This window comes from Solanum verrucosum, unplaced genomic scaffold (genome assembly GCF_900185275.1).
Source record: "Solanum verrucosum unplaced genomic scaffold, falcon-dt-bn FXZP01000240.1, whole genome shotgun sequence".
Taxonomy (NCBI): domain Eukaryota; kingdom Viridiplantae; phylum Streptophyta; class Magnoliopsida; order Solanales; family Solanaceae; genus Solanum; species Solanum verrucosum.
The window spans coordinates 271,318-343,406 of NW_026020448.1; the positions used below are offsets into that span (position 1 = coordinate 271,318).

The 72,089-nt window shown below is 36.8% G+C and overlaps 1 pseudogene; it reads left to right on the top strand.

Moving 5' to 3' along the window:
* Positions 1-17,957: 17,957 nt before the first annotated feature.
* On the top strand, positions 17,958-41,940 carry LOC125808572 (SPX domain-containing membrane protein At4g22990-like; annotated as a pseudogene).
* The last annotated feature ends 30,149 nt before the right edge of the window (positions 41,941-72,089 follow it).

The following is a 72,089-nucleotide window of genomic DNA, read 5'->3' on the forward strand; positions in this document are numbered from 1 at the left end:
CAACATCAAACTGTTTATGGCTTCTTCTTCTTATTTTCAGTCTATCTTTACTATTTAAATTTGTCGATACTAATTAAATGAGACGTTTAAAAGGATATGCAAATACTTTTATGATTAAATTTATTAAAGATGTATGCAAAAGTCTTAAATAAAAGATAATATAAACTTTGATGTAGTAATTATTTGCTTATATTTGTGGGGTATATGATTATGTAACTCAAAGAGAGTGAAATACAAATGCAAATACAAACTTTTGATTATAACTAATTATTATAATTAATAAAGTATGAACATAACAAGTTCAAGTTGCATTGAATTTCTTAGTCAATGATATTTATTTCTGTTGTAATATAAAAGGATTTGACTAAACTCATAGGCAATAGATGGGTATATTTATTAGGTTAGGCCTATAAATTAAATTTAGTCTTTGCTTGTTGCCGCAATGTTGAGCATGTTTACAAGGGAGGAAGCACAAATAATTGTTCAACTACTATATTGTAATGGAAAAACTATGTAATTAGATATATATCATATCTACTTATTTAATTTATACTCTTAAATAATTATCTATTTTTATACGATGTGATAAGTATGTAGCAAATATGAAGTCAGATACATTAAATATATCACTTCTTAAAAATAACTTACAATAGAGTTTTACCTAGGGTTGCGCATTCGGTCGGTTCAATCTACTAATTTCAGTTCAATTTTTCAATTTTTGATTTGGTGAAAATGTTACACCAAACCAAACTGAAATAAATTCGGTCTAGTTAGGTTTTCACATTTTCGATTTGGTTTCGATTTTACCAAATTTAATAAACTAAAAAATAATGATACACAAATTTTCAATCCCAACTTCACAAAACAACAACTTAACTCAAGTACTCTTGTCTGTGTCAATCACCCAATTATCTCTCCCTCTTCTCCCTCACACATTCTTCTTCAATCAAAGTTCATTGATTTAGGTTTTTCTTAATTTACTTTAGAAGCTAAAGATTCTTCAACTAGGAGTACTACTAATAGAGATACAACACACCACCATGAATCTTATGAAAACGTTATTTTTCAATCAAAGTTTATTGATTTAGGGTATGTTTGGTATGGAGGGAAATGTTTTCATGGAAAATGTTTTCCTAGAAAATGCTTTCCATGGAAAATGTTTTCCTAGAAAAGAAGTGAATTTCTAACTTATTTTTTCATGTTTAGTTGGTGAGTAGAAAATATTTCCTGGAAAATATTTTTCAATGTTTGGTTGGTGAATGAAAAACCCTTTCTAGAAAATATCTTTTATTTTTGGCTTGAAACTAGAAAATACTCTTGAGGAAAATAATTCTTAAGATTTTTTGACGGGGGTCGCCTAGGGTGGAGTGGCGGGCAAGGGGGGTGTAAAAATTTAAAAAACTTTTGATGGGGTGGCCTGGGTGGGGTGGCGTAAAAATGAAAATTTTAAAATTTGAAATATTTTTCAAAAATAATTTTTTTTTTAAAAAAACAAATTTTGTCGATGTAGCGGGTGGCGTAAAATGAAAATTTTTAAATTTGAAATATTTTCAAAAACAATTTCAAATAAAATGATGAGGGAGGTGGGGGGTTCGTGCCGTTAGGGCATGGGATGGGGTAATAAAATAAAATTTTGAAATTTTGAAATATTTTCCAAAACAATTTTTTTTGTGGGATAGGGGAGGTAGGGGTTAGATGAGGTACAAATAATTTTAATTTTTTTTTGTTTGGGGAGGGGTGGGGGGGACTTGTTTGGGGGTAGGGGTAAAAAAAAAATTGAAATTTAAAAAATAAGAAAATTTAAAAATTTTAATTTTTTTTGGATAGGGAGGGTCGGGTACACGGTAGAGGGTACGGTATAGGGTAAGAAAAAAATATTGTAATTTAAGGGTGAAGTAGGGTTTTGGACAATATTTTCCTTAATTTTTGAAGGGAAGTTATTTTCCTTAAATTTGAGGAAAACAAGTTGATTTGGAAAACATTTTTCAAAACATTTAAGTTAACCAAACGTGAAAAAATTGGAAAACATTTTCTTCAAAGTGTTGTCCTTCATACTAAACAAACCCTTAGTTTTTTCTTAATCTACTTTAATGACTAAAGATTCTTTAATCAAGTGTATTGTTAATAGATATACAAATACCAAGAATCTACCAAAAATAGACTTTCTTCCATTTTGGATGGCTATTCGTCTGGTATCTTGGCATTTACATGAAGTATGTATCTGACCATCTAATATGCATCTGTAGTGATCCTAATTTATAGTACAAATACAAGTTAGTTGCATTATTGGAGGATAGACATGATTGATTATGAACACTCAAAAATATTTATTTGATTATATATATATATATATATATAAGAGTCCATCTATTTGATAATGTGTATATGTGTTACGATTCCGATCCATCGTGAGTGGCACCCACATTAACCCGTGAGCCAACTAATTGTTATCACTCATTCCATAAAACAACCAAAAATAATTGGTTTTCAATTAAAAGGCAACATTTATAACTTCAAGCCAAGTTTGCATAAAACACAAGTCATTATCATCAACATACGCAAAAGTAACTTCCTAAAAACTAAAAGTTCTGTACGAAAAAGTCTAATTGTCCAGAATAAGGGAATGCAGCCTCAAAAATCAAGAAACATAAGTCTTAAAGGGTCTAAGTCTGAAGATATGGACTAAGAAGATGAGAGGAATCCATGGCAGCCCAGAAGAAGTAGCTCACTCTTGGATTCAGATATTACACGTCTCACAATTGAGGTCTCATAGCAGCCGTATGAATATGCCCTTTACTCTACAAAGAAAAAGCAACCGCAGAATTGATACACTATCACAATGTATTGGTAGGATCATCTTCTAGTTCCAGCTATATGAAATATGAATAGACAAACACAACTTAGCAAAATAGATAACATACAACTAGATCACAATTACACCATAGAGCAAAGTCTCACTCCTCACCTTGAATTTATATGCAACATAATATGAACAACCACATCACAACAAGTTAACCCGGTTCTCTCATGGAAATCAAACACAAACTGTTAGTGTACTAGCGTGGTACTCGAGTTAGCCATATATGGGTATTTCGATAACAAGTGTGGTACATGTCCCAACCATTAGAATATACCATGTGTGGTATCTGAAGCAATCGTGGGATATCTTGTACTAGGTGTGGTACCCGAGCCAACCATCAATCACAATCACAAACACAATGAATAGCAAGCACACTTGTACACCCAAGTAAATACAGTCATTGCATGTGATTGACAAGTTTAACATTTCAAATCACATTCTTTCATTTTTACCTAATCATATATCATGCATGTGTCACAAACAAGGTAGTTGAAAAAAACAAATAACATAAATGGGAAAACAAAGCACCATCACATATCTCAAATCAACCCAAATCAACCCTTGGAAACTCTATTGATCCTTATACTTCCCCTTGTTATGAATTCTAGCTTATTATTGGTCTAAAACAGTAAGAAAATAACATAATCTAAGAATATGACCTAAAAATACTCATATTGTAATCAAATCCTAACCCCGGGCCTTTCCCATGATCATCCCTACCCAAACCAAGGCTTTCCCACCATTAACTCAAGTCAAGCCCTCCCTTAACGTCACCCAACAAGGATTTTAAGGCCAACGAATCACGATACCAAGGTAGGGGAGTAAATTACTTACCTTTACCAAAGAAATTGGTGGAAGAGTGAAGAAAATCACCTTATTAGGACTCCATTTCTCTTCCCACAATGATATTTGCAGAATAATGAATGGTTTAAGAAACTTTCTGCATAAACTACGATCTAACCCCCACTATTGCAGCCCCACTGGCTACAGCAGGACGACCCGCTATAGCAGGAATTAATTCCCCTGGTATAGTAGTGTGACTCCCGCTATAGCGGCTTGCAAGGAATAAAATCTCAACGTTCTCCCCAAAATTCAACACTTCGCAAAACACCTTCAAACCTTGATGTTCTAAACTAACTCATTCAAACCAAGTTCGATATCAGGAATTCTACTCACCTGAATATGACTCCAAAAATCTCTATGGAATCCTCAATGTCTTAGCTAATATAAAATCCAATCCAAGCTTAGATATTTTACCCAATCCTTCCTAAATTTCTCTAGACCTCACCTTGCCCAGCTTTCGTCTAAGACTAGCCTAGACTGAAATTTTCAAGTCACTATCCAAAAGCAGTCTTAGCCAATTTCTTTTACCAATGGTTCACCAATAACTACCAAAAGGATCGTTACAATAGATACCAATTTATCTAGTGCTCATCCCCGAGCGATCAACAATAAGATTGGGCCAAGTCAAGAGGAGAGTAGTACCTGAATCCTCAAACAAGTTACGGTACTTTTCCTGCATGTCCCTCTCGGTTTCCCAAGTGACTTCCTGACTCGGACGATGCTTTCATTAAACCTTCACTGATTTTATTTCCTTCATTCTCAATTTCCTGATATCCCAATCAAGAATTGCAACCAATTCCTCTTCATACTACAAGTCCTTGCTTAGCACTATTGAGTCTAATATGACAATTTAATCATCATCCACTACAAGAAAAAAGGCATTTCCCAACAATTAATTTTGTTGCTATATATAGGATGTTGTTGCAAAAAGTACTTTTGGCAACAATATAAAAGTTGTTGCATGTTGTTGCAATAAACGCTGATGCGAAAAGTTTTTGCAACAACAAAATATATTGATGCCAAAAACTAACTTATTGCAACCAAAATAATTGTTGCCTTACATTTATATAGTTCTGGCTTATAAAAATTTTTGCAACAAAATTTAGTGTTGCCACAAATTAACTTTTTTACCAACAATATCAGTTATTGTAAAATATTGACAAAATGTTAGTTAGGAATGCTTTTAGCAACAATAATTTTTATTGCAATAAAGCTCACATATTTATTATATACCTTTAGCAACAATTTGTGAGTTGTGGCTACATACATAATACACATTTTCTTTTTAGAAATTTTATACAAATATTTTCTGCACTTTAGCAACAATTTGTGAATTGCTGCTATATACACAATACACTTTTCTTTTTAGAAAACTTTCACAAATATTTAGATTAAGAATTATATAAATTTGCAAAGGTCAATATAAGATTGATATTCCAAAGAACTAAATACTTCTACATATGTTTGTACTTGTAAGAAAAAATAATAAGCAAGTCATTAATTATATTCTAATCCTACTAGTTATAACTTTTGAATAGTCCGATCTTCCAATAGTACTTGTATTGAAGCAGTGACTCAATTATGCATGTTTATCCTGAAAATAAAAGATAAATATAATTATAACTTTACAAAGTAAGTTATAAAATACACAAATATAAATCTAAAAAGTAGAGATATTCAGATGAATGCACTCACAAATACACCCACACACTTTAATCTCCTAATAAATCTCCTTACTCTCCTGATAAATCACCTTATTTCATTTGAAAATGACCCAAATCAGAGACACTCTTTAAATTATGTACAAAAGAGAGACTGAGATGTTCCAAATTTGATAAAGGATTATCAAACTTTGTGGATTATTAAAGTTGTTTTGAGACTTTCTTTTCCACAACTGGATGTAGATTTGAGTTGGCTCAAACTTTGCGACGTCATTGAACTCCTCAAACCTGTCCCTCTTTGGAAACAAGTCCACTAGATCAAACCAGTCATAGGTCATATAAGTTAAATACAAATGGAAGTTTCATTCATTCAACTGGAAAGGCAGGCATTGGGGGAATTCTTAGAGATGAAGAAGGAGACATCATTTTTGCTTTACTCTATACCTGTTCAGAGTAATAGCAACAATATGGCAGAAGCGTTGGCCGCTAAATTTGGCTTAGACCGGTGCATTCAACATGGAGTACATAATATTTATTTGGAATTGGACTCAATGTTGATCATTAATCTCATAAAGCAAGGTCACTCTAGTAATATCTTTCTGAAGCCTATTATAGATGACATCAATGAGATGGTGAAGGATGCAAATATTGAAGTGTCTCATTGTTATAGAGATATTTAGGCAACATACCTCACTTGATTTCTTCTTTTCCAGCTCTACAATTTTTTCCTCAAGTGATGATTTTTCACTCAAAAGCCTATTTTTTGTTTCTTCTGTGGTACGCAACATAGAACGAGCTTTTAGTTCTTCATGGATCTTTTCAAAGACCTGCAATTAGTGAAGTCGCATGAGTGAAATATGGACAAGTTCACATGTCACACTACAACAAATGTGATATATAGCTACGAAATTTTTAGCTACGGCATGAAATTTGTCACTAATTATTCACTTTTAGTGACAAAAATTAAATTTTGTGGTTAAATACATGAGGCTTATATTATTAGTGACGAAACACAAAAATTCGTGGCGAAGTTTTGTCCAATTGAGTTTCCCACCAAAAAGTAAATTGGCGCCATTTGTTGAGTACTATTAGCCACGAATTTGAAGTCACCAGTGACACATTATTTTGTCATTAATGATATTCTCAATTAGTGACAAATCATTTTTTGTCCCTAATTTAGGGAAATTTTGAATACGAAATTTTTTTGTCCCAAAAAATATATTGACACATCAGTGACAAACCATGTTTGTCCTAAAATTAGTTAAATTTTGTATACAAAATTTTTTTGTCGCAAAAAGTACATTGATATATTAGTGACAAATCATTTTTTGTCCTAAAACTAGATAAATTTTGGATACAAATTTTTTTCGTCACGAAAATATATATTGATTCATTAGTGACAAATCATTTTTTGTCCTAAAATTAGTTAGATTTTAGATATGAAAAACTTTGTCAGAAAAATATATTGACAATAGGTGACGAACTAGAATTTGTAGTTAATCATAGTAACCTTTAGCAACAAAATTTTATATTCAATTGTGACTGTAATTTTTGTCACTAATAATTCAAACAATTAGTGACAATCGTATTATTGTCTCTATTTAACCTACAATTTAGTTAAAAAAAAATTGTCACAAAAAAATATGTTCAAATGGCTACAACCTAAATTTCCAAGTGGAATAGTGCAATTATGGACTCAATGAAAAGGTATATATCAAGATCCGTTGGAACAATTGCAGCTAATAAAAGTCATATGCATATTTTTAAGTGGTATTACAATAAAATAAAAACGAAAACCATTAATTTTTATAATGCAATAAAAAGGTCAGTGAATAGTAATACCCACAACTTATTGTTACGATAGTTTGTAGAACTCCCACAATAAGTATAGCCACAATCAATTTGTGCCATTTAGCAACTATTATAATTAACATATATACGTCATAAAAAAATAAAAAATACCTATTAAAAATAAAATTTCACCATATTTAACAAGTATCATCCCAAAGCATTATCTTTAGTCTTACAAACTAAATTAAACACAATATTCACTCCAACCATTCTAATATTTATTAAACTGCACAATCACATTGTCATAATATCTAATCCAATTATAAAATATTTTTATGATTTCCTTAAGATTACTACACACAAATGATCTTCTTGTGTCCATGGATGATATGCATTCATTAGTTGCATCACTTGTGTTACAATTCAATTCAGGATCATGACCGATGTTAAATGGTGGGATGCTAAAGGCAAGCCTTGATGAAAATTTACAAAAAATTGGACAAAGCTTCCCCTGTTTTTGGGCCTATAAAAAAAAATTCCTGACTCAAAAATCAATAACATATCCAACCAATATCGCTAAAAAAAGCAAGCCATAACATGCATCAACAATATAATAATACTAAATCCATCTCCAAATACGAAAAGAAGTCTAATACTATTTCAAGTTTCCAATAATGGAAAATTACGCATGACACTAGTGAAATGATTAACAAAGCGACTCTAAGAGTTCAAAAGAAAAGGGTGGTAGTAAATAAACAACTTCTTGTCCACACAAAGCAATCCCCGTGAACTATAGATTTGTCAACTCGTACACTATAGCTAAAGTCTTGTCGACGTCACCTGTGATCTGTGCAACAAAAAAAAAGTGGGGAGTAAATCACCAGCTCAATGAGTAATAACATTTAACCACAACATTTCTAATAAACAAAAGTCAAAAACATGTTAATATGATAATTAGAAGATGTCATGAAATAAATGCCCTTTTTATAAATGATAACATGAAACACCCCGGAAATCCAATGACCTAAGCTAGAGCCTTACTTTATGATTAATGACTTAAAAATAGTTAAAATGATGTTTCTAGACCTAAACTAATGTAATTAACTTAGTTTGGAAGAGTTAAGAGTCTAAACGTCAAGAAACGACCATGACATCCGGAAACTAGTGAAATTGAACTAGTAGGTGTTCTTAGGCCTTGGGAAGGCTTGGGGGTGTCATATGATGGTCTAATCTTGTAAAAAGGTTTTAAATAGGTAAAATAATGTTTTTAAAGTCAAAACGTCCAGGTACGACCCCCAAGGACCACCCAAGGGGTCCTTGAGGAGGACCCAAGTGTTTGGCAAAAAGCTGTCAAAAACAGCTTTGCCTACGAAGGCCATTGACAAGCCGTCAATTGTTCCCCGCCCCGTGGATTGGGTTCGTGGATCAGGCCTGCATCAAGACTTGGTTCCCTACAACAGGGAAGCCTCAGTCAAGAACCACGAAGGCAGTCCACGCCACATGAACCCATCCACGGTCTGTGGATGGGCAAGCGTAGGTGCTGCCAACTTTCCAGCCCTCTAGTTTTAGGTTTGTGTTTTGGAGTTTAGTTGATTGATTGATTAAGGGCTTATGAGGTTGTTTAGTTGGTTAGTTAATGACCCTTTTAAGCTAAAAAGACCCTAAACTAAACCATGGAATCGTTTGGAAACTAGACCCCCAAAACAGTCCCCCAAACAGTTGCAAGAAAACAGCTTTTTGGAGGTGGCCTACGGATGGCCATTGACGCCCCATCAATGAATTGACGCCCCGTCAATCATGAACGTCAGTCCATACTTAGTTTTTTTAGAGACCTGCAACATTTACACTCCCAGATCCAAACCACGAGACCAAACCACGGACCATTAATCAATTGACGGTCCGTGGATGGCCAACATAGATGCTGCCAGTTTTCAGATTTTTAGTTATTAGTTGGGAGTTGACTTTCGAGTTAGTTATTTAACTAGGGGTTAAGGGGGTTTGTTAGTGAGTTAATTACCTAACTAAACCCAACTATAAGACCCCAACCCATTAACCTAAGTCATTCTAACTCAACACACTAAATCAAATCATAAACTCTCTCAACTCAAGACTCCATTGAAGAAGGTCAAAGCTTCAAGTAGGGCTCACTCACACGAGGCAATGCATGCAGAAAAATATCATGTTCATCTGTTAGAATGCCCCAAGTTAAAATCTAAACACAATAAAATGAATTTAAACAAGGTAATAACATTAGAATAGTTAACTAATTCACTAAATTAGAGATAAGTAGCAACAAAAAGTGAGGCAAACCTGCAATTTCGTGTGCATTGTTTGCAATCAGTCCAAAGATATGGACCCCTACACAGAAAGAGAACAACCTGAAGTTGTTAGAAAGGTAGAAAGGAGGGGCTATCTCTAAAGTAAAAAACTAATTTCGGGGAAAAATGATTTTTCTTTTGAATACATAAAAGAATAGTAGGGAATGGCAAAAAAACATAGAAAAAGATAAAATAATGAAATTTAAGTTATTGGTAAGCTACTCGACTTTAATCGCCTATTTTCAATAAAATAATTTTTTTTGTAGTGATAAGGCCGTTACTTTGATAGTAGTCAAAGAAGAAATGCATAATTTAGAAGGTCTATTAATAAGTAATTGGCCTTACTCTTATGAGGTTACATCAAAAGCCAATGTCGTCACCATCAAATGTGCTATCAACTTCATCATCATTGGTACTATTATTACCTTCATTCTCCTCATGATCACTAATGTACTCTATTATAGTGTCATCCTCTTGGTTACAGTCATCGTCACTGTAATCAATTTCAACTGCATATTGTGTTTGAGACTCCAATTCAATTACATTTGCATCCAAGGTAACCGAATCAATATCATCTCTATGTAGTTGACACAGTATTTCCACCGAATCATTGACAATTGAATTATTTTCAAGTGAAATATCTTGATACACTTCATCATTTGCAATATGCAACTCAGCACTTTCTGCCTTTGAATTTTCCTTCTCTGGCACATCATATAAGTGTCTATCTTGAAATTTGAGCACAATTCACCAATTTTCCCCCAATTTTGGGTCATCTATATAGAAAACTTGTTTTGCTTGAGTAGCTAGTACAAAAGAGTCTTGTTCATACCAAAACCTTTTAACACAAATACTCGTAAAATTATTATCTTTTCGCATCCCTGTTTTCTTGCGAAGATCAAACCACTTGCATTTAAATAGGAGAACTCGATGTTCCTCAACATACTCTAACTCAAGGATGTCAACTATAATACCATAAAAGTCAATCACCTCATTTTCATGGTAGCCTACAACTACTATACCACAGTTTTGACTTTTACGTAATTCATCGCATCGTTGAACATGATACCTGACACCATTTACAATACAACCAGTATGTGTTCTTCCACGCACATCAGGTCCCATTGCCAAAGGATATAATTTTTGGATAGGCATTGACTTTTCCTTATTATATAATAGCATAATCTACAATAAAAATTGTGGTCAATTAATAAAGAAATAAGTAGTAATTTAAACAGAATAACATGAATATTTATCTTTAAATCACTTACTTTTCTTTTGAACCATAAAGGAAATTGTTCTCGGTGTTTATCATTGATATTCACAATAGCTTGTTTCAATAACTCTTCTCTATGCTCTCTACATGTAATAAATTAATTAATTAAAAATAATTTAAAATATAAAAATATCAACTCAGATAAATAGAAAAAGTACTTACTGAAGAAAAGGTTCTGCTTCTTCGCAATTATTAAACACATACCATCGAGCCATATCAAAATCTTTCTTTGGTATGACATCATATATTCCATCTCTAAATGGTTTAGAATTATTTGAAAATATGTCTAGAACAAGTTCATCTTTGCTGCTAGATCCATCATCATTTCGATGTTCACGATTAAATCTAGTCTCAATATCAGTAAGATACATAGAACAAAATGTCAAACATTCATCAATAATATAGCCTTCTGCAATAGAACCTTCTGGACGTGCCTTGTTTCGTACGTAACGCTTAAGCTTGCACAAGAACCTCTCAATTTTGTACATCCAACGATATTGTACTGGTCCCCCATACATAGCCTCTCGAGGTAAATGCACAGCCAAATGTACCATAACATCAAAAAAAGCTGGCGGAAAGATCATCTCAAGCTTACATAATATAATAATTATATCCCTTTCAAGTTGTTCTAAGTCATCTTTTCTCAATGTCTTACAACATAATCGTTGGAAGAAATGACCTAACTCAATTAATGCTAAAGAGACATCTTTATTTAGAAATCCACGAAGAGCAATAGGCAACACCCGCTATAACAAAACATGATAGTCATGGCTTTTGAGTCTAGTTATCTTACCATCATCAACACTTACACACCCTGAGATATTTGAAGCATAACCATCAGGAAATTTAACAGATTTTAAAAATTTCCAAAACTCCTTTTTCTCTTTTTTGGACATAACATAACAAGCAGCTGGCATTGTATAAGTGGAACCATCATGTTGCAACCATAGTTCTTTTCTTATATTCATATCCTTTAGATCTTGTCTTGCTTTATGTGTATCCTTAGTTTTCCCATCAATATTTAATAATGTCCCCAAAATACTCTCACAAATATTTTTTTCTATGTGCATGACATCTAAATTATGCCGCAACTTCAAGCTCTTCCAGTATGGTAACTCAAATAAAATACTTCTCCTAACCCAATTCAACTCTTCAGGACGACGTTTCTTTTTCTTATTATTTGAGTGTTTTCCTACTCTATAAGTACTTAATAAATCTAATTGATGTAAGACATCATCTCCTGAGAGCTCTTTTGGTTTTGATCTATTTTCTTTCTTACCATCAAATTTCTTGCTTCTTCTCCATGAGTGACTAGGTTCAAGATGCCGACGGTGACCCATGTAACAAATTTTACTTCTTACCTTTTGTGAAGATGCATCTTTATTGCAAGTAGGACATGCCATGTATCCCTTTGTGCTCCATCCAGATAAATTACCTAATTCATAGGAAAAAATCATATATGGTCAGTAGTAGTTTATACCTTATACTATTACATAGAACATGCAAAATAACAAGATTCTCTACAATATCAGATGTATTAAATATCAAAATTGTATCTTGAAAAGCAATCACTGTGAAGTAACATCTACAGAAGTAGACCCCTCAATCTGATATTAGGCAAGAGGTGCTCAATGTGGAGCAATCCCCTCCATTGAGTGTTAGACAAGAGGTTCCCAAAAGAGGTATCACCCTCAATGAAACATTAGACAGGAGGTGCTTCACCATGAGCAACACCCTCAGTGGAGCTTATACTCAGTGAACTTCCCTGGAAAGATGTATATTATTCCCACAAACAAAGTGTAGCTTATGCTCAGTGAACTCCCTGGAAAGGTATATATTATTTCTGGTCTAACAAACAACATGGTGCTAACATAATTTGTTATAGACTAAATAATCACTTTGGGAACTTTGAATGGATGATGCAATGGATTCATATCAATTTTAACTATTATGTGTCACATATCTCAGATCATTCTCCAATGGTGTTAACTGTTAATAATACAAAGTAAAAATTGGAAAAGTGAAGTTTCTTTGAAATTTTTCAATGTCCAGGACGAATATATATTCTTTATGGATATTATACAAGAGAGCTGGAAAGTAAACAAAATTGCAATTCCTTGGTGTCACAATGAAGATTGAGCAAGCACAAGTGGAATTGGATGTTGTCCATCAAGGCTAGAACAAATGAGAAGACATCACCTAGTGTTTTTATTTCTGTTAGAATTTGAAACTAAGACCTCATGGTGACCCACTTCAATGACCCCTAAGGTAAACTCTTGGGAGCTCTTACAATATTATAATAGTCTAATACATAAATAATGTAAATTATTTGGCAACTAGAAAAAAAGTAAGTAATTTAAGAACTTACCATAATTTTAGAGACGCACATTTAGGGACGACTGCGTGACGAATTTTTTTTCGTCACATAGGCTTTTTAGTGACGAAATATGATTTATTAATGACAAAATTATTTGTCCTTGATAATCACATTTGTTGTAGTGTCAGTCTACGTATTCGGACTTGAAAAGTATACAGGGATTAACTTGAGGTCTCATTATTTTTTGAATTAAATAAATTAATGTTAACATTTGTACATAAGCTGTCATGCACCCCTACTCATTTGGATTGAGCACAGCTGTTGAAATGTACATAACATCTTGAAGGAGAAAAGCTACTGATACAAATAAAAGGTTCATCCACTCTGATTGTGCACATAAACAGATGCAAGAAAAGCAACTCTGTCCACAATTTCCTTAGTCTAATTCTTGGATATTGTCATCAATCCCAACCCCGCTGTGAGCTTACTGACCCATATAATATTGACCACAACGAGATACATTCCACAAACAACATATTGTGGTGAACTAAGGAATCTAGTTATGTTCTATTAAGTACAGTTGAGACTTGAGATGAAGGATTAAAGGCTCCTAATGTGAAAGATTGGCTAAAGTAATTTTTTGGTGAAGTGAAAGATTGGCTAAAGTATTGATGTACAGTACATGCTATTGGTAAAAACAAACATGTGTAAATAGATGCACTAGAAATAAGAAACAACATTGATGAATGCTCACAGGAATATTGATTTTTTCATGAAGGGCATTCCCAACCTTGTGCTGTCAGATAATACAATATGATGCCAATGAGATCCAATAGTTCTTGAAGGAGAAGAAGGATCTACACTATGCAATTGCAAATGAATTTGGAGGTTTTCACCTAGACTACACATGACACTGCACTTGTAGATGATTGGATGAAGTGTGTAACAATCTTTTCTCTGTAAAAGTAGTGTACCTGATTATTTGCATCAGCCAACTCTTTCGGAATAGTTTTCTTTGAACCTTGAGAACTCAACTTTGGAAGTCGCATTTCTAAGTTTCGCTTCTCTGTTAGGGCAACCTATAAATTAAAGAATGGAGTAATAAAATGAATGATTGTCCCGTTAATAAATCAAATTTAATCACATTTAAAAAATACCTTAAGCTCTGCATCTTTTTCATTGCACAATGAACTGAATTTATCACAATCATAAATAGCCATTTCTAAGTTTTGCTTCTCAAAAGTCAAGATATCTTTCAAGTTATCCAATTCTTTTTGCATCTACGATTCTTGGTTTTGCTTTCCAAGTAATTCTTCCTGCAACTAAAATACGTTTATTACATATTGTGTTTGTCTGTTGTAACTAAAATGATAGATGGATATGCATAGAGATACAACTGACAGAAGGAGATGAAAAATCTACTCAAAGAATAATATAGCAAGTCATCTATGTTAACATAAAAGAATAATCTCTATTTTCATCTAATTACCAGTAACATATACTTGTAAATAAAAACCAAATTTCAGTAACATATACTATCTTCATCTAATTACCAGATGTGATGCTTCAACAAACTTACAACATATGTTCTGTAACTAAATAGCAATACCCGACAATAGTGCTAGTTCAACATGTAATAATAATAGTAATGCCTATCAGATGTTTTCAATAGAAGACACTACAGAATCCCTTATATATGTAGGTTACACGAATTACTAGCCCAAACAAAAGTTGTACTAATACCTACCAAATACTCCTACTAGTGACCTTTACTAAAAAGTGAATTAATTTAAAAACATTTACTTACCCAATTGTTATTCATTAGACTTGCAAAACTCGTCTCATTTGAACTAGTTGAAGTTGTAATGATATTGAAAATTGAAGCAGGAAGGCCATTCTGTTAAATATGGCACAAATTAATAACTTAGTATGTCGATAAAAGAAGAATAGAACAAGGAAAAGGGGAAGATCTATAGTGAGAGTGAAAAAAAATTTAAGTTGTAATGTAGCATCTACTAATTTAGCGATGTATACTATAAACAAATACCTTGGGATTCTGCAAATGAGATACTAGCGCCATCATGCTCTCTTTTAACAATTTTTGGTCATGCACTAAACGAACTTCCATTACTTCTCGGTTTTTTCGCTCCTCTTCAAGTTGATTCTTAACTTCCATTAGCTTGTTTTCTACACTCTCTCGTTTACGGCGTTCTTCTTCTGCTTCCTTTTGTTGTGCTTGAAGTTGTTCTTGAATTTCATTTCTAGATATTCTACTTGTTGACTTTGCGAAGAGGTATTAAGTTGCACAAGCACATCTTCGCCACTCAAAGCATGTGGTGCAATTCTTTCTTTCTTTGTGTTGTCGAAAAAACTTTTATTCCGACGATAAGGATGATTTATCTCCAAGAACCTACAATGACCCATATAACATTGCTTTCGACCGTGTTTCAAGTAAGCAGAACAAGTATGCACATGACAAACTGGACATGCTAATTTACCTTTAGTGCTCCAACCAGATAAAATACAATAAGCAGGAAAATCATTGATTGTCCACAAGAAGCATGTAATTGAAAATTTTGTTTCATAAAAGCATCATAAGTCTCAATTCCACCCCCCATAAGATTTTCAAATCATCAATCAAAGGTTGGAGATACACATCAATATCCATACCAGGACCTTTTGGTCCAGGAATAAGTAAAGACAACAAAAGATTAGATTGTTTCATGCATAGCCATGGGGGGAGATTATATGAAATCAAGATAACTGGCCACATGCTGTATGAATTACTCATTGAACCAAAAGGATTAAAACCATCTGAAGCAAGTCCAAGTCTTACACTACGAGGATCTGAAGCAAAATTTAGATATTTTTCATCAAAACTTTTCCATTCCAATGAGTCAGCAGGATGTCGTAACACTCCATCATCAACTCGTTCATCCTTATACCACCTCATTTCTTTTGCAGTTCCTTTTGTCATAAAAAATCGTTGTAATCTAGGTATAATAGGAAAGTATCTAAGAATCTTTCTAGAAATTCCTTTCTTTTTGTTATTCAAATTACCTGAAGCAACCTCACTATTGGCATCTTTTCCTTTTCTCACTGTCCATCTTTTTTCACCACATTTAGGACATTGTTCAAGATCCCCATATTCCTTTCTATATAAGATACAATTATTAACGCATGCATCTATCTTCACATAATCTAAACCTAAATCTTTTATTATCTTTTGAACTTCATAAATAGAATTTGGGAGCACATTTTCTTTAGGTAAAGCATCACTAAGTAATTTCAACAAAGAGTCAAATGAAGTATTACTCCATCCATGCATACACTTCATTTGAAAAAGACGCACTATAAAAGAGAGTTTGGAGAACTTTTCACAACCCGAATACAATCGATTTTCTGCATCCTTCATTAACTTATAAAATCTCTTAGCTTCTGTATTAGGCTCTTCGTGCGGTGACTCAGTTGTCTCATCAAGGTCATAACTATTATTGGGAACACCATGATATATCATGCAACATTTCAAAAACTTCAGCATCATCTTTTTCTAAATTTGAATCTTCACTAATAGTTGTTTCATCATCTGAAGATAGATCTAGCTCACCATGATGAATCCACTTTTTATAAGTTTGATTCATTCCAAACCTACATAAATCTATTCTCACTTCATCTCGCATTTTCCAAAGAACATTATTGCATTTTATGCACGGACATTGAATTCTTACACCAACCTCAATATTAGAAAATGCAAAATTTAAAAATTGCTCCACACCATTTAAATATTGTGGTAACGCTCTATTTCCAATAAGTATCCAACTTTTATCCATTATATACTTACCTACAACAATTTTAAATCAATTAATATAAAGTTATATGATTTTTTAACCAAAAAAATAAAGAAAGAAAATGTTAGAGAAAAACTTCATATTATAAAAGGTCAATATAAAAACCAGAAAGTTCTTGTAAGACCAGTAATTCTTTTAGTATATCTACATCTACGAACATCTTCAGAAATCATTCATATATCTACAACCTCTCATACAAAGAGTATAAAATAGATAAGATTAGAATAGCTAAACAATTTAAATTCAAATCTACATGTAATATTTCAATATCACTATAAGCAACTTAAAAAAATGGCTTAATAAAGGAGTGGTGAAACTATGAAATTATAGGTGTTAGAAATACATCTCTCCATATTGTCTGAGATGTTGCAATTCCATAGTACTAGGACATATCACGTGTATCTTTATCATATAACAGAAAATAACATGTAAGAAAGTATGCTAAAGATAGCTATGCAGGCAAGTTATATCTCATCTTAAGTGAGAATATAACAAGTTCATAGGGACCAATGGCAACAATTTGGTCAACCGTATCTTCAGACAAGCATACACATGACCAGACTGTATTACATCAACATTACTTCAAAATGTAAGGAAGAACTAAAATAAAAGAGTAAATTGTGATCACACCTGTTTACCACTGGAAACAGGTCGTAGTATTGCTCTAGCACCTACAACCTTAGCTTTAGCCGTGGCAACAGATGGAGGACGAGACCCTGCAGAACAATAAACCATGCTAAGAATATTAGTATAATTAATCTAATTTTCAGATTATTCAACCAAGCAAATGTTGTCATCTACAGGAAGAAAAGAAAATTTCCTCTTGAGAGACCATATCTTAAAACTAATGAGGTGTTAGAAGAAAAGATGCAATTTAGTACGAGGAACAAGCGTTCAGATGCTATTACGAATATTATACATATAGTAGCAACACAATGTATCATAATACTCAACAGAACTGCAGAATCCCTTTGCCCTTATGGACGAATCTATGTTTTGTACTCTACATGTAGATCAATTTAACATTCCCCTGCTTCTGAAAGATGTCTGCCTTTGGAAAAAGGTTGAAATAAACTCAATTTCAAGAATGGAAAGGATATTACATTAACTATAAGTTGATGAAGAAGAAAGTAAAGAACTATCCACCAGATTGAAGTTTCTGAAAAAAGTCGTGAGTATGTTCTCAAGGACTTCTCGAGGATTCTAGATAAACAGATTGAAAAAATTGTCTTATTCCTGTTGTAGAAACAAGGGAACTAGCAAGCATGTTATTTATTCTTGAACAAGAGCATGATGTCCTAGTACAGCAACAAGATGGTTCAAAATTATCTGAACTTGAGAGCTGCTACAACTTCTCTTTTTTGTTAAAACGAATGTCATTGGTGTGCTCAAGATACTGAAAAAGTTTTACAAGAGATGTGGTTATATATTCACCAATTACTATGTTAAGACTCGAGCAAATTATCCTTATTCCCAGATGAGACAATTATTTCAACATGTGGGCGTTTCAGCTGTAGTTGGAACCATATCTCGCAATCTTTTGGATCTCCAAGACAACAAGGTGAACTTTACTTCAATATATGATCACCCGGGTCTACCTTTTTAGGACCCGATCATTGGTTCTATTAATCAAGCAATGGATAGACTAACAAATTCAACTGATTCCCTTCACTATTTGGAGAAACATGCATCTATTACCAGAAGAACTACCAACTCCTTCTGAGGATCATGCTGCCAATGAGAGATATCACTTGATGTCACTTCTGCTGAACTTGGCAAATGCATTCTTGTTTATGGTTAACAACATAATAGTCCCAACAGCAGATGACTACTCTATGAGTTTTGGAGCTGCATCAACTCTTTGTGGGGCTGTAATTGGCCGGTCTATGGCTGTTGTTTAGGTGTTCTGTTAAGTGTATTTCAGTGCATGGTCAAATAAATCCTACATGAAGCCTACTTTGTTCAGCAGCATTGTCCTTCTTGTCGGGAATACCTTATATGGACTGGCTTATGACTTCAACTCGATATACTTACTTCTAGCTGGACGTTTATTTTGTGGGCTTGGTTCAGCAAGCGTAGTTAATAGGCGTTATATCACTGATTGTGTTCCTCTGCATTTGCGAATGAAGGTTTGAGTTGGTTTGGTAAGTGCAAGTGCACTTGGAATGGCATGTGGTCCAGATGTTGCCTGCTTGTTTCAAACTAACTTTAAGTTCCTGAATATCACTTTTAACCAAGACACTGTACCAGGATGGATGCAATATTGGAAATCTGCAGACATGCAGCTGTCGTTTCACAATATTTCAAGTCCTTATTCCGAAGTGCACTCCCTACCGTTGAAAGTGCTATTGGCAATCCCTTGCATTCCACAACAATTTTCTTCCCTATCTCTTCAAAACAAGATAATTTCTACTAGAAAGTATCAGATGGAAAGTATCAGAAATAAAAGACAATTAAAATTTGACAGTTGAAAGTATCTGAAGCTCTTCCTTTACCAACTTTACCACCTGACCTCATCTTCCTTATTTTATAAAGAAATTACCAAGGCAAATTATTAGAAGAAAAATCTGAATTGCAATCTCTCATCTAATTCATGAATAACACATGATAATAATTTATACAATCCCATTCCAGTAATCTCACCAAAGAGACTAAATAAAAGAAATTGAACTTTAACAAATCAATTGAAATTTAACAAAATAACATAGGAGACTAAATCATAAGATAATCATAAGCAAGAATTCACTGAACTTTGTGAAAAGAAACTAAATCGTAAAGAAAACTCACCAGAGATGGACTTCAAGAACAATGTTCTTCTTCAGTGAAAAATTGAACGAGAAAACCAAGTTTCTGTTTTTCCCAAAACTGAATAGGCGCAACTTGTGAAAATAAAAATTGGTGAACTTCTACAAAAAAAAAAATTGGCGGAAACAAAAAAAAAACCGCGATTCTATTTCCGAAAACTAAAAAAAAAATCTATTTTTTGCCACAATGTATACAATACTGTCAAATTAAATATATTAGCAACAATAAAAAAAATTATTGTTGCCAAATATTTTTTAAGATAGCAACAAATTAATTAAAATGTTGCCATTACTTAAGTTGGGCAACAATATCATCATTGTTGCAAAAACGTTGTTGCAATTTTTTAATATTTGAAACTTATTATATTAATTATTATTAACAATATAATATCGCAACAATACTAACATAATTTGCAACAACAAAAATATTGTGGTTAATAATTAAATGATATACCAACAATTAAATCAAGTTGTTGTGATTTATCAATATAAGCCAACAATAATATAGTTGTTGCTAAAAAGTTGTTGCTAATTCCATAATTTCTTGTAGTGATCCCCTAAAAACTTCTTTAGCATGGACACATGGAAGACTAGATGGACCCCGAACAAGTTGGGTGGCAAGGCTAACCTATAAGTCACTGGCCCCACACGGTCAAGAATTTCAAAAGGACCAATGTAATGAGGGCTAAGCTTACCCTTTTAGAAAAATCTCATCACCCTTTTCATTGGTGAAACCTTCAACAAAACATGTTCACCAATTTGAAATGTCATATCTTTTACCTTACGATCTATATACTTTTTATGTCTGATTTGAGCTGCCAATAGCTCGATTTGGATGACCCTTACCTTCTCATGAGCTTCCGTTACCAAATCAACACTTAGGGGTTTCACATCACCAGCATCAAACCACCATATAGGTGATCTACCTATCCTCCCATAAAGTGCCTCAAATGGTGTCATATTTATGCTAGAGTGATAGTTGTTGTTATAGGAGAACTCATACGAAGGTAAGAACAGATCCCAATAACCTTCAAAGTCAATCACACATGATCTCAAGATGTCCCCGAGCACCTGAATCATACTCTCCAGCTGACCGTCTGTCTAAGGATGGAAAGCTATACTAAATGTGAGTTGATTGCCCAACACTTCATGTAACTTACCCTGAAACACATAAGTAAACTGAGTGCCTCTGTTAGAAATGATAGAAAGGGGCATCCCGTACAATCTTACTATCTCTTTGACATAAATCTCAGCCAACTACTGAGAGTTATAATATACTTTAACCAGAGTGAAATGGGTTGATTTAGTTAACCTATCAACAATCCATATGGAATCATACTTCCAAAAAGACTTTGGAAAACCCACCATGAAGTGCATGGCTATCATTTACAACTTTCACTTAGGAATGAGCATTCTCTAAATTAATCATATAGGCCTTTTATGCTCATACATTACCTACTGACAATTCTAACACTTAGAAACATACTCAGTTATGTCCTTCCTTTATTCCAGGTCACCAATAAAGTTGCCTCAAATCTCGACACATTTTAGTTACATCCAGATGAAATGAATACCACAAACCATGAGACTCTATTAAAACTTTCTGAATAAAGTCATCAACCAGAGGATCACATAACTCTTCTCTTATTTTTTGGGGTTTTGAACAATCTTGTAATTTACATTTGAGGGTTCAATTTCAAGTGGATGTTTAACATCATTGTTGATTTTAACCTACTTAATGTCTGAAAACAAAATTGGTATAATTTTTTTCCTTCTATGATGTTTGGCTAAAACCCCAATTCTAGGGGTGTGATTATGGAGTTGGGTGTGATTTAATTTAGTGGGTCTAGTGCCTTGCCCTATTTTTTAGATGTTCATACATGGATTTGACCTGTATATCATGGGGTTAATTTATGGGTTAATGTTGCAAACTTAATTCTACCTTAGATCTTTGATTGATTCTCAAAAGAGTTTAATTGAAGTGGGTAAATAGTTTAATATTTGCAAATTGTGTTTGATTGTTGTAATTTGCTCGAAAGAGAAATTTTCGTTCAATTCTAATTGTCAAATCTACTCGATAGAGAGATTTTTTTGTAAGGTATTGGGTTGATTTATATTTTACCTAGATGAGACTGAAAGGAGATTATGTGATATGATGCTTTGAGATTGAAAGAATATTTGTGCCATTGAAGATTGCTCAACCTAATTATATTTGCTTAGCATCATTAAGCAAGCACTTGTACCCGTATTTGATGTTGATATCAACTCTCACGCCCCTAGATCATCTCTTACTTGTTTGAATCCCCATTTTTAGTTAAAATGTGATATTTGATTCCTAAACCTTCATATTAAATTTGGTGGAATCATCCACCCATTTTTCCTAATTGTCACAATGAATTAGCTTGTGCTTTTAATTTTCTTATTGAATTGTTACATTTAGATAACTCCATGTCGGATTCAACCCCAACTCTTTTGTTGGGTATTTATATTGTTATCGATCACTTACTCAATCAATAATTTTAGTGAGTAATTTAAGCATTGTAAAATTTAATAATCTAAAATTTGACACCATCTGTAAGCGTTGTCAGTGAAATCAAATAATCTAAAATTTGATATTTTAGAGTATCAAATTCCAAGATCAGTAATTCCTGCTACAGATTGTAAAATTTTGTTCTTCTTCCCTAAAGTGATCCTTTATTGGGTTAGACATTAATGTGAAAACAACACAAATGAGAAATGATATGTATGGTTGTGTGTGTGTCGAATAATTCAGATCACTAACTTTGCTTCTAAAGCATAGAGCATCGACTAAATTCCTACCATCATCGAATATGAGCTTCTCATTTGCATTCATAGGTGTAGAAGATATCTTAAAACCCAACATATTAAATCTCCTAAAAAAATAATTGCATATTTTCTTGACGAAACAAAAATGTCATCTAAAATTTGTTGAATATCAAGACCAAAAAAATATTGCAACAACCGCATTTAAATTCAGCAACAATATATTCACAAAATTCCATATAAATTATGTCATTTATTTAAATATGCATCACCAAGAAAATAGATTTACCTTGCTTCTTCACATAAAACAGTTGGCTCATTTTTTCTCTTTTCAAATCCATTCTCCTAGAGATAAGAATTGATCTTGCTATATCTTGCTCACGGGGATTGCCTTAGTCCATATAAACTCTTTTTCAACTTGTACACTTTACTGTTTTATCCACTCACGACAAAATCTTCAGGTTGAGCAACATAAACTTCTTCCTTCAATTCGTCATTCCAGAAGAAAAACTGACATTAAATTGATAATCTTGCTAAGAGAGTTGAGCAGCATGAGCTAAGAGAGTTCTCACCATTTCAAAGCGTGCTACGGGAGATAATGTTTCATCAAAATCAATTTCTTGTTGTTGTGCATATTATTTGCAACAAGTCTAGCTTTGTAATTTTGAATGAATCTATCAACATAATACTTTGTGTGATACACTACTTTAGGCGCATAACATTCTTACACTCTGGTAAGTTGATCAATTCTTATGTTTCACTCTTTTTGAAGGCGTTCATCTCTTCCTCCATTGCTTGTTGTCACTCTTCATTTATAGTTTCTTCTCCATAATATATGGGATCTGAAATAAAAAGAGAAAACTGAAAAGAAGTATACATATTATTAATGTATTCAGGATTTAGTTTTATATCCCTCGTTGATTTTCTTAGTAGACTTCTCTTTGCTGAAGATATTTGAACTATTACTCGTGTCGATTGTTCAGCAATAGGTGACTCGGGTTCATCATGAGGAACTAAAGAACATGTTGTTCTTGAAGTATTTTCATTATTTCAACCCAGTTTTCTGCCTTGTTGAACCTAACATCACTGTTTATTATAAATTTGTCACTATTTGGATTATAAAACTTACAGGCTTTGGGTTGAGGACTATAACCCACAAAAAATATTTTTTTCTGATTTCACATCAAGCTTGCGATGAAATGGAAAAGTATTCAAAGCATATTCTAAAAAACAAAAACATTTAGATGGCTTACCCGTGACTTTCTGCCTCTCTAGGCTTGATATGCGGTTTGATTCATGATTGTTTTGTCAGTATGATATGGAAACGATACACTGTCGTTGCAATTGTTTCTACCCAAAACTTCTTAAGAAGTCTTGTTTCTTTCATCACGCTTCAAGTCTTTTAAACTATTGTTCGATTCTTTTGCTTGGCCACTTTATTCTGCTTCGGTGTGCATGGTGTTGTCAACTCCCTATGAATATCATTTTATTCATAAAAATCATCAAATTCTTTGGAAGTAAATTTGCCACTTTTATCTGAATAGAGAGATTTTAAATAAGATCCTCTTTGCTTCTCTACAAATGCCTTGAATTTCCTGAAAGTCTCAAAAGTTTAAGATTTGAACTTTAAAAATTAAACCAACTCATTCAAAAATTGTCATTTGTAAATAACAAAGAGATTTTAATTTTACCTAAATACTCAACACTCATAGGACCGCACAGAACATCATGCACCAGTTCAAGACAAATAGAAAATCTTCATGACTAGCGTACAAAAAATGAATTTCTATTTTGTTTCCCATACACACATCCTTCACAGAATTCAAGATCATTCATTCTATACAAATCAAAAATCATATTACTAAATGCCATAGATTCAAATGTTACATACTTTAAATGCCATAAATTAGATTTTGTACAATCTTTGGTAGCTAATGCAAAATTTTAATCATCAAAATTTTGAAGAGGAAACATTATATTTTGGGTCATATGAATGACAATAATTTTGTGTCCTAATTTTTTATCTTGAATATTACAAGAATTTTCATTAAAAAAATAGAGTATCCACAAGTCGTCAATTTCCCAACACTCAAGATGTTATGAACCAGACAAGGAACATACTGCTCATCATGAAAAAGTTTTACATTGCCACGAGAAGTTTTTAGATTGCTTGCATCTTTTCCTTGATTTGTCAATGCATTATAAACTTCTGACTTCTCTTATTCGTCAAGTTAATTAAATAAAAACCTTATGCCCAAAAATATGGTTGAAGCAACCACTATAAATGATCCATATAACATCCAAACCAACATCTACTGCAAAGTGATTCATGAACAGATTACCCTCCTCATGTTGTTTCTTAGTGATATCGGCCTACTGTTGTTCATCCTTCTGTTTAGTCCAACAATCAACTTCTTTGTGCCCATTTTTCTTCAATAGCGACACTGAATATTGCTCTTGAACTGTCGGTGCCCATCATCAAATTGTGTTCATCCTCTTCCATAAAACTACATTTGCCTTTGTATCCTCAAGAATTTGAAACTTTTGATTTTTATTTAAAAGAAGACAACCCATTCATCTGAAAAACTTTCCATCATTTTTTCTAAAGACCTACAAATTTAAACTTCATAGGCTGAGAGTGAACTCATTAATTTATCAAAATTATAAATAGAAAGGCCCTTAGATTACTCAATGGTAGAAACAACATGATGAAAGCCTTTTGTTAACCTGTCACGACCCGAGCCTACACTCTGGACATGGCCGGCACTCAAAAACCATTGTTGGTCCCCAAGAGAACCCTCATCCTGGCTGACTACAAGCGGAAGACTGACTTAAGCATACAAAGCTTAAAAACTGAATTACATTGCAAAGATTTTCTCAAAATGTCTCAAAATGAATAACTTAGAATATAATAGAATATTCAACTAGCCAAGAATAGGCAACTCAAGTCTTTAAAACATTTAACAAGATAAATGAAACAAACTTCTCAAACTCTAGTATCTATTATAAAGTCTCTAACTGACAAAGATAGAAGTCGAGAAAAGACCCACAACATCCTAACAACTAATATAACTGAAAGTACCAGTGGAACCCTCCAGAAGCAAAGGAGGCTCACCATAGCTAACTCGAAATGCATGCGCTATCAACGAAGTAGCTGTTGATGATCCTGAATACATGTATCTGCATTATGAAACGATGCAGGCCAAAAGACTCCATACATGGAGTGTACGATCATGTAAGGGGAATTCTAAAGCATAACATAAGCTTGAACTTAATAAAAAGGAAACATACTTACCTCTTCTCAACTCACTCAACTCAACTCAACTCAAAGAAAAATAGTTCAACTCAACTCAAAGAATACTCAAAACTACTCAAACTTATTCAACTTAGAAGTAATCAAGGGTAAGATACTCAACTCATAAATAAGGTTCTTAACTCAGTGAAATGGGGCTCAACTCAACAATAAGGTACTCGACTTAATGAAACACAGTTCAACTCAAGATGCTCAACGACAAAGCAACAATAAAAGATACAATATAAGGAAACCTTTTAAAACAGTAGATAGCAACTCAATGTATTAAATAACACAATAACAACTCAATTTGTATATAATGAAATATGTTATAACTATGTGGGAGTTTCTCTAACCGACAACCATCACTATGAGCTATGTGATGATACAGCGTCTCGCCCACGCTGTCAGAACTGTCCTATAACTTGTCGGGATATAGAACGCCTCAACTAAGTGGATCCACTAGTCTATGCTAAAAAGCATTAAGGAACATCTAAAAAGTATGAGCCTTTCAACCAACGTTGGGTAAGTTATCTGAACTCGTCCCCATATCGGCGCTCAATACTACTCCCAAAATATACTCATCTCATATGTTTAAAAACATAACTCTTTCTAGGGTTTGAGATAATTACTCAAACTCTCTCTCTAAAAAGAGATGTTACTCAAACTGCTCAAAACTCTTTGGGAAATCTCAGTTTCCTTATCTTTTAAATGTGAAAACATTTACTATTGGGAATACTTAGTTCCCATATATTATTTTAAAGAAAATGAACTCGATTCTACTCTTTCTCAACTCAAGGGCTCAAGTCTTAAAACAAGTTTAGAAAAAATTCTAAAAGACTTCTCAAAATAAGGTTCATGCCAAATTATGGACGTGAACCACTCCATTCAATGTTTTTTAATAACCACACATAGAACTCAATACTCGGAACTTAATAACTCAGAATTCAAGAACTTCAATGATACTACTTATTTTAAGAATGCTCAACTCATAGGGATAATGTGGAATTATGGGCATGAACTACTTAACTCAGGGACTCAATGATATGTCTCATCTCCAGACTTCTCAACTTATAAGGTTCATGCGGAATTATGGGCATGAACTACTCAACTCAAGGACTTCATGGGTAACGTGTAATACTCTCATGATTAGGAATATAATCTAAAAAAGGTTAGGAACTCAATACTCAAGACTTACCTCTCAAAGATACTTCAACTTATGGAGTTCATGTGGGATTTATGGGCATGAACGACTCGACTTAAGCGTCTACATAACAATATGGAACTCATGTACACAACTCTTCTCATTCTCATACTTACTTCCTCAAAACTGAGCTCAAATTGATAGTTAATCTCAAAGGATTCACAATTGAACTCAAAGACTTTCTTGAACTCTACTTTTAACTCTCTTTTGAATGTGAATTATGAATTAAAGAGTTATGGTTCATGATATGAAGGATCTCGTGATGATAAAGTAGACTCATGAATACATTCTCCTCACTCTCATGCTCACTTGTTCGAGTCTTGAAACAAGTTGTTAGAAATTGTAGAAGACTCTTATAAAAGACTCAAAGGGGCATTCTCAAAAAATGTTTGAAAGAACTCTCAAGACTTGACTCTCAACTCTACCTTGAATTTGATTTATGAATCCAAGGTTGTAATTTGTGATAGGAAAGATCACATGATATTTAGGAGTGTTTTTAGATAATAAACATGAGAAACTATCAAGAAATCATTGTCTGAAAGCAAGTCCGCAATGTGGATATGCATTTTAATATTTGGTCGTGAAATGACTTTTGAGGCAGAGAGGTCCGCGACCTCTCCATGACGCGGAGATGAATTCTGTAAAAAGGAAAGGCAAGTCCGCGACGCGGACTAGGTTTCCAGTTTCACCCGACTTTTTGCTTCTTCATTTTCTAACCCCAATTCGCCTAAATTTGATTCTTTTTCTAAATTTCTCTTTAGATTCAGATACCTAGTATATGTACACAAGAATCTAATCAAACACAACTCTAGAATTGACACGATTTCCTCAAGAACTCATTAATCTCATCTAGACTCGAGAACTAAAGCCAATTTCAAGAACACAATTCAAGAACATCAAACCTTCAACTTTCTAGAACGAATTTAACACTAAAATTCCCCAATTAAAGCAACCATTTGTACCTGCCAAACATTTGCCCCCATGCTTCTTGCCACACCTAGAGCAAGTAGTTATTGAAGATCCACCACCATTACGTCTTTAAGGTTTAGAGTTAAACACCCTATCTTTGTTGAACTTAGAGGTAAAATCATTGGAAGAACCTTGACCAGAAAACATTTTCTAGAATTGAGGACGCTCATGTCCACCGGACCTAGAATGAGAAAAGTCACCACCACCGGTCCTTTCCCTCTTGGACTCTCTTGCCCTTTCCTTAAGTTTTTCTCTTCAATTTGTTGGGAATGTATTATCAAATGGGATATATCCATCTCTTTAATCAACATAGTGGTGCGACATTCTTTGACAACCAAATCGAAAACACCCGACACAAACTTACTCATCCTTGCCCTAGAGTCGGCAACCATAGTTGGAGCATACTAAGCTAATTGAGTAAACTTCAAAGAATACTCTTTCACTCATATTTTCTTGTCGGAGGTTAATGGACTCAAGCACTTTTGTTTCTCTCATTTCAAGAGGACACACATCAAGCGCCCTCTCTTCCTTCAATTGGTTGAACCAGACTTGAGCAACACCCTTGAGTTGATGAGCAAATATTTTTGCATTCTCCACCATAGACAATCCCATAATTCACACTACTTTATATACCTCATCAATGAACTCTTGAGGATCCTCATCAACCTTGGAACCATGGAAGTCCAAAGGATTTATCCTAGTGAAGTATCTTATCTTTATTGTCGCCTTACCCACATTTGGGTTCATGGGAGCAACGACTTCTCTATTAGCTTGGGTTGTCATAGCTTGAGCCAACACTCAGAAAGAGGCTCATAACTCAGCATAAGTACTTGCTTAACCAAAGGATCAACCATAACTTAAGAAACTTTGGGGTCCACCATCTCACTCATATTCCTTCTCACGTAAGCTCTTCGAGGGGCCATTTCTTGAAAAGCATCGAGCAAGATTTAGGAGAAGGATCTTTATAGAGATAGACTCTTTGGCACAACTTTGGAGTAATGAAAACAATGAAGTTTCCTAAAAATTTGGTAGTCTCCTATTCTTAAATGCGGTACGCTTCACACTCATGAACATGTCAGACATCCTAGGACCTTTTCTGTAATGACTCAGAAAATAATAGGTTGAACTAGAGCCTTAACATGTGGGTTAGTGTGACTTTAGGTTGTTGCATATGCTGTTTTAGAACCTAGATGGAGCAAGGTAAAAGCCTAGGGTGCAAGCAAGGGGTCTAGACTTGAAATATAGGGTGAATGAAGCCTTGTTCCTTGAAGGGTTGTTTGACGATAAGGCTGTTTGATCGCCTTTGTGCCTTTCTGATCGCCTAGTGGCTGCTCCATTTGGCCAATATGCTAGACCAAAGGTCGAGCTAAGTACAAGCTCGTTAACCAGCTTGGCATGCCGCCCATTGACCCCTTTTAATCGCCTAGTGGATTGCCCAATTTGGGAGTTCACTGGAAAAATTGGGCGAGCCAAGGGTGCAATTGGCGAGTCGCCTAGTGCCCTTGGTGAGCCAAGAGGGGAATATGGGCGAGGTAAGTCATGAAGTAGGTGAAATTTTAAGTTGGAACTTTAAAGGTCTCTGATTCCTCTTTCCAATGCCACCAAGTTTGCCTAATTCCGACCTCGAACTAAAAAGTTACTCCCGAAATAGTGAAGCACTGTCAGGCTGGAAAAATAGGCGAGCCAAGGGCCATTAGGCGAGTCGCCTAGTGCCCTTGGTGAGCCAAGAGGTGCAAAGAGAGAGCTTAGACGGGTTTGGTGCAAACTTTTAAGTTACCACTTTAAGGGTCTTTAGTCCTTTTCCAAAGTTAAGTCCTCATTATTCTATTCCTTTCCTAGAAACTATAAGACCTTTTTTAGACCTTAATACTTTCACTTAAGTCACTCCAAATAGAATAAAAAAGAAACCCACCTCCACTCAAATATTTCTCTCTCTAGAAGGTCCCAAAGAAGAAGAAGAAGAGGGAGTTAGGGCTTTGGATTCAAGGCATTTCTTCATCAAATTTCTTGGGGAATCTTAGTAAAGGCATGGTGATCCTTCATCTAGGGTTAGTTTTCACCCTAGAGTCAATTTCAAAGATGTTTTCAAGGTTTTCAAGTTCCACCAAAAAAACCTGGATTTCACTCAAACTCATGGGTTCTTGCATCAAAGGATTTCAAATGATAAAGTATGATTACATTGATGTTTAATTGATGTTTTAAGATGAAAAACTGTATGAACCAATGATTTCTCTAAATTCTTAAATTTGGCTTATGAAGTGGGTTTTATGATTATGAATGAATGTTGATGGAATTATGCTTAGATTGACTTATATTATTGAATTATATTTTTATTTATGCATATCTATGGTGAATTGTTGGAGGATTGAGGAATTGTAACTCATGGCTTTGGAAAGGGTAAGTTGTGACTTAATTCTCATGTAAAGTAGAATTGCTCTTGAATTTTTGATCCACTTGAAAGGTGGAGGTGTCTATTTACTTTCTACATTGATCCACTTGAAAGGTGGAGGTGGTTACTTATGTGTATATTGTGATCATGGCCTTGAAGGCATTATATGAGAAATTGAAGTATTGTCATGATATTGTGTATATGATTATGATGTGAAGGTTATACTTGTGGTTTCAATGGTGGAATGATGATCTTATATGGAATGTGAATGTGTTGTGATTGAAAGTGTATTCTCACTAAACACTTATGAATGTTGATAGTAGAATGGGAAGGGTTTCTATGTTGTAATGTCTTATCTTGACTTGGCAGACTTAGGTGTCCTCTTCTTGATATATGAAAGCTATGATTGAATGTGATCTCTTGACTTGGTAGGCTTAGGCATCCTTCTCTTGAGTAATGAATGTATCTTGACTTGATGTCTTAATGTTTTGAATTGGTAGACCTAATGTTGGTAACCTCTTCATTAATGAATGAATGAATGAATATCTTGATTGGTACACCTAATTTTGGTAGCCTTTCTATAAATGACTAATGAGTTATTTTAGACTATGACTTGAATTGGTAGGCCTAAAGTTGGTGGCCCTTCATAGTGAGTCTAGAACCCTATGTGAATATGAAAGCTTAAAGCGGTAGACTTAAGGTGGTGGCCTCTTTCTTGTGTGAAATGATGAACCTAGAGACAGTAGACCTAATGGTGGTGGCTCTCTCTAGGAAGATCAATGAGCTATCCCTAATGTACCGTGAACGGTAGACCTATTAGTGGTGGCCCTTCTTGGTAAAAGTACTTAGGGTCGGTAGGCCTAATATTGGTGGCCCTCTCTAGTACACTAATGTGAATGAAACTACTCTATGGGAACTAAGTCTAAGCACCGAGTGGATACGGTTAAGATGGTGGCTCTTCCCAATGAAGAGGCTAGATTCCAATGAACAACTTTGGATATCCCATAAACTATGTGCCAACATAGGATGTGTTTTAGTTCTACCCTTGCCAAGTAGAACACCTTCCACGGTGTAGGGTTTATGACACTGGATTCCATGTATAGCTTACATGGTCAATGTCGTTTAATGCCTATTCCTATCAAGTGGGATGTGCACTCTAGTTACTTGATAGGTTCTACAACGTGTAGGTAGTAGTATGGGATGCTATCTACACATGGCACGAGTAGGCTTTGAAGGTGCTATAGTGAGTTCCCTAAGTCTGAATGACTAATGTGTGAAAGTCCTCTAACTGCGTGAATGTATCCTAATGAAGTTAATGAAGAATGTTGACTCTTATATGCTTAAAGGTAATGATGCATGCTATACTTAGATTGTATTATGAATTACTTCCTTATAGTGTCTATTGTATATGAATGTGCCTTGTCTATGGTGACTTCAAAGAAATACTTAGTGTGAGTAATAGTATGGGATGCTACTTGTACATTGCACAAGTCTGACTTAGAGTTGTCTTAGATGATGGTCTTAATGTGATGATGTGATTCATATGATATTTATGTGTCCTATATGCTCTATTGTGTAAAGGTGAGAAGGATGAATGGTAAGTTAACTTTTGGTGACCTTAAGGTGGTATCCTAGTGTGGGTGGTGGTATGGGACGCTATCCATACATTACATAATGTATAGCTTGAGGGTTGCTTGAGGTGAAGGCTCAAGGTGAAGGTAAAGGGTTATAGATGTGATATTGACTAAATGTGAATTATGTGACATTGTATGTTAGTTGTGACTTATATTATGCCTCTTGTATCAATGTTCATGAAGTTTTACAAAAATGGCATAAAAGCATGGCTTTCAATCAAATGTCCATTTTTAAGCATGTTTTTGCATGGTCATCATACTTAGTACATCTAATGTGCTAACCCCATTCTTTTTCCTTTTTACCAAAGTGTAGGCTTTGGAGATGTTGGTGTTCTATGCTTGAAGGATAGGTTTCTAAGGTGTTTGAAGATGAAGACTTGATGAGTCCTCATAGTTTCGAGGACAAAACCCATCATGTTCTTTCTTATGTCTTTAGTTTATGTTAAAGCTTTGTATGGGCTAAGTCCCAATGTGTATTCAAAGTATTAGTTGGTTTGATACATAGGTTACAAAGTCTAGAAAGTCTTCCACTTGATTTTTAATAAAATGTCTTCGATTGTAAAGGAAGTTTTTAATTCTTCTCTATTTTCAAGTATCTTATGCAATGAATGAGCTATGAAGCTTGTATAAGACCCCTTCGGGGTCTAGTATGCCATGTTACGACTAGGGGGTGATCTCGGGTCGTGATAAACATGGTATCAGAGCACAAGATTTTGGGATGGTCTTAGGGTGTCTCAAACCACATCTAGTAGAGTCTTGTTCATAATGTGAAGCGCGCCACATTATGAATAGGAGGCTATTGGGTGTTAAGAAAGTTTCACTTCTTCATTCTTCAAGTTGTGCCATAGAGTTTACCTCTATAATGTGTTTCTCTTGGTCCTTATCCGATGGTCTTTAGTTTCTGACCACTTGAAAGGAGTGTGTTAGAAAGTGTGAGGGAGAAAGGTTGGTTGTGATGCCAACTATGGTTATGTGACTTGATAGATATGAGATGGAAGATTGTGATGTTGACTTTAGTGTGAATGGGTTGTTTTATGGTTATGTGTGATGTTGGTAGAAGGTTATGATGAGTTTTGAGGTATGTTGAAAGAATTGAAAGAAATGAAGATTAGAAGAGTTAGTATAGGCTTATTCCCAAGTGGGGGATAATGTGCCTAGATGGTAAGGTCTTCGAGTGTCCTTGATGTTCATGAGTTATGCTTGATTCATGTTCTCACCTTAAGAGGTGTAGTGAGTTTGAGGAGTTTAGAACCAGTGTGGTAGACTCATATGAGACCTTCAGTGATGTGGTAAGGTCGATTGTGAGCAAGAGTTGCTTAATGAGGACCTTCCTAGTTTAAAAGTACAAGTATGTTGATCGTTTCTTGTAAGTTGTGGATGTCTTGATTAAGGTCCCCTTGTGGTGTTCATGTTGACCTTAGTTGGTTTTACTCCTAAGTGGGGCATAGTATGAGGAGTAGTAAGGTTGTTGAGAGTCCCGAAATCCTTACCTCTTCCTTTATGTGCCCATTCAAGCCTAAGACGAAGAGTTCCTTTTTGGCTTGTTTCATGTTTTTGGAGTCATGGGTGACATTGTGTTTTCATGTTCTCCTTATTTTATGCATGTCCTAGTTGGATTCTTGTTTAGTTGAGAAAATGAGTTTTCATGATTTATTGTTCCTCATGTTGATATGCAATTAGTTTGAGTTGCTTATATGCTTCATGAGGTTAAATGTTGAACATGCCTAAATGTGCTTTATTGAAAAGATGCATAATGTGCTTTTATGAGAAAATTGCTCAAATGAGCATGATGTGAGATGGAGAAGGAAGTTCCTCCAACGAAATGAGAAATGTGGTTGCTTTGAAGCATAATGAGTTTGTAGATGTAGTTCCTACTTTCTTGTATATGCATTGAACTTATTGATGTAGAGTTGATGTTTCCTCCTATGATTATGCATATATATTGATGTGTCATGATTTTTGGGCTACTAGTTTCGAGTCATTTTCCCTTAATATGTTTAAAGTGTCATTTGAGGACGAATGTTCCTAAGTGTTGGGATAATGTAACGACTCGGAAAATGATAGGTTGAACTAGAGCCTTAACGTTTGGGTTAGTGTGACCTTAGGTTGTTGCCTATGTTATTTTAGAACCTAGAGGGAGCAAGGTAGACGCCTAGGGTGCAAGAAAGGGGCCTAGACTAGCAAGATAGGGCAAAGGAAGCCTTGTTCCTTGAAGGGTTGTTTGGCGATGGGGTTGTTTAATCGCCCTTGTGCCCTTGTGATCTCCTAGTGGCTCCCCCATTTGTCCAAGATGTTGGACAAGATGTTGACCCCTCTTGATCGCCTAGTGGACTGCCCAATTTGGGAGTTCACTGGAAAATTGGGCGAGCCAATGGTGCACCTGGCTAATTGCCTAGTGACCATGGCGAGCCAAGAGGGTTAAATGGGCGAGGTAAGTCGTGAAGGATGTGAAATTTTAAATTGTAACTTTAAAGGTCTCTGAGTCCTCTTTCCAACGCCACCGAGTTTGCCCAATTCCGACCTTGGAGTAAAAAGTTACGCCTGAAATAGTGAAGCACTGTTAGGCTGGAAAATGGGCGAGTCAAGGGCCATTAGGCGAGTGGCCTAGTGCCCTTGGCAAGCCAAGAGGTGCAAAGGGTGAGCTTAGATGGGTTTGGTGCAAACTTTTAAGTTACAACTTTCAGGGTCCTTGGTCTTTTTCCAAAGTTAAGTCCTTATTATTCTACTCCTTTCCTAGCAACTATAAGACCCTTTTTAGACCTAAATCCTTTCACTTAAGTCGCTCCAAATAGAATAAAAAAGAAACCCACCTCCTCTAAAATATTTCTCTCTCTAGAAGTTCCCAAAGAATAAGAAGAAGAAGATGAAGAAGAAGAAGAAGAAGAAGAAGAAGAAGAGGGAGCTAGGGTTTTGGATCCAAGGCGTTTCTTCATCAAATTTCTTGGGGAATCTTAGTAAAGGTATGGTGATCCTTCATCTAGGGTTAATTTTCACCCTAGAGTCAATTTCAAAGATGTTTTCAAGGTTGTAAAGTTCCACAAAAAAAACCTAGATTTCACTCAAACTCATGGGTTCTTGCATCAAAAGATTTCAAATGATAAAGTATGATTACATTGATATTTAATTGATGTTTTAAGATGAAAAACTCTATGAACCCATGATTTCTCTAAATTCCTAAATTTGGCTTATGAAGTGGGTTTAATGATTATGAATGAATGTTGATGGAATTATGCTTAGATTGAATTATATTATTGAATTCTATTGTTATTTATGCCTATCTATGGTGAATTGTTGGAGGATTGAGGAATTGTAATTCAAGGCTTTGGAAAGGGTAAGTTGTGACCTAATTCTCATGTAAAGTAGAATTGTTCTTGAATTGTTGATCCACTTGAAAGGTGAAGGTGACTAGTTACTTTGTATATTGATCCACCTGAAAGGTGGAGGTAGTTACTTATGTGTACATTATGATCATCGCCTTGAAGGCATTATATGAGGAATTGAAGTATTGTCATGATGTTGTGTATATGATTGTGATGTGAAGGTTGTACTTGTGGTTCCAATGGTAGAATAATGATCTTATATGGAATGTGAATGTGTTGTGATTGAAAGTGTATTCTCACTAAACACTTATGAATGTTGATAGTAGAATGGGAAGGGTTTCTATGTTGTAATGTCTTATCTTGACTTGGTAGACTTAGGTGCCCTCTTCTTGATAAATGAAAGTTATGATTGAATGTGATCTCTTGACTTGGTAGGCTTAGGCATCCTTCTCTTGAGTAATGAATGTATCTTGACTTGATGTCTTAATGTCTTGAATTGGTAGACCTAATGTTGGTAGCCTCTTCATTAATAAATGAATGAATGTCTTGATTGGTAGACCTAATATTGGTAGCCTTTCTATAAATGAATAATGAGGTGTTTTAGACTACGACTTGAATCGGTAGACCTAAAGTTAGTGGCCCTTCATAGTGAGTCTAGAACCCTATGTGAATGTGAAACCTTGAAGCGGTAGACCTAATGGTGGTGGCCTCTTTCTTGTGTGAAATGATGAACCTAGAGACGATAGACCTAATGATGGTGGCTGTCTCTAGGAAGATCAATGAGCTATCCTTAATGTACCTTGAACGATAGACCTATTTGTGGTGGCCCTTCTTGGTAAAAGTATTTAAGATCAATTGGCCCAATGTTGGTGGCCCTCTCTAGTACACTAATGTTAATGAAACTACTCTATGGGAACTAAGGCTAAGCACCGAGTGGATATGGTTAAGATGGTGGCTCTTCCCAATAAAGAGCCTAGATTCCAAAGAACATCTTTGGATATCCCATTAACTATGTGCCAACATTGGATGTGTTTTAGTTCTACCCTTGGCAATTAGAACACCTTCCACGGTGTAGGGTTTATGACACCGGATTCCATGTATAGCTTGCATGGTCTATATCGGTTAATGACTATTCCCATCAGGTGGGATGTGCACTCTAGTTACTTGATTGGTTCTACAACGTGTAGGTAGTAGTATGGAATGCTATCTACACATGGCACAAGTAGGCTTTGAAGGTGTTATAGTGAGTTCCCTAAGTCTTAATGACTAATGTGTGAAAGTCCTCTAAATGCATGAATGTGTCCTAATGAAGGTAATGAATAATGTTGACTCTTATATGCTTATAGGTAATGATACATGCTATACCTGGATTGTATTATGATTTACTTCCTTATCATGTCTATTGTATATGAATGTGCCTTGTCTATGGTGACTTCAAAGGAGTACTTAGTGTGAGTAGTAGTATGGGATGCTACTTGTACATTGCACAAGTATGACTTAGAGTTGTCTTAGATGATGGTCTTAATGTGATGATGTGATTCATGTGATGTTTATGTGTCTTATATTCTCTATTGTGTAAAGGTGAGAAGGATGAATGGTAAGTTCACTTTTGGTGACCTTAAGGTTGTACCTTAGTGTGGGTGGTGGTATGGGACGCTATCCATACATTACACAATGTATAGCTTGAGGGTTACTTGAGGTGAAGGCTAAAGGTGAAGGTAAAGGGTTATATATGTAATTTTGACTAAATGTGAATTATATGACCATGTATGTTGGTTGTGACTTATATTATGCCTCTTGTATCAATGTTCATGAAAGTTTACAAAAATGGCATAAAACCATGGCTTTCAATCAAATGTCCCTTTTTAAGCATGTTTTTGCATGGTCATTATACCTAGTACATCTAATGTGCTAACCCCATTCTTTTTCCTTTCTACCAAAGTGTAGGTTTTGGAGATGTTGGTGTTCTATGTTTGAAGGATAGGTTTCTAAGGTGCTTGAAGATGAAAAGTTGGTGAGTCCTCATCGTTTCGAGGACAAAACCCATCATGTTCCTTTTATGTCTTTAGTTTATGTTGAAGATTTGTTTGGGCTAAGTCCCAATGTTGTATTCAAAGTATTAGATGGTTTGAGACATAGTGTACAAAGTCTAGAAAGTCTTCCGCTTGATTTTTAATAAAATGTCTTTGTTTGTAATGGAAGGTTTTTAATTCTCCTCTATTTTCAAGTATCTTATGCAATGAATGAGTTGTGATGCTTGTATAAGACCCTTTCGGGGTCGAGTACGCCGTGTTACGACTAGGGGGTGCTCTCGAGTCCTGACATTTTCTTAAACCATGTGCATTGAATACCAAGTTTGTCACGTCCTAAAGTATGCCCTAGACGTGACATATAAGACCCTGAGAGGCCCTACACAAGCCACTTGACATGTATATACATAATATAATAGAAAAAACTAATAAAATCTCATATAAGTAAAAGAGAATGACATAAAAAAGCAGAAGTCTAAATGTAGCCTTGACAAGACATTGTAATACATCAATAAGTGGTCGGGACGTAACCTATACACTACGTACAATCTTTGAAAACTTAAAACATAAGAAATCAAGGTAAAGGTGACATGGTCCTCGAAACATGAGGACTCACCAAGAATTCGAACTTTAAATGATCATGCACTTAGCCACGCGCAAGAGGAGAGGAAGCATCACACCCTATATTTTTAGACAATGTAGGTGCAAGTATGCATTATTACATGGAATGTACTAAATATGAGGGATATGCATAAAACATGAAACATGATTGTAAGAGGACATAAATGAAAATATAACATGCATGACCAAGCTTAATCATAATAAAACCTTTAAAGAAGAATCATAACTCATGAACATGGTTAATGCATCTTAAAATCATATTGAAAGCTTCATAAAATCATTAAGTAACTACTTCGTTCATTTTGTGGGCTATTTAATATTAATCGATATAGACCACGTGATCTATAACATGGAATCCAGTGTCTTGCTCCCACACTAAAAATGATGTCCTTATTTGTCAAGGCAAAGACCTTAAACTTCTAGCTTAGGTGGATCCACTAGCTATGTATTTCTTAAATAAATCATACGGGGGCACATAGTTAGGGATGAGGAGATTGCTACTAGAGATCCAACTTCTACTAACGGGAGAGGCACCATCTCAATGTCCTCTCGGTGCTAAGAAAATCCCAACGGAATAGTAATATTCATAAAACATATCATCTTTAATTATGTAAAGCATAATTAGGTTACTAATCCAAGCTTAAATCATCATAGAGTAGCTCCTTAAATCATGAATCATGCATGTGTGAAAAAACCTTTCAACAAATCATAATTTCTTAATACATGATAAAACCTTTCACAATTTCATTGAAATATATCTTGAAGTAACCTAGATCATAAAACATTCATCTACATAAATCATACATAACTTTCATGAAAACATCATTAGATTCGTAGCTTCTTCATAAATTCATGTCTCTAAGAGTTTATAGTCAAAATCATGAAAAATTGCATGGGTTCATGTGAAATCAATTGAAAAGAATGTAATTGAGTCAAACTAATCATGATAATATCAAAATTAAATAATTGAATCAACACAATTAGAACCCCTGAAGAATTAAATGAAAACATAATCAAATTTATAAAATTGAACTTCGAGAATTGAGAAATCATTGGGACTCAATGGGTGAATAGAACCCATTGATGAACCCTACATACCTTGATTATAAAAGCCCAAAATCAATGAAGGAATAAGAGACTTTAAGCTTAAAACCTAGTCATCTTCTTGGACTTGAGAGAGAATTAGAGAAGATGAAATTGGATAGGATTTGGGAATTTGAGAGAATGAGATGGTTTGGGTAGATTTAGGAATAGAAGGGTAGTTATAGTAAAACGACATAGTATAGGTATTAATGGCATAGGCAAATACCCAAATACCCTTAAGAAATAACAGTCAGACACTCCTACGGGTTGAACCTATGGGTCATACTGGTCAACCGTAAAACCAACTTCAGAAACCCAAATTCACCTTACTTTCCATGAGACCTTTCTACGGTTTTTTCTAAATTTCCACGGTTTGGAGACCCCATCCGTAAAATAGAAGCTCAATTCCAAAATTTCACTAAGTCCAGATCAATTCTACGAGACAATCTTATGACCCGTCAAACACTTTCGTAGGACTGAGGTCTTAAACCAAATCTCTGAATCCTTTACATGAGATCCATTTACAACTCGTCCAAGTTCCTATGGTTCATCCTGTCAAGTCGAAGGTCAAATTTCTGAAATTTGAAATTTTAAAAACTCATCTCCAAGTCTACGACTCCTTTCCTATGTCTTATTGAACTTCTACGGTCTGTAGGAAAGACTCGTAGTCACTACCTCTGTGAAATATAAGAATTTTCCCTTTTCTTGTGACTCTCCAATTTTTTGGATGTTACACTAACTCACAACAATTTCATAATTAACATTTTCATCATGAGTTTTAATGTGATTTACAACTTCATATACCCTAGACACATATTCCTGAATCTTTATATTTCATGGCCAAATTTTCAAATTCATGATGAAGTGTTTGTAATTTCACAATAACTACCTCTTTGTCACCCAAATATTTTTTCTTCAGAGTTTCCCATGCTTTTATAAAGGTTGTTTATGTTACAATTTGGGGAAAAAATTCATCATCCAATGTCTGTTGGATGTGAAATATTGTCTTTGCATCTTTGTTACGAGTCTCTGGCAGCTAATTGTCAGGTTGAATTCGTGTTAGATTTGGCTCAATGAATGACCTGGTTGGTCATTTTAGGAATTTCCTATAAAATTACCATTTTAAAACTCCTGATAATGACCCAAAGTCATTGTTGATTGGATTTTGAAATTGGTGTCAAGTTTTGATTAAAAAGTTATGAATTATGAAGTCTATTAAAGTTTTGAAAAGCTAAAATTTTAAAAAGTTATTTTTGATGTCTTTTGGAGTTCTAAGTCTGGGAAGGGAGTTTTGTCGATTCCATCAGTCCTTGAATATGAAATTGGTCTAATTGAGTTGTCGGTTTTAGATTCACAGTCTTTTTGAGGATTTAAGGTCCTATGTTAGAATTATTAAAATTATGGCCCTTAGGTTTTGGTAGACATTCATGGTTCGGATGTTCGGATCAAATTTTCAACAATACCATTTGATTTGGGGGATTATTTTAAGACGAGGAGAGGTCTTGGTCGAATTCTCAGGGTCCTGAGCTTGATATAGCATTTTTACATATTATAATTGTTCATTGGGACTCTCACGAGTTTTGAGTCAAGGAAACCTTGAATTCATGTTTTAATGGTTCCATTGAGTCCAGAACTTTGAGTTTAGTCAGGTAGCATATCGGGTTTGTGTGTTATTGATGACAAGGTCATTGCTGGCGAGTGTTTTTTATGTCGAGGCCATTCCCAATGAGTGTTATTGATGCTAAGTTCATTGCCAGTGAGTTTTATTGGTTCTAAGGTCATTTCTAGTGAGTGTTATTGATACCAAGGTCATTATTGGTGAGTTCATGGACTATGGGTGTTCCACATAAGTCCCGATTGCTATTTGTGCATGATAATCTTGATACTTATGGTTGGTGAATTTGATTATTGTGATTGATGATCTTGATACTCTTGATTGATGTCCTTGATAGTTGTGATAGATGAACTTGACTATTGTGAGTGATGAATGTCATCCTTGTGATTTGATGAAATGTAACTATTGGATATGACTATGAAACCTTGTGAATCGCTTATTGTGAATAGTTAGGTTGGGATGATTTCTATGATGGTTGTAGTGATGTTGTTCAATTGGGATGAAATGAGTTCTCATTTTCTATCTAGTGTTGCCCTATTTTAGTAAGTTGCTTTTTGAGTACGATATTGTTTGGTACTCACTACTCCTTGCTTTTACACTTGTGCAGGTTCTGATCTTGGATCTGTGTGATTGCTCTTCTTCCATTTACAACTAAGGATTTTTTGTAGACACATGATAGGTCACTACTTGTCATCCCGGAGGACCCTCTTGTTCCTAAGGTTTTATTCTATTTGAGAGACAAAGACATTGAGACTTGTATTTATCTTTCAAAATATGTATTATTACACTAGTGGCTTGTACACGTGACAACCAAATTTTTGAGGTATTTTAGAAAGATTAAGTTTTTCCATATTTATGTTATTATTAGTTTATTTCTACATTTATATCTTATTGTTAGGTTTTAGGCTAACTTGTCTTGGTGGTATTAGATGAGTGTCATCACGTCCATTTTTAAGTTGTGACAAATGGTATCATAGTCAAGCTCATAAGTCTCACGTGTGTACAAGTCAAGTCTTATTAGAGTAATGAGGATCGGTATGTGTACATTTGTACTTATCTTCGAGAGGCTACAAAGGATGTTAGGTAACTTTCTTTCATTCATTATTTCTTATCGTGTGTAGTTAACTTTGCTAGTACTGAGTTACTGTGTATTCTATTGGCAGGTGGCGAGGACCAGAGCTTTTATTTTTAGTTGTAGGTGGAGGTAGTCCCCAAGGCAGTAGTGCGACCCCAGCTAGGGTAGGGTTAGGTCCCGAGCTAGAGTTCATGCTCATGGAGTAGCACCAATTAGAGGGTTTGCCCATGGAGTGCCACTAACTAGAGGTCATGCTAGAGAGGTCTCCCCTCAGCCATATGTTGAGGTTGATGAGGACCAGGCTCCTTCTGAGTTTATAATTCCATTTTTTCAAGATATTATGTTGAGCATGTGGGGTGTGTTAGAGATCTTCTCTCATGATGGCACAGCATGCACATCACATGGTTCTCATATGAGAATGGGGGCACAGACCCCAGGGCAGCATCAATCTCCAGTTATTTATGATCAAGTAGGTTAGCCACTTATGGTGTCACACCCCGAAGCTACCCCCATGACGAGAACACAGGACCTAGGATCACGAGTGACCCCAAGCTAACCCTACTAGAAAATCATAAGCATACTTAAAGATAAACTAAATTAAGAAAGTATTGTGCGGAAGCTAAATCATAAGATAAACTGAAATGATGGGGAATACCCATATATTGTCTAAATAAATGAAGACTAAAATTTTAACAACAACTGAAAAGTCAAACTAAAATACTAATGTTGAAACTAACTATGTCTGAAATAAAGCCTCTACTGACTAGAAATGTTGGGACATGCCCCGCTAGATCTAGCAAACCTAAAACTAAAGCTAAAAGCAAAGAAAGATAATCATGTCACACATCCTCAAAGAATGAGGACTCGCCATTGATGTTGTTGAACTAAAGATTGGGAACCGATCTATGCGTGATCTAGAAGTTGAGGACCTGAACCTACATCACGAGAAGATGTAGCGCAGAGTATGCGTCAGTACTTGAAAGGTATTGAGCATGCAGGATAGAGTAAAGCTGAACAATAATCTTAACTAAACCAAAGCATAAATCTGAGCAATGATATGAGATAAACATGATACTAAACTAAGAATACTGTACATGAAATAACTGAATGCAATGACCAAGTTTATAACATGTTGAGACTGAAATCAAACTGTAAGTGATAACATGGTCAATGCAATACAGTCTGACTGTAAGGGAGCTACTAATAACCGACATAAAACCACATGAGCTAAATGTGGAGTCCGATGTATACGCCCCATCGAGAGGACCCAATATACCCTGCCAGAGGTATACAAGCATGACTGGCGTGATCACTAAAATGATGCCCACAAAGGGGAGTTACAACTTATGGGGCACGTAGTTCCGGGACTATGAGGGTGACTGACCCTAGTCCATTCTGTATTAAGCTACTCCCAATTGATTATGTAATTTACAATTTATGACTAAATTTTTGTAATATTGGATAGCTCAAAATACTGACATGCAAACTGAGAATGGATCATTGATATGCTGATAATGAACATTCGAAAACTAAGGCATGTATATGTATCTGAAATAACTGACCTAGCATGTGTTATTCATGAACTAATAGAACTATATAGCTAGGGTTCTGAATTTCATGCAAGAACTAAGCTATAATTCCACGAAAACATGAAAATATTATTTGGATTAGTCTAATAGCTGAATCACAACATAAATCTGAAATTATAGAAACCCTAGGTCTAGATCATATTAAGGGAATCAAGAATCTGACTGAAATTAGGGACCTAATGGGTGAAAGGAACCCACTAGTGAAATCCCACATACCTGGTGATGAATTCCACGGAGAAATCTTTTGATTTTAGGGCTGAAACTGATGAAAACTTGTTGCATTCTTGGACTAGGGTTTGGTCGACTCTCTCTGCTTCTTCTCATTCAACTTGATGAATTTTAGGAGAATGAGTTGACTTGGGTAAAGTGTAATTAAGTTACTAGGCTGAAACTGACCAAAACTACATAGTTTAAGGGTTAAACGACATAGTTTAGGGGTCCAACCCATAGGGAAAAGACCAAACGACCCATGATTTAAAAGTTATCGGGGGTCACCGACAGTCCGTGCTGGTCGGACGTCGTTCGGCGACTAGGAGTTGCATAATGGGGGCCTGACCTACGGCCTTAGACCACGGACCGTGGTTTGACCTACTATACGTAGGTCCATACTTGGCCAAAAATTTATGGGCTTCCTGGGATGGGCTACAGGTCGCCATCCACGGATCATGGGTCACCCTACAATCCGTAGTGGTGCCCGTCGTTGGCACCTGTAGCTTCTGAAATCTGGAATCTGGTATGTCTAGGATATGGGGTGTTACATTATCTCCCCCTTGGGAACATTCATCCTCGAATGAAGGCTAAACTAGCTTAAATGGAGGGAAAGACCTGCAAACCCTACCACTAAGCACTGAATACTGATTTCTGATAGAGCTAAGTTTCAAGGACATGCAAATACGCTGAAAATGCAAGTACAAACTGAAGGAACATGATACGAAGACTGAATCTGCGCATAAATGACTGGAAAAAAAAGAGGAACTATTACCTCAAGCTAGAATGGAATCGGGAGGAAAGAGGTGAGGATACTTGGCCTTCATGGCTGCTTCTGCTTCCCAAGTAGCTCCCACTACGGACTGACTCCTCCATAAAACCTTAACTCAAGCGACTTCTTTGTTTCTCAACCTTCGAACCTGATGATCAAGGATTTGAACTGGTACCTCTTCAGAAGTCAGACTATCCTTCACAGCCACACTCTCTAAAGGTACAATAGATGTTGGATCACCCACACACTTTTTCAACAACGAAATATGAAAAACCGAATGCATTGCTGCTAGTTCTACTGGTAACTCTAACTCATAAGCCATTTTACCAACTCTTTTCAAGATCTTGTAAGGGCCTACATATCTAGGACTGAGCTTCCCTTTCTTGCCAAATCTCATCACCCCCTTCATAGGTTACACTTTCAGGAAGACCCAATCATCAACTTGGAACTGTAATTCCCTTCTCCTTACATCTGCATAGGACTTCTGGCTACTCTGGGTTGTCTTAAGTCTATCTCTAATGATTTACACTTTCTCCATAGCATCATGAACCGAATCTGGCCCTATCAAGGCTGCTTCACCTACTTCAAACCAACCAACTGGAGATCTACATCTACGCCCATACAATGCCTCATAAGGGGCCATCTAAATGCTTGAATGGTAGCTATTATTCTAGGTGAACTCTATAAGAGGAAGGTGATCATCCCAACTACCCTTAAAGTCGATCACACAAGTTCTCAACGTGTCCTCTAAGGTCTGAATGGTATGCTCTGCCTGACCATCCGTCTACGAATGAAATGATGTACTAAGATTAACCTGAGTACCAAGACCTTTCTGAAATGACTTCCAGAAATGAGAGGTAAACTGAGGACCTCTATCTGAGATCATAGACAAAGGAACCCCATGCAACCTAACTATTTCATTAATGTAAAGCTTGGCATAGTTCTCCACTGAATCAGTAGTTTTAACAGCCAAAAAGCATGCAGAATTAGTAACTCTATCAACTATCACCCAAATGGAGTCATGTTGTCTGCGAGTACGAGGTAAACCTGTAATGAAGTCCATGTTGATCACTTCCCACTTACAAGTAGAAATGTTTATCTCTTAAGTCATACCTTGGTTTATGATATTCTACCTTCACTTGCTGACAATTAGGGCACTTAGCCACAAAATCCGCTATATCCCTTTTCATACCATTCCACCAAAAGACTTCCTGCAGATCACGGTACATCTTAGTGGCGCCTGGATGAATAGAATACATGGAGTTATGGGCCTCTGCAAGAATCTATTGTCTCATGTCACCCACCTTAGGAACACATAATCGACCCTGATAGCGAAGCACACCATCTCACCCTTGGGAGAAAACCTCAACTCTCTGTTGATGGGCTGCACCCTTTAGTTGAACCAATATCAGATCACTTTCTTGATTTTCCTTAGCCTCCGCTACCAATGACGATTCTGACCCATTATGAACTGTTACACTACCATCTGTTATGCTCATAAGACGAACTCCTAAGTGAGCAAGTCTGTGAACATCCTTTGCTAGCTCTTTTCGTTCTTCCTCAACATGAGTTACACTACCCATAGATAGTCTGTTAAGAGCATCTGCTACTACAATGGCCTTACCAGGATGGTAATGCACACTCATATTATAATCCTTGAGGAATTCAATCTATCTCCTCTGGCGAAGATTCAACTCTTTCTAGGTGAACACATACTGAAGGATCTTATGGTCTGTGAACACATCTACGTGAACACCATACAAGTAATGTCTCCAAATCTTAATTGCAAAAACCACTGCTGCAAGCTCGAGGTCATGAGTTGGATAGTTCTTCTCATGAACCTTAAGCTGTCTAGAAGCATAAACTATAACCTTACCTCGATGCATCAACACACAACTTAGGCCGACTTTGGATGCATCACAATAGATAACATAAACCATCTGAACCCTCTGGTATAATCAAAACAGGAGTTGTAGTCAACCTAGTTTTTAATTCTACGAAGCTTTTCTCACAATGATCTGACCACTGAAACTTAACCTTTTTCTGGGTCAACTTAGTCAATGGAGAGGCTATGGATGAAAATCCTTCCACGAACCTTCTATAATAACAAACCAAACCCAAGAAATTTCTGATATCTGTAGGAGAGGTAGGTCTGGGACATTGTTTCACTGCTTCTATTTTCTGAGAATCCACTCGGATCTCTTCACTAGACACAATATGCCCAAGGAAAGCAACAGATTGCAACCAAAACTCACACTTGCTAAACTTAGTGAATAACTAGTGATCATTGAAAGTTTGCAGGACAACCCTCAAGTGATTCGCATGTTCTTCCTCATTCCTAGAGTAAATGAGGATATCATCAATAAAGACGATAATGAACAAGTATAAATACTGCTTGAACACTTTGTTCATTAAGTCCATGAAAGCTGCAGGAGCATTGGTTAGTCCAAATGACATAACTACAAATTTATAATGACCATACCGAGTTCTGAAGGCTGTTTTTGGGATGTCACTATCTCTGACTCTAAGCTGATGATAACTGGATCTGAGGTCTATCTTTGAAAAATGACTAGCACCCTGAAGTTGGTCAAACAAGTCATCAATCCTAGGGATAGGATAATTATTCTTGATTGTGACCTTGTTCAACTGCCTATAGTCAATGGACATTCTGAGAGAACCATCTTTCTTTTTCATAAACAACACTGGTGCACCCCACAAGGAAATACTAAATCTGATGAAGCCCTTATCTAGAAGGTCTTTCAACAGCTCTTTCAACTCCTTAAGCTCAGCTAGAGCCATTATGTAAGGAGGAATATAAATAGGTTGGGTATCTGGAAGGATATCAATTCCAAAGTCAATTTCCCTTTCAGGAGGAACTCCGAAAAGATCTTCTAGGAACACTTCTGGAAACTCATTAACTACTGGAACTGACTCAAGAGTTGGGGTTTCGGAGCTTGAATCCTTAACCCAAACTAGATGATTGAGATAACCCTTAGAGATCATCTTTCTGGCCTTAAGGTAAGAAATAAATCAACCCATAGGCGTTAAGCTACTACCCTTCCATTCTAAGATTGGTTCGTCTGGAAACTGAAAACGAACAATCCTAGTTCTATAATCGACTAAGGCATAACATGAATGTAACCAATTCATGCCTAGAATGATATCAAAATCTACCATTTCTAACTCTACAAGATCTGCTGAGGTGACTTTCTGAGAGACTGTGATAGAGCGATTTATGCATACCCGTCTAGGTATAACTGGGTCACTGACTGAAGTAGAGACTGAGAAGGGTTTTGAAAGAGTTTATTGACCAACATTGAAGTTGACCGCTATATACGGAGTTACAAAGGAGAGAGTAGCCCCTGGATCTTACAAAGCATAAACATCTAAGTTAAAAACTCATAACGTACCAGTGACTACATCGGCAAAATCTTCCTGATCATGACGAGCCTAAAGAGCATACAACCTATTTTGGCGTTGTCCGCCACCTATACCAGATGAGTTACCCTGCTAAGTCGGGCGACCTGGTGCTGCCGCTGAAGTTGTGGACTGAACTCTACCATTATTACCTTTGTGACCCTGTATAGAAGAAGGACAATCTCTCAACCTGTGACCAGATTGACCACACCCAAAGCACCCTTCATTTCCTACAAGACACTCACCCGGATGGTTCTTACCACATTTTTGGTAAGTTGGGTAGGTTTTAGTGCCTAAAATACTCCCCTGAGACTTGAGCCTGATGCCCTACCTTTTTTATCATTCCGGAACTTGGAGAATGGAACACTAGCTGATGAAAGTGTTGGAGCTAAAGCCTTTAGCTAAAACTGTGAGCGATTTCCACCATCCAATTTCTATTGAGAATACTCATAGTTGCCTGTCCTAGCCTTTTTGTTCTCCTTAGACTGTTCCCCAAGCTTATCTCTCTCAACCTACTGAGCATGAGTCATGATCCTAGAGATGTTCATATCTTCCAGCAACATAGCATTTATGCACTCAGTTTTCACTAAGTCTGAGACTCCATACAGAAACTTATTCATTTGAGCCCTGGAATCGACAACTATGTGAGGAACATACCTGGAGAGTTGGGTGAACTTGAGCCCATACTCTTGGATTGTCATGTTACCTTGCCTTAAATTCATGAATTCTTGATCTCTTGCCTCCCTCAACTCTCTTGGGAAAAACCTGTCCAGGAAGGTCTCACTAAAGCATTCCCAAGTGATAGAAGCTGCATTTGTACCCATGTTCTCCTTCCATTGAGTATACCAGATATGAGCCACATCCTTAAGTTAGTAAGATCCCAACTCAACCCAGTCATTACATGTCACTCGCATCACCCCAAAGATCTTCATGACCTCATCTATGAAGTTTTGGGGATCCTCACCAATTTGTGATCCTAAGAACTTAGGCGGATTCATCCTAACGAAGTCGCGAACTCTGGCTGTAGTTGACCCATGATTAACATTTGCAGGAACTGAACTTGCTGGTTGTTCTGGTTGGTCACACACTAAGCCAACAGTTAGATAGCTTTTCGTAACTCTACATTCGAAACATCCTGATCTTGGACTGGAGGAACTGCATTAGCATTCCTGGCGTTAGCATTTCTTTGGTAAGCTCTACGAGAAGGCATGATATGAAATGCATAACGATGAGTTAGAAGGTAGATCATACCCACACACGATAAGAATATCAAGAAAGTGGAGTGTACCTAAAACACTTCGTAGCCTCCCTTTCATTAGATGTGGTGCACTTCACAACCATGAAAAGGAGTCTACTTAGTGCGGCTTTTCAAACAACCTAGTACTCTTAAACCTAATGCTTTGATACCAAGTTTGTCATGCCCTGAAGCTACCCCTAAGATGCAGACACGGGACCTAGGATCACGAGTGACCCCAAGCTAACCCTGCTGGCATATCATAAGCATACTTAAAGATAAACTGAATTAAGAAAGTAATGTGCAGAAGCTAAATCATAATATAAACTGAAATGATGGGGAATACCCATATACTGAAAAATGAAGACTGAGAGTTTAACAAGAACTGAAAAGTCAAACTCAAACTGTCACGCCCCGAGCCTACACCCTGGGTGGGAGTGGCACTCGAGAACCATTGTTGTCCTCAAGTGAACCCTTGGCATAGATTACTTACACAGTGGAAGATTTAACTTAACAAAGATACATCTATGAAATAAACTGAAATGTTATAAAGGAACAATCAACTGGCCATTAAGCCAAACTCTCAAGTCTCAACATAAGATATTGACAATGAAAAGACTAAAGAACTAACATCTGACTGTCAATGAAGCCTCTAAACAACTGAAATAGATGTCGGGACAAGACCCACGACATCCTAACGAATTAATAATAAAACTGAAAGCAATAAAAATGATCCTCCGGAAGCAAAGAGGCTCACCACAAAACTCTGAGTGCTCAACTGGATCAAATGGCATCAGTACATTGAATGTACGAGTATGCGAGGGGAATTCTAAAACAAGAAATAAGCTTGAAAGGAACTGAAGAACTTACCTGGCACAACTCAACTCAAAATAACTGACTCATTTTAATATAAAGCAGTTTAAAACAAGTGCAATATAAAGAAAAGTTGTTTAAAACATGATGTCAACTCTGTGTGTATGCAAAGATACATATAACTCTAAAATGTATGTAAAAATACAATAAACTGTGTATATAAGAATACAATTACTTTTGTGGGAGTTTCTCTAACCGACAACCATCACTTAAGAGCCATTGTGATGATACATCATTTTACCTCACGCTGTCAGGGCCGTTCTATACCTTGCCAGGGGTATAGAACCTGAACTACTAAGTGGATCTACTAGTCTATGCTAAAAATCACTAAAGGAATCATCTAAAAAGTATGACCCTTTTCTATCCATGGTGGCTACATGGTTTATGGGGGCTACGACTTGTCTGAACTCTCCCCCATATCGGTGCTCAATACTACTCCCGAAATATTATACTAGCTCTTATGTTTAAAAACATACTTCTTTCTGTGATTTGAGATAATTTCTCAAAAACTTAGCTCAAAGGCTATCTCGGAAATCAAAGTTTCCCTTCTTGCTTAATTGTGAAAGCATTAACTCTTTTCTGAAAACTAGCTCAAAGGCTCTTTCGAAATCTCAGTTTCCGTTCTTATTTAAATGTGAAAACATTTTAAACTCTTTGGTAATACATAGTCCACACATACTTCTTTGAAGAAATACACTTCACTTTACTCTTTACTGAACTCAAGTCTTAAAACAAAGTTAAATCATTTGTAAAGGACTTTTGGAAGACTCTATGAACTTCTCTTAACTTCTCTTGACTTGACTATTAACTGATCCTTGAATTGAATTATGGATTCAAGGATTGAGATTTGTGATAGGAAAGATCTCATGATGTTTAGGAGTGTTTTTAGATAGTTAAACACGAGAAAAGATCAAGAAATCACTGTCTGAAAACAAGTCCGCGACGCGGAGATGCATTTAAATTTTTGGTCGGGAAATAAATTTTGAGGCAGAATGGTCCGTGACCGCTCCGTGACGTGAGGAAAAATTGTCAATTATGAGGAATAGGTTCGCGTCGCGGACATGGCACCTAGATTCTGCCAACTTGTTCCTTCTTCATTTTCTAACCCCAAATCGCATAATTTCGATTCTTTTTCTCCAATTCTCTTTAGATTCAGATACCCAACATATGTGCACAAGAATCTAATCAAACACAACTCTAAAATTGACCTTAAACTCTCAAGAACTTTTCAATCTCATCCCAAATTCAGGAACGAAAGTAAATTCAAGAACACACATCAAGAACATTCAAACTTTCAACTTTTAGGACGAATTCATGCTGAATTGAACATGTTTGGCATGTGGGTGAACGAACCCAACGCTGTGTGAACTCACATCCCTCGTAGGATTGAATCCTTGGCAAAATCAAACTTGAACGTTCTTGACGAATCTTGCCTTTTCTCCTTCTTTCTCCTTTCTCCAAGCCCTAGCATAGATTTCCAATTTTCTAAACTGACCAAATTCAGTTTTGACCCTTAATTAATTCACTAAAACGAATTAAATTAATTGGGTAAGGAAAAGACTAAACTACCCTTTCAAAATCTGGATTGGACTTTCTTTATTTGAACAACCCAACTTCGAATGGGAATATCTCACTCATACAAACTCGGTATCATGCAAACTCAGCGGCGTTGGAAATATTATTCCAAGATATCTCCTACGATATTTGGAAACACATCTAACTCATCCTGAGCTAGAAGTGATGGTCGTTTGAAGTTGAGCAAAAATCCAACTTAACATGTTTAACATATTTTGCAGATTTTTATATTCTTTCTAAAAATGACTATTACCACTTCTTAACCTCTTTGTAGTTCTTTCTAGTTACGGGGTGTTACAATTTCTCCCCCTTGGGAACATTCGTCCTCGAATGAGCTTACTCTTAGTAGGTTGAGGGGGTAACATGTAACATTCAGCTGAAACACCCAACAAGCAATGCAATGACAACATGATAACTTATAAATGAAAGAGTACTAAGAACAGAATTAGTACCTTGGTCTAGAACTTCTCCGGTTTCAAAGAGATGTGGATGCCTCTTCTTCATATCTTCTTCAGCTTCCCAAGTAGCTCCCACAACAAATTGGTTCCTCCAAAGGACTTTGATTGATGTTACTTCCCTTGTCCTCAACTTGCGAACGTGGTAATCTAGAATCTGAACTGAAATCTCCTCATAAGATAAGTTATTCTTGATGCTAATATCTTTAGTTGGTATGATCAATTAAGGATCGTCCATGCACTTCTTCAACATGGAGATGTGAAAAACTGGATGAACCGCAGCTAACTATTGGGGTAGCTCCGACTCATAAGCTATATTACCTACCCTTTTTGATATTATGTAAGGGCCAATATACCGGGGACTAAGCTTCCCTTTCTTACCAAATCTCATAACACCCTTCATGGGTGAAACTTTCAAATATACCCAATCATCTACTTCAAGCTCTAGCTCCCTTCTCCTAACATCGGTGTGGGATTTTTGATGACTCTGCGCTGTTTTCAACCTCTTTTGAATCACTTTCACCTTCTCCATAGCTTGATGAACTAAATCTGGTCCTATCAACCCTGCTTCACTAACTTTAAACCATCCAATACGAGATCTGCATCTTCTCCCATAAAGAGCTTCATAAAGAGCCATTTGAATGCTAGAGTGGTAACTATTGTTGTAAGCAACTCAATAAGGGGTAGGTGATCATCCCAATTACCTTTGAAATCAATCACACAAGCCCTCAACATATCTTCTAAGGTCTGAATAGTGTGCTCTACTTGCCCATCTGTCTGAGGGTGAAAGGTAATACTTAAATTTACCTATGAACCCAAGCCTTTATGGAATGACTTCCAAAATTGTGTAGTAAATTGCGCACCTCTGTCTGAAATAATGGAGACCGTAACTCCATGAAGTCTAACCACTTCTTGAAGATACAACTTGGCATAATCTTCTACTGAATGGGTAGTCTTTACAGGAAAAAAGTGGGTTGATTTTGTCATTCTATCGACAATCACCCAAATAGTGCGAGACCTTGGTAAACCTGTGATGAAATCCATATTAATCATCTCCCAGTTCCATTCTGGAAGTTTTATATTCTGAGCCATACCACCGGGCCTTAGATGCTCCACTTTAACTTGTTAGCAATTCAGACACTTAGCAACAAACTCTGCAATGCTCTTCTTCGTACTACTCCACTAATGAACTTCTCTCAAATCGCGATACATCTTTGTGGAACACGGATGAATGGAATATCTGGAGCTATGAGCTTCCTCCATGATCCTCTCTTGGAGTTCATCCATCCTTGGTACACACAATCTGCCTTGATACCTCAATACTATATCTCCCCCTTGTTCAAAAGCAAATACTTTTTGCTTATGAACATTTGCCTTCAATTCAAGCAAAATAGGATCTTGGTCTTGCTTCTCTTTTACTTCTGACACTAATGATGACTCAGCCCCATTTATCACCACTACTTCTCCTTATGTGAAATCCATTAGCCGAACTCTCAAGCGTGCAAGTCTATACACATCTTTCACTAACTCTCTCTTTTCTTCCTCAACATGGGTGGTACTACCCATAGACAACCTGCTTAAAGCATCAGCAACAACATTAGCCTTACCTGGGTGGTAAAGAATACTCATGTCATAATCCTTGAGTAATTCTAACCACCTCCTTTGTCTGAGATTAAGTTCTTTCTGAGTGAACACATATTGAAGACTCTACAGTGAATACATCAACATGAACCCCATAAAAATAATGACGCTGTATTTTCAAACCAAACACTACGAAAGCCTACTCTAGATCATGGGTTGGGTAATTTTTCTTATGAACTTTCAACTGTCTAGAGGCATAAGCTATAACATTGTCATTCTGCATTAACAAACAACCCAAACCAACTCTAGACGCATCACAATAGACAACAAAGTCTTGCGTACCTTCTGGTAAGGTCAATACTGGGGCAGTAGTCAACCTCTTTTTCAATTCCTGAAAGCATTTCTCACAAGCTTCCGACCATTGAAACTTCACAGTTTTTTTGGTCAACTTGGTCAAAGGGGACGAAATAGAAAAGAACCCCTCTACAAACCTTCTATAATAACCAGCCAAACCCAAGAAACTCCTAATATCAGTTGGAGATGTGGGTCTAGGCCAATTCTGCACTGCCTCAATTTTCTGAGTATCATCTTTAATTCCCTCTTCAGACACAATGTGGCCTAAGAATGCCACAGACTAAAGCCAAAATTCACATTTCGAGAACTTAGCATACAACTCTCTATCTTTTAGAGTCTAGAGAACTATTCTGAGATGACTAGCATGATCTTCTTCATTCCTCGAATAGATTAGTATGTCATCAATGAAGACGATAACAAACATATGTAAATAAGGTTTGAATATTCTATTCATAAGGTCCATGAATGCCGCAAGCGCATTGGCCAAACCAAAGGACATAACTAGGAACTCATAACGACCATAACAGGTTCTGAAAGATGCCTTTGGAATATCACATTCCCTTACTCTTAACTTATGGTAACCTGGTATGAGGTCTATCTTAGAAAAACAAGTGGCACCCTGAAGTTGATCGAAAAGATCATCAATCCTTGGGAGAGGATACTTGATCTTGATGGTAACCTTGTTCAACTACCGATAATCTATACACATCCTAAGGGAACCATCATTCTTCCTCACAAACAAGACCGGAGCACCCCAAGGTGAGACATTTGGTCAAATGAAACCCTTATCAAGGAGATCTTTTAATTGTTCTTTCAACTCTGTGGAGCCATTCTATATGGAAGAATAGATATAGGACGAGTATCTGGAAGAAGGTCTATACTAAAGTCTATCTCTCTCTCTGGAGGGACTCTGGAAAGATCATCTAGAAAGACTTTTGGAAACTCTTTTACTATTGTAACTGACTGAATAAGAGGTATCTCAACACTAGAGTCATTAACTTGGACTAAGTGATAGACACACCCCTTAGAGACTAACTTCCTTGCTATGAAATGACCCTTAGGCACTGCTGAACTACTTTTCCATTCTAAGATTGGCTCATTTGGAAAATGGAACTTGACAACTCGAGTTCTACAATCAACTAAGGCATAACATGCATGAAGCCATTCCATACCAAGAATGACATCAAAATCTACCATGTCTAACTCAATTAAATCAGCCATAGTACTCTTGTGATTGATGGAAATTGAACAATCACGATAGACTCTCTCTGCCAGAATAGACTCACCAAAAAGTGTAGAAACACTGAAGGGTTCACTAAGTTGCTCAGGTTGAACATCAAAATTCATTGCAACATACGAAGTCACAAAGGATAAACTTGTTCCTAGGTCTAGCAAAGCATAAACATTAAAGTTAAAGACTTGGATCATACCAGTAACAACATCTAGCGAATCCTCTTGCTCTTGGCAACTGGTGATAGCATATAGGCGGTTTGATCCTCCGCCAGCATCGAAAGTAGCCCCTCTAGGTGCAACTCTGTCTGGTGGAGCAACCGAAGAAGACTGGGTTCTATTGCCCCCATTACCACTCCCAGTTTGTTCTTTGGACATTCTCGCATGAAATGACCATTCTATCCACACTTGAAACAACCAGTGGAGCCCTCACGACATGTACCTGAGTGGTTCCTACCACACTTAGCGCATGCAGGAGGCTTACTACCCCCTTCCGCTATACTACCATGCGAATAGGCAGGCTTGGCTCTGAAATTCAGACTATTATACTCACTTTTGTTCTTAGGTGCAGGTGCACTAACTGATGATGGAGCAGGTCCCTTCTGTTTTTGTTGGAAGGATGACCGGTTGGCATTACTCTTCTGCTGCCCGGACTCATTCCCTATCTTATCTCTCTTGTTCTTAAACTCTTCTCTATCACGTAGCTTCTCTTCCTCAAGCTTCTACACATAGACCATCAACCTTGATATATCCATGTCGCCTATTAGCATTGCAGCCCTACCTTCCTTACTCGACAGACGAGACAACCCAACAACAAACAAGTTGATTTTATTCCTCATATCAGCAACCATCTCCGGAGCATACCGGGATAGTTGGGTGAACTTTAACCCATACTCATGAATGCTCAAAGAATCATGTTTAAGTGTGAGGAACTCTCATACCTTAGCCTCTTTCAGTTCTCAGGTAAAGAAATGCCCCAAGAAGGCCTCATCAAAACAAGCCCAACTCGCAGGTGGTGCATCCTCAGCTCGGTTCTTCTTCCATTGATCGAACCACATCCTAGTGACACCCTTCATTTGGTATGTAGCTAGTTCCACCCTCTCAGTATCAATAACGTGCATGACATCAAATACCTTTTGCAGCTCCTCAATAAAGTTCTGTGGATCCTGAGTAATGCTTGAACCAGTGAAACTTTGGGGGTTCATCCTCAAGAATTCACGGATCAATGAAGTATCAGCCTCTTCTTGTCGAGCCCCTCTTTGTTGCCCAACTTGAATAGTCACAGCTTGACTTAGCATCCTTATCGCTTCCATATACTCAGCATTAGTAACTTTTCCTTGGGGTTGCACTTCGCGTGCATTGGGTACCCCTTGCTCCTCAACATTACGCCTAGCAAGACAACCTCTGACAGCTCTTCATGGAGGCATAATTAACTGAAAAATACGTGCAAGCACGAATTAGAAAGAAACTTTTAGAGATCAAACTCTAACACACAAAATGAATGTGAAAGAAGTGAGAAATTTTCATAAGTGTTACAGCCTCCTAATTATAAATGTGGTGTGTTTCACATCGATAACTAGGACTCTACAGACACAGATTCATAGACTCCCTAGGACTCTTGAACTCTGTGCTCTAATACCAAGTTTGTCACGCCCCAAGCCCACACCCTTGGTAGGACTAGCACTCGAGAACCATTGTTGCCCCCAAATGAACCCTTGGCATGGTTTACTTACTCAGCGGAATACTTAACTTAAAATTGGAATGTTATAAAGGAACATTCAATTGGCCATTAAGGAAAACTCAAGTCTCAACATAAGATAATGACAATGAGAAAACTAAAGAACTAACATCAGACTATCTATGAAACCTCTAAACAACTGAGATGGATGTCGGGAAAAGACCCACGACATCCTAATGAACAAATAATAAAACTGAAAGCAATAAAAAGGATCCTCCAGAAGCAAGGAGGATCACCACAAGACTCTGAGTGCTCAACTGGATCAAATGGCATCAGTACATTGAATGTACAAGTATGCGAGGGGAATTCTAAGACAAGACATAACCTTGAAAGGAACTGAAGAACTTACCTGGCTCAACTCAACTCAACATAACTGACTCATTTCAATATAAAGCAGCTTAAAACAAGTGCAATAAAAAGAAAAGTTGTTTAAAACATGATGTCAACTCTGTGTGTATGCAAAGATACATATAACTCTGAAATGTATGTAAAAATACAATAAACTGTGTATATAAGAATACAATTACTTCTGTGGGAGTTTCTCTAACCGACAAGAATCACTAAAGATCTACTGTGATGATACAGAGTTTTGCCTCGCGCTGCCAGGGCCGTCCTATACCTTGCAGAGGGTATAGAACCTGAACTACTAAGTGGATCCACTAGTCTATGCTAAAAAGCACTAAAGGAATCATCTAAAAAGTATGACCCTTTTCTACCCATGGTGGCTACATGGTTTATGGGGGCTGTGAGTTCTCTGAACTCTCCCCCATATCGTTGCTCAATACTACTCCCAAAATATGGTACTAGCTCTTATGTTTAAAAACATACTTCTTTCTGTGATTTGAGATAATTTCTCAAAAACTTAGCTCAAAGGCTATCTTGGAAATCAAAGTTTCCCTTCTTGCTTAATAGTGAAAGCATTAACTCTTTTCTGAAAACTAGCTCAAAGGCTCTTTTGAAATCTCAGTTTCCGTTCTTATTTAAATGTGAAAACATTTTAAACTCTTTGGGAATACATAGTCCCCGTATACTTCTTTGAAGAAATGAACTTCACTTTACTCTTTACTGAACTCAAAATTCAAGTCTTAAAACAAAGTTAAATCAATTGTAAAAGACTTTTGGAAGTCTCTATGAACTTCTCTTAACTTGTCTCTTAACTTCTCTTGACTTGACTATTAACTGATCCTTGAATTGAATTATGAATTCAAGGGTTGAGATTTGTGATAGGAAAGATCTCATGATGTTTAGGAGTGTTTTTAGATAGTTTAACACGAGAAAATATCAAGAAATCACTATCTGGAAGCAAGTCTGCGACACAGAGATGCATTTAAATTTTTGGTCGCACAAGACATTTTGAGGCAGAACGGTCCATGAACGCTCCGCGACGCGAGAAAAAATTGTCAATTATGAGGAACAGGATCGCGACGCGGACCTGGTACCCATTTTCTGCCGACCTGTTCCTTCTTTAGTTTCTAACCCCAAATCACCTAAATTTGATTCTTTTTCTCCAATTTTCTGTAGATTCAGATACCCAGCATATGTACACAAGAATCTAATCAAACACAACTCTAAAATCGACCTTAATCTCTCAAGAACTCCTCAATCTCATCCCAAATTCAAGAACGAAAGTAAATACAAGAACACACATCAAGAACATTCAAACTTTCAACTTTTAGGACGAATTCATGTTGAATTAAACATGTTTGGCGCGTGGGTGAACGAACCCAACGCTGTGTGAACTCACATACCTCGTAGGATTGAATCCTTGGCGAAATTCAGAATCAAACTTGAACGTTCTTGACGAATCTTGCCTTTTCTCCTTCTTTCTCCTTTCTCCAAGCCCTAGCATAGATTTCCGATTTTCTAAACTGACCAAATTCAGTTTTGACCCTTAATTAATTCACTAAAATGAATTAAATTAATTGGTTAAGGAAAAGACTAAACTACCCTTTTAAAATCCGGATTGGACTTTCCTTATTTGAACATCCCAACTTCGAATGGGAATATCTCACTCATACGAACTCAGAATTGCGTAAACTCGGTGGCGTTGGAAAGACTATTCCAAGATATTTCCTACTATGTCTGGAAACAGATCTAAATCATCCTGAGCTAGAATTTATGGTCATTTGAAGTTGACCAAAAATCCAACTTAACATGCTTAACAAATTTTCCAGATTTTATATTAATCCAAAAATGACTATTTCCACTTCTTAACCTATTTCTAGTTCTTTCTAGTTACGGGGTGTTACACAAATACTAAATTTGAAACTAACAATGTCTGAAATAAAGCCTCTACTGACTAGAAATGTTGGGACATGCCCCAGCTAGATCTAGCAAAACTGAAACTAAAGAAAAAAGCAAAGAAAGATAATCAAGTCAGTCGTCCTTGAAGAATGAGGACTCACCACTTGTACTGCTAAACTGAAGATCGGGAACCGATCTATGCATGATCTGGAAACTAAGGACCTGAACCTACATCACGAGAAGATGTAGCGCAGAGTATGCGTCAGTACTTGAAAGGTGTTGAGCATGCAAGATAGAGTAAAGCTGAACAATAATCATAACTGAACCAAAGCATAAATTTGAGCAATGATATGCAATAAACATGATACTAAATTGAGAATATTGCACATGAAATGACTGAATGCAATGACCAAGTTTATAACATGCTGAGACTGAAATCTGAATGTACCTCATAACATGGTCAATGCAATACAGTCTGACTGTAACTGAGCTACTAATAACCGACATAAAACCATGAGCTAAATGTGTAGTCCGATGTATACGCCCCATCGAGAGGACCCAATATACCCTGCCAGAGGTATAGAGGCATGACTGGCGTGATCACTAAAATGATGCCCACATAGGGAACTTACAACCTACGGGGCATATAGTTCTGGGACTAGGAGGATGACTGGCCCTAGTCCACTCGGTATTAAGCTACTCCCAATTGATTATGTAATTTACAATTTATGACTAAATTTCTGTTACATTGGATAGCTCAAAATACTGACATGTAAATTGAGAATGCATCATTAAAATGCTGATAATGAACATTCGAAAATTGAGGCAGGTATATGTATATGAAATAACTGACCTAGCATGTGTAATTCATGAACTAAACGAACTACATAACTAGGGTTCTGAATTTCATGCAAGAACTAAGCAATAATTCCACAAAAACATGATAATCCGATTTGGATTAGTCTAATAGCTTAATCACAACATAAATCTGAAAATCTAGAAGCCCTAAGTCTAGATCATACTGAGGGAATCAAGAATCTAACTGAAACTAGGGACCTAATGGGTGAAAGGAACCCACTAGTGAAATCCCACATACCTGGTGATGAATTCCACGGAGAAATCTTTCAATTTTAAGGATGAAACTGATGAAATCCTATTGCGTTCTTGGACTAGGGCTTGGTCGACTCTTTCTCCTTCTTCTCGTTCAACTTGATGAATTTTAGGAGAATGAGCTGACTTAGATAAAGTCTAATTAAGTTCCTAGGCTGAAACTGACCAAAACTATGTAGTTTAGGGGTTAAACGACGTAGTTTAGGGGTCCAACTCTTAGGGAAAAGACCAAATGACCCATGACTTAAAAGTTGTCGGGGGTCACTGAAGGATCATACCGACAGACCGGGGTTGGACCGACAGTCCATGCTGGTCGGCCATCATTCGGTGATTGGGAGTTGAATAATGGGGGTCTGACCTACGGCCTTGGACCACGTACCGTGGTCTGACCTACGGTTCGTAGGTCCAAACTTGGCAAAAAAATTTGGGCTTATTGGGAGGGGCTACAGGTGGTATTTGTAACGACCCAAGAGCACCCCCTAGTCATAACACGGCGTACTCGACCTCTCAGAGGTCTTGTACAATCCCTTAGCATATCATGAACATTAAAGCATATGAAAATAGCGGAAAATTTAAAACTTTTCTTTACAATCGAAGTCTTCATAAAATAAGAGAGAGTCTATGACACTATGTCTCAAACCATCTATAACATTTAGAATAACAACTCTTTCATAACAACTTAGGGACACGGCCCTTACATAATAATTACTAAGGACACGGCCCTTACACAAGTTTGAAGACATAAAACATAATGACATAAGTGTACGAGGTAGGTTCATCCTCCAAACTATGAGGACTCCCCAAGTCTCCATTCCCAAGCTCCTTAGAAACCTAACTTCCAAGCATAAGACATCACATCACCAAACCCTACACTTTGTAAAAATGTAGAAGAAATATGGGTTAGTACAACACACGTACTAAGTATGGAAGCCATGCAAGTAAAACCATTGAAACATGCATAAAAGGGACATTTAGTTGAAACCATGCTTTATGCATTTTTGAACATCTTCTTGAAAGAGTTGAAGAATCATAAGCCATAAACAACTCACATACAGTTCATCAAAGCACAAGGGTAATAAACATCACCATAGCATAGTCTCCAAACATAGTCATAATGCATAAATCACTCATTACAAGACATAATACTCATGCATAGTCAATATCAAGGTCATTGCATCATAATAGAGTAATCACATAAGTAACCCTAGGTTCTACTTGTGCAATACATAGGTAGGGTCTATAGTCCTACCTACACTAAGTATTACCTTTGGATCACCATGCTCATACTTATCATACATTAGTCTTATCCATACGTCATATACATAGTAAGGTGACATTCACAAACATTAGTTCATATCAAGAAAAGTCAATCATTAAGATAATACAATTAAAGCATGTATTATTCATAATCTTCATAATAAGATAGAACAACACCATTAAGGCATAGTTCATGCAACATGTTCATATCATACATCTTAGTCATAATTCAAATAGTCCATATCATAGGTAACCCATCTTCATAATGATCATACATAGCATAGCTACAACATACATTAGTCATAATCATCATAATCATAAGAGAACACTACTACAACCATCCCTTAGGATCCCACAAGTGCAATGTGCAAGAGAAGTCCTATACCCTCCCTTACACTATGTAGAAACCCTTAAGAAAGCCCTAGTAAGAGTTCACACCTTTCATACCTTCATTTACGTTTACATTAGGGAAATATTGCAATAACCGACATAGACCATGAGAGCTACATAGAATCCGGTGTTTAACTCCCACACCGAAAAGAGAAGTTTAACACTTGCCTAAGGTATAACCATTCATACATAGCTATCTAGGTGGATCCACTAAGCTAGAGTCCTATGTGGGCACATAGTTAAGGGTCAAGGAGATTGCTTCTAGAAACCCTAACTTATTAAACGTGGGAGTTTCCATCTCATGAGACAACACATACCGTGGGTAATCTGGACTTGCTAAACGTGAGGAAACCCATGTGGGGAGCTGGACTTACTAAACGTAAGACCCCTATCTCATTTACATGCCATTTCAGTGCTAAGCATCTAATTCCATTTTGTAATCATCTTTAGTCCTCACATAAGTTCACATTAGCCTTTACTAGACTCTTATGTAGACATCTTACCATAATAGCTCATATGTGTTCAAAAGTGAGTAACAATCCTTTCACCTTAGAAACACTTAGCAAGTGAGTAAACCTTTCACTGTACATTACATTATAATCATGAGAACTACCTTTCAATCATATAGTAATCATACCATAACATAAATACATACTTCGTAGCTAATTCAAGTGTAGAGGGTTAAGGATGAGGAAACTAGGTCATCAACACCACAATAACACATTAGGTATAGCATCATTACAATCTAAGTAATTCACCTTGTTAAGTAGTCATTAGTCTTTACATTACCACTTAAGGTCATATAGAATACCTTTAGGGGAATACCCCTCATATAGTCGTAAAAGTTCAAGAGTTCATAGATGAGAAAACCTTTCATCAAGAACCTTCATCATGTAAGAATGACCTTTCACATTATCATACCATGCATAACATAGACTAGTTTAGAGTACAATTGAGGAAACCTTTCAAGAGACTCACATTCATTACATTAGCAATAGCTTAATTCATTCATGTGTGTGTGTACATGTGTGAGAAATCCTTTCACATAAAAACACCTTTACTCATAGCATGTTCATATTGTGTTAACAAGAATTACCTTCAATTCAACATAACAACAATAATACCAACATCTCACAACATTCATACTTGCATTGCATCTCATCATAACATGCTCAATTACCAACTAGGGTTAGAGGGAAGAAGGAACCATCATCCAACTTCATCATACATGAATTAAGCAAGTACATTCAACAATACATAAAGAATCACATTGATATCATCTCCTTATAGCCTTGAAGGCCCCATTCAAGACTTAACCCTAATTCCATAGTAATCATACATAATTTATGGTAATATCATCATACAAACATGAATTACATAGCATCACATTCAATTCATAACCTTCAATCACTATTCAACACAACTAGGGTTAGAATTGGAGAAAGAAGGGGAAACATGGGTCTCATGGGGGATTCTTCAAAAATCACCAACACTACATGAATTCATCCATAATTGTTCATATATCATCAATCAAAATCAGTTTATAACAACAATTCAACATTTAGAAAGAAGACCCGCGTTTTTGGATTGAAATCTACAATTTGGGGGATTTTGAAAACCATCTTTGAAAGGACCTCTTAGGGAAAGGGATCCCAAGAGTGAAGAGCAACCATACCTTAGTTAAACCCTATGAATTTCGTGTGAAACCTCCCATCTACAATCTCTTGTTAAGCTCCTTCCAAGTTCTTCAATGGAGTCTTGAGTTGAGAGAGAGTTTTGAGAGAGAATTTTGGGAGTTAAAAGAATTGGGTTATGTTTTGGGGTCTAGACTTGTGGTGAATTAATGGATTAGTTTAGGGTTCTATAAGCTTCTATGGTCCATTAATTAACCACCTAACCAACCTCCCTTAACCTCCTCTTAATTAACTAACTAAAACACTAACCCTCAACTTAAGTAAAAACTGTCAAAACAGTTCCCATCCATGGCTAGCCTTCCACGGACCGTTGGTCAGTCCACTGGCCGTGGTTGGCTTCCGTGGCTTGGGACTGTGGCTCTAAATGCTACAGGCCCCTAAGAAAACTAAGTATGGACTCACGAGGTCCATCCACAGATCGTGGTTTGGTCCACGGGGCAAGGAATGGCTCCGTGGATCACCACCAAGGTGAGGAAGCAAACCTGCCAAGGCAGCATAAGGGGACTGTTTTGGGGGCTTGGTTCTAAGTGATTTCATGACTTAGCTTAGGGTCTTTCTAGATTATTAAGGTGATTAATCAGCTCACTAACCAACCCCATAAGCACTTAATTAATTAACCAACTTAACTCCAAATCACCAACCTACAACTAGAGGGCTGGAAATTGGCAGCACCTACAGAACCCCTATCCACGAACCGTTGGTGGGTTCACGTGGCGTGGACTGCCTTCGTGGTTTGTGACTGGGGCTTCCCTGTTGCAGGGAACCAAGTCAAGTTGCAGGGCTGATCCACGACCTCACTCCACAGGGCGTGGATCAATTGACACCTCGTCAATGGCCTTCGTGGGTCAAGCTGTTTTTGACAGATTTTGGCCAAAGGTTGGATCCTCCTCAAGGACCCCTTGGGTGGTCCTTGGGGAGTCATACCCGGTTGTTTGGACCCTAAACATGTCCATCTATGAATAAGATTCACTCCTATGGGTTTTAGACCTCAAATAACACACCAAACACCACGATAAGACACTAGCACCCACACTAGCACCAAAGACTAGTTTCCGGACGTCATGGTCGTTTCTTGACGTTTGACCTCTAAAGTCACCAAACTAACTTCAATAGCCATTTTTCATCATTTAAACAAGCTTCCAACTATAAAACTAACATGTGAGGCTCTAGTTCAACCTACTAGATTTAGTCAAGCCTTAGTTAGGTCTTACTAGTTCATGCGGTGTGTTACAGTATTACACGGACCACCAGGACGGACCGTGGGTCACCCTACGGTCCGTAGGTGGCGCCCGTCTGTGGCACCTGTAGCTTCTGAAATCTGCAATCTGGTCAGTCTAGGATACGAGGTGTTACATATGGTTCCCGCATCGATTGTTGGTGTACAGGTTGCTCCTGTGGTATCCTTTCGGAATATGAAACCACCAATTTTAGGGTGGTAAGAGCGAGGATGCTAATGAGTTCTTGACTTGATCTCATGAGATGCTAGAGGCGGTGGGTATGGTCGAATCGCATGGTGCTCGTTTGGTTGCAGTCCATCTCCGCGGACCCGCTAGAGTGTAGTTGAGGACATATATGAGGTCTAAGTTAATTGAATATCCTCCGATAGAGTGGGATGTGTTCTCCAGTTACTTTTAGGAAACTTCATCCTTTGAATCGTGAGGGAGGAGAGTCGTTTGAGATTTGAGAATTTGAGACAAGGTAGTTTGTCAGTTACAGAGTATGAGGCTTGTTTCTGCTAGTTATCTTGGCATGCTATGACTATTATTTAGGATAAGGTAGAGAGAATCATAGGTTCGTGAGGGGACTGACTTTCTCCATCAAATCTTATGAGTTTAGAAGCATCCAGAGATAGGACTTCCTTCCAGTCAATCATAAGTACCGCCAAGGAGGTAGAGTTGATGGTGAGAGAGGAGTTTGGGGATCCTAACAGGGCCCGATCATCTATTTAGTATTCTGGTGCATCATCTGGAGGTAGAGATTTGTATAGAGGTGGTCACTCTTCCCACCGTCGTGGGCCTATTCATGCATCCATAGTGGTAGCTGAGAGTGGGTAGATATCTTGAGGATCGTACAGTTCTGGTCCAGGTGGCCAAAGTGGTTCATCTGGTTTGTCACAACAGTCATCTGCATTGAGGTCTTATTTTGGATATGGGGATCTCAGCCACGTGATATGGAAGTGCACCTTGTAGACTCACTCAGTACCACAACATACTTATACAGCTGCTTCATCTAGAGGGTCAGCACCTTTAGCCAGGGGTCGAGGTAGAGTTCAATCAGGCAAAGGTGGAAGAGCTTCTAATTGTGGTGCTATAGCTCAGCAGAGCAGGGGTCAAGGTACTACTCAGTCTGGAGTTTGTCAAGAGGGATAATTTTATGCATTCCAGGGAGGCTAGAGGCTGAGGTTTTTGATGTTGTGATCACAAGTATCATCTTATTTGCCATAAACCTACTTCTGTATTGTTTTATCTGGGGTCTACTTTCTAGTATGTATCTACCTATTTTGCTACTGTATTTGATATGATGTGTGATAGAAAACATGTTCTTATTCGTGTTTCTACACCAGTGGGTGAGTCCTTAGTGGTGGATAAAGTGTATCAATCTTATTTTGTTTCTCTAGCTAGGTATGACACATGGGTAAACTTGATCACTCTAGAAATAGTAGACTTTGGTATTATTTTGGGTATGTATTGGCTCTATCTATATCATGTTATTCTTGATTGTTATGCTAAGATTATGACCTTAGCGATGTCGGGTTTCCTAAGAGTTTAGTGGATGGGTGATAGTGGTTCTTACCCTAGCAAAGTTATCTCATTCATTCGTGCACAAAGATTGATTCATAAAGGATGTTTGTCTTATTTGGACTTTTTTTTGGGATACTAGCGTTAAGATGCCTCCCATGGATTCTCTTCCCGTGGTTTCAGAGATTTTGGATGTGTTTCTTATTGACCTTCTAGGTGTTCTTCCTGATAGGGACATTGATATTGTTATTGACTTGGAGCCTAGCACTAAGCCCATTTCTATTTCTCCATACTGCATGGCTCTAGAAGAGTTGAAGGAATTAAAGGGTCAGTTGCAGAACTTGTTGAGTAAAGGGTTCATTCACCCCAGTTTGTCACCGTAGGATGCCCCTATTATTTTTGTGAAGAGAAGGATGGGATTATGAGGATGTGTATTGACTACCGACAGTTGAACAAAGTGACAATGAAGAATAAGTGTCATGTCCCGCATATTGATGACTTATTTGATCAACTTCAGGGAGCATCATTGTTTTATAGTATTAATTTGAGGTCTGCCTAACATCAGTTGAAGATTAGGGCACCAGATGTCCCTAAGACTACCTCTTGGACTCGATATTGGCATTATGAGTTTCTACTGAAATCGTTCAGTTTGACTAATACCCTACAACATTCATGGAGTAAACGAATTAGGTGTTCCGACCCTATTGGATTCCTTTATGATAGTCTTCATTGGTAACAACTTATTGTACTCCAGGACTGAGAAGGAGCATAATTGACATTTGAGGTTTGTGCTACAGAGGATAAGTGAAGAGAAGTTGTATGCCAAGTTATCAAAGTGCAAGTTTTGACTTGATTATATTACAATTATGGTAAATGTGGTGTCTGATGAGTCTACAAATTGGACTCATTTAGGGCATTGTTTTAATGGAAATAGTGTCCTTGAATGCTTGTTTTACCTCAATACCTGATTAAAATGCTGAAGTTTCAGGTATTTGAAGTTTTAGTGGAAGCATGGACATTTAGGTGCAAAACGGAGCAAATAGGGATGAAAAGAACAAGAAATGGAAACCTATGGATTACCGAGTTTAACTTGGCGAGTCACCGAAACAACATAAGCCACCCTTCGTTCCAGTACGCGAAGCCTTGAAGGAAGTGGATCAAAAAGGGAGGAAAGGAGCAATCGGAGGGTCACCGATCAGTTCCGTGAAGCAGTACTGTACCGCCCAATGATCCAGAATGAAAGGATGCTAAAGGCAAGACATTGAAGGCGATGAGCTGACCAAAGGGCGGATCGCCGAGTTCATCGGCGATCTCGACTAATCTCATCGAATAATCCTCCGCAGCACAATTTGTGAAAACTATAAATACTATTTAGAGTTGTAGTCTTAGGAGAGTTTGGAGTGTGGAACAATTATTATTATTATTTTCACTTTAGAACATACTTTAGCTAATATTTTTTTCTCTCAAGTTTGGAGAGGGTTTTGTGGAGACTTGAAGAAAGCAGTTATTCTTCCCTAAGTTGGAAGTGGGTCTTCTGTTTTCACTTCCCTTTGCTTAATTCAAGGTTTAAGTTCTTATACCCAGTTGATTTTTTTACCATGTTAGGTATAATTTTTTATTGCTTGATGTGTGGCTAAAAACCCCCATTCTTGGGTGTGATTTAGCAAATATGGGTTGAAATTCTTGTTGGGTCTTGCTTGTTGATAGGTTAGATGTATATTAATGGTGATTTCACCTAGTGGTTATGGTTTGATATAAAGGGTTTGTAGTTGCAAATACAAAGCCACCCATGTGTTTCCGCCTTGCCCGAGAGGGAGGTCGCGAAACCAAAACCACTTCGACATGAGGTTCAGCCCGAGAGGGTGAGCCCTAGTCCCATATCTTAACACTCAGCTCAAGAGAGTGAGTGGGGTAAGGCGTAGGCTGGTCTTCATGCAGCAAATAGGTGTCCGAGAGGAACGCATTTGAAAAGGGGTAAGTTGCCCGAGAGGGAACTTATTTCCATTTAAAGCTTAGCCTAGTCACTATTATCTTGCAAATTTCCTATTGAAAGCATGTACCCAGCGATTTATCTCAACTTGTATTGCGGTCACATCCCAAGAACCTTTCCCCATACTTAATTTTCTTGTTTATTTTGCCGTTTTAGCACTTGTTACAAAACCTCCATTTGATAATTGACACTTTCGTGTCACCACCTTTAATTTACTATGTATTTTATCGCAAATGTATTTAGCTACGACTAATTCGAATGAAATTCTAATTGGCTATTAACTCTTAAAACCGCTCCCTTGTGACACGACCACAACCCTCGGTTGGGTTACTATATTATCGACGATCGTAGACACCCATACCGTAGGTCAGTGTCGTTGGTCACGATAAGCATCAAAATGGCGCCGCTGCCGGGGAGTGGTGTTATTTGAAAATATTTAGTTCACTAGAATTTTCATCTTATTAATCGTAGATTATTAACTTTACTCTCAGTTTTGTTTTTCTTTGAGTTTTTTAGTGTATATAATCCCAAGGATCATTGGCAAGAATCTCTGTTTTTCTGTAGTTTTAGCCTTACTAATCTTAGTTGTAGGTTTTCTTTGCTTGTTTGAACATCACAGCAGGGAACAAATGATGGACGACCATTATGGATACCACACGAATCATCCCCTGTTGAAACTACTAGCCCTCAGGGACAACCTCTTAACATTTAAACAGGTAGGGGATGAAACAATTCAGGACATGTGGCTGAAGTTTCAAGCAGTGCTACAACCATGCCCCTCTCATGGGATGACAGATAAGGCACTTCTGGAGTGCTTCTATAGGGTTCTTGGACCCGAGAATAAAAGCATGGCCGATCAGATTTTTGAGGGGGCATGCTATACCAGCACTATAAAGTTGTCGAAAAACTCATCGATGGCATGGCAGCAACTAGCAAAAAAGCCAAAAAGAAGCAGGAGCGAGAGGAACTCATTACCCAGTTGGATGATATGTCCAACCGAGTCACAGAATTGGAAGTACAAACCATGGGTCAAGAAAAGTATCACTCCCTCCATGAGTGTAGTCATGGGAAGAAGCAGGGAGGTGTGCAAAGAGATAAATCTCTTTCACTCATTCGAAAGAAAATGAAGGCACAAGAGGAGATGTTGAATGAGATCAAGGAAAATATCACAATGCTAAATGAAGCATCAGCCTCTCACTCCATGACCATCCAGTTGCAGGATGGTCAAATCGGCCATTTGATATCAGGCCACTACCCACCATTCACCAAGGATTCGCCTAATTACAACATGAGAGAATCCGAAGATGAAGAATAACTACTGACTTGCATCGTGCCACGACGTTAACTAAGGCGTTGTTTGGGAGGCAACACAAAACCCTTTCTTGCTTTATTTTACCTTAAGAAAATAATGGTGTGTTGTTTGTATAGGTTAAACGAGAGAGATTATTGAAAAATGATATGGAGGCAAATAACAAGTCCAGTTGGCAGAGCACTGAAAAGATTTGCGAACACAAAGCATTGTCAGCCAGAACGATGTGCACTTCGGCAGTCACGAAAAGTGTTGTGGCGCATCGCCAACCATGTCAGCGATCGCGTCAAAGACCACCGTTGGAATTTTCACAGGAGATGCTGATCCTGTGACATTTGGCGAACTAATTAAACATTTGATGTGTCGCTGAATAACTAGGCGAACTCGATTTACATCGCCGAGCAGGCAAGAACTGGACGATTTTTGCAAGCCACATGTTTAAAAGTCCCATGTCACTCATTTTCTCTCATTTCTTCGACCTACCAAATTCACACATGCTCTCTATTTTTATATTTATTGCACTTTTGGAATATTGTGGTTCATTGATTTGTGTGCGGATTTGGATTGCATTGTTGTCTAGCACTTCATTAGCAACTATTCAACATCAAAGGTCAGCAATCTGAACACCGTATTGTAAAAATATTATACTTGTACTCATTTGCATAATGATGAAAGTGTTAAACCTCTGCTGAGTCTATGAGTCACTGAGGTTACAGATATTTTTGATTATGAAGTGGTATCTGTTGTATGATTCGAGGAATTTCCACTTAGCTACACATTGAGTTAAATTGTTGCATGGAAGGAATAGGAGTTTCTATGTGTTTTCACTGAAATTGAGTTATATATGTGAGGTTACATTAACTGGGGGTCGCTGGGTGAAAATTGAAAGGCGGGGTTGATAATGGACAAAAAGAGTTGATCGGCGAAATGAGCAAACGTCACCAAATTGTTCGGCAGTTCACCTAACAATTTTCTTCTATTTTTATGTACTAAATGAACTGTAACTCTCAGCGGTCAGTTGGGTTCGCATAACACACCCGGCGGATCGCCGAAAAAGCCCCTAATCGCCTTTCACCCACCCCTTGTGTATCATGGGTTCATCAATTTACACACATAGAAACACCAGTTTTGCTCTTATTTGAATTACTATTTAACTTATCCTCGAAGTGGTTGCAGAAATGGCCAGACCAAAAGTTGCAGGGAGGAATGACCCACCCAGGCACGTAGGAGCTCGAGAATTTAGAAAAGAGGAAAAGAGAGCCGAGATAGCCAGACAAAGGAAGTACACCAAGGAAGCTAGGAAAAAGAGACGAATTCCTTTCGATCTTAATATCCACCCATGTGATCGGAGCTTAGTTAATGCAATGCATGCCTTCAGAGCAGCTCAGGAGATAGCTCAGATGATTGCAGTAAATCTTGCTGCAGAGACTAAGGCAAAGGCAAACAGTGGAGACCAAAATGACAATGCTCCATGGACCATTGTTTTACTTTAGAAAGATACACCAGGCACTGATGCCCAGACAGATAGAGCGACTGCTTAAACAGGATCCCATATTTACCTCCCTCTCTGTTTTTCTTCATCTGCCCTTTTGGATACTTATTTCTTGCATTTGAGGACAAACGCTTTTTATTTGTGGTGGGGTGAGGCCCACGCCTTTTGTTTTGACAGTCATGTTTTGTTCTGTATATATTTGGGTTGTCTGTTTTTAATTATTATTTTAAATTACTATTTTTTGTGGATGTTTGAGCTCATGGCTCCTGTTGTTTCACTTACAAAATAATTTTGATCCCTTTCAAAAAATGTTCGCCACCTCTTGTGTTGAAAGTGGCTGTTCTTTTGCAAAAACAATTTGAGTCTCAGTTTCGATCAATACTGATGACTTGAATAGTGCTCCCAATTGAATAAACATGAATGTACGGCTACGATGAGGCCAAATGAAGTTGCATAGACAATATGTGAACTCTTTGCATCTCGTTGTGATTAGCCATTTATCAAATTGATTCTCTTGTGATGACCGTTGCACATTAGCGAGAGTGTCTAGTCTTGTGTGATTGAAGTATCGATGCCTTGTATGATTATCTTACTTTGAACCATGCATGAATAAACCTAATATTTGCCCCGTTAGTTTGATTGATTTAGAAAGGTGTACTCTTGAGATGATCTTAGTCAATTTTAAAGAGTGTGAGCCAATTTGACATATACCTAGTTTTGTGACCTACCTGTGAGCGTGTGAAACTCTTTTGAACACCTTTGAGCCTTACCTTTCTTTGGAAGAACCTTGATAAACCCTAGATTTTTTCCATCCACTACCTATAATCCTCTTGAGATGTGTTTAGTGAGTAGCCAACTTAGGCCAAAAGTCTAAGTTGGGGGTGTGGTGAAAAGGAAAAGGAAAAGTCAAGAAGTGCAAGAAAGCCTCCTGAACCTATTGTATTGCAAAACAAAATCGAAACCCTCCATATAAAAAAAAAAGAAAAAGAAAGTTGTAGAATAAAAGTGCAAAAGAAACTGGGTTTCCAAGCAATACATGGAGAACGAATAATAGGATGACTTATGAGCACTAGAAGAAGAATTGAGGAAGGAATGGAAGAGGATGT